Source organism: Dysidea avara, chromosome 1, assembly GCF_963678975.1.
Source record: "Dysidea avara chromosome 1, odDysAvar1.4, whole genome shotgun sequence".
In the NCBI taxonomy this organism is placed as follows: Eukaryota; Metazoa; Porifera; class Demospongiae; order Dictyoceratida; family Dysideidae; genus Dysidea; species Dysidea avara.
Window position 1 is genome coordinate 3,792,542 of NC_089272.1, and position 66,095 is coordinate 3,858,636.

The 66,095-nt window shown below is 37.2% G+C and overlaps 2 protein-coding genes and 2 long non-coding RNA genes across 6 annotated transcripts; 1 reads left to right on the top strand and 3 right to left on the bottom strand.

Annotated features, from left to right (window-relative positions):
- Positions 1-2,744: 2,744 nt before the first annotated feature.
- LOC136253496 (uncharacterized) lies at positions 2,745-17,096 on the bottom strand. 2 transcript variants are annotated; one of them, XR_010700157.1, is made up of 8 exons: positions 16,778-17,096; positions 16,529-16,664; positions 15,205-15,374; positions 15,071-15,152; positions 7,717-7,789; positions 6,159-7,483; positions 6,023-6,105; positions 2,745-2,915 (listed from the first exon to the last, which is right to left on the bottom strand). It is a non-coding gene; the product is annotated as an uncharacterized lncRNA (long non-coding RNA). The 2 variants fall into 2 exon arrangements; XR_010700156.1 differs by having other exon boundaries at positions 16,529-17,096.
- Positions 17,097-17,226: 130 nt separating this feature from the next.
- Positions 17,227-33,200, bottom strand: LOC136253486 (3'-5' ssDNA/RNA exonuclease TatD-like). Its single transcript, XM_066046164.1, has 6 exons — positions 33,050-33,200; positions 29,420-29,685; positions 28,817-29,028; positions 22,493-22,661; positions 18,556-18,693; positions 17,227-17,839 (listed from the first exon to the last, which is right to left on the bottom strand). Exons 1-6 carry the CDS (start codon positions 33,081-33,083, stop codon positions 17,372-17,374), a joined length of 1,287 nt encoding a protein of 428 aa, XP_065902236.1. The 5' UTR covers positions 33,084-33,200; the 3' UTR covers positions 17,227-17,371.
- On the top strand, positions 32,885-35,885 carry LOC136253503 (uncharacterized). Its single transcript, XR_010700158.1, has 2 exons — positions 32,885-34,372; positions 34,427-35,885. It is a non-coding gene; the product is annotated as an uncharacterized lncRNA (long non-coding RNA).
- A 5,540-nt stretch (positions 35,886-41,425) lies between these two features.
- Positions 41,426-57,780, bottom strand: LOC136253510 (3'-5' ssDNA/RNA exonuclease TatD-like). 2 transcript variants are annotated; one of them, XM_066046185.1, is made up of 6 exons: positions 57,648-57,780; positions 51,322-51,587; positions 50,704-50,915; positions 48,037-48,205; positions 42,350-42,487; positions 41,426-41,992 (listed from the first exon to the last, which is right to left on the bottom strand). In XM_066046185.1, the coding sequence occupies exons 1-6, from the start codon at positions 57,679-57,681 to the stop codon at positions 41,522-41,524; spliced, it is 1,290 nt and encodes a 429-aa protein (XP_065902257.1). In that variant the 5' UTR covers positions 57,682-57,780; the 3' UTR covers positions 41,426-41,521. The 2 variants fall into 2 exon arrangements, with proteins under 2 accessions (XP_065902257.1, XP_065902262.1); XM_066046190.1 differs by lacking the exon at positions 57,648-57,780 and having other exon boundaries at positions 51,322-51,443; positions 51,500-51,587.
- Positions 57,781-66,095: the final 8,315 nt, after the last annotated feature.

Here is a 66,095-nt window from a genome sequence, read left to right on the forward strand (position 1 = left end):
AATACATTATACTATTATGCACTTTCTGCTATTAAATATATATAACAATTTTAAATACCAGTAACTTCTTGTAAGTTAATTTCTTTGATTTCTATATGATTCCAGCCTACTATAATTGCCCTTGGAAAAGACAATGTAAGTGTCAATGTCACTGATGCATGTAAAATGTGGTGTAACAACATTTGATAATTACCCTAACATAACTTTTGGTACGAATGGAGTGTCAGTTAATAGAAGGTTTTAAAGTAGGTGCTGTCTAATCAGCCAATTCTATATGCATTAACCATGCTGCATTTTATAAATAACAACAAACAATCATTGACTGCTCTAAGACTAATGAGTTTCTGGTGAAACATAAAGGTATACATTACCTGTGGCTCATGCTTTTGGTCAACATTTGCAGGTGTTCATGTATATAGCCATTAGCCTACGGTGAGAAACATGTAGGCATGTCATTGAGTACATGAATAATATTCGTACAGTATGTAGCTATTAAATTGTAATCTGACACTCAAAGTTAGCAATTAAGTGAAAGTCTCATTTTAATGTCGAATAATAGTCTAGAGTTACATATTTAATATGCACATGAGCATACTATGTCAAGCTGAAATGTATTATTGCCATAGCAATATCACTTCATCTGATTATCAACTGTTGAGTACGTTAGCTTGGTTCATACAATGTAGCCATCTGAAATGTAGTGTAACAATGTAACACCATTTGATAATCCTAACACCTTATTAACGCTTGGTACAAATGGAGTGTCAGATAATAGGAGGCTTCAAAGTACATACAGTATTTCATGCAAGTATTAAATTGCCGATACCTTGGTGTTTTTCACTAGAACAATGGATACACATACACACCTACATGTCTTGACCAAAGTATGTACCACAGGTAATGCACCTACATACTTTGGTAAATAACATATCATCCCTAAGTCACATATATGGGATAGCTGTTTACTTTCATGTCATCTCCCTCTGAGAGGTCACAGTGACCTATGTATTTTTATACTGAACATTTTAACTATGTTAATGTTATCTGTTTCCATTACTATGATGCTTTGGTTAAATAACAACAAAACCATTGTTTTTCAGATTAAAGATATTCCTACTCATGACATGGAAGCATATTTTAATGCATAAGATAGGCTTAGAACTCAATATTACAGTATACTGTTGACATGGAACAGCTGCTGTAATGTAGGCTGAAGCCACCTCAATTATCAACATGGCAAAGCTTAGAAATTAATTGTAATCTTTTAGAGAAATGGATTTTACCAATTAACATCACACAGATATATGGCCATTTCATTTACAGGATTCAATGCTCTCGCTTGTGTTCTGTCTCATAGTGTAATAAGTGAATATTCAAGCTGAGGCTTTAGATTGTACTGTAGGAAACAAGACTGAATGAGTCAAAAGGCCATAGTCAAGGGAAGAACACATCAGTATAATGAACCTGACTGACCATCAAACTATTTTGTTGCTATCAGACAAATGAAACTTGTAATATTAATAGCTATAATGCTACAAGTACATATGATTCTTTATAGTTACATATTTGACTTGTCCCATATGCCATATACTGTACTGCAGGGCATGCAGTGCATGCGTTACCTTTCTCCTTCTTTGTGTTCCACTTCTTATTGGTTACTGTAAGGTGTTGACTCAACAGCAGGTAATGATTTACAAGGGAGTACATCTACTATGTATGTAAGTGAAGTTTGCTTTCATGTGCAATGAAATTGGACTTCCTGTGAATGTCCATGTGTACTACTGTTCTCCATTATACTGTATGGGAAAAAAGGTTTCCACATACATCCAGTTTTATATAAGTTTGAAGCAACGAATCTTAAGATAGGAGTATGCTATCAGTTTCAAAGTTTGACCTATGGACTAAACTAGTCTTGCACTTGTCACAGTTGAGAGTGATCTGTGTACCACAGCATTAATATTAATTGTATGTTATGGTATGTATGTGATAAGTGCAAAGCTATTATATTGAAAAGGCACTGAAGTATAACTATACACAGATATGATGTTAATTTATTATGTGGCCTCAGATTCTTATCTATTTACAGGGGCGGATCCAGACTTTTAAAAAGGGGGGTTCCACTTTGAAATTGCAACTTTAGCTTAGCTGTATAAGTTGAAGACCAAAAAAAAAAAAAAAGGTCATCACCTGCTGGCAATAACTCCCACGTCACCAACTATATTTCCTTCCTTATTTATAACTAGATATATAGCTTCCTACACTGCTCCTCAAAAGACTACCGTGACTGCTCTATTAGAGTATCTCAATTTGACTGCTCTATTAGAGTATCTCGAGTGAGAGAGGCTTTTCAAAAGGGGGTTCCATGGAACCCTTGGAACCCCCCCTGGATCCGCCCCTGATTTATAACACCGTTCAACAAAATATTAAATAATGTATGTTTTGTAAATTCTGCACACTGTGCACTGGAAAACTGTTTAGGTGGAAGGGTCTAAAGGAGTGATTCCAGTGCTCGCAATTAAATGGGTGTGTTTTTGTGTTGATGAATTATTTTAAATTAAGAAGCATCACCATCTGGTCTGATAACTGTTAAAAATATTAATGTAGCATTTATGTGTCATGTTGCAGTGGGTGTGACAATCAGTGATTCTCCTCATTGTTTTGTGTACACAATCTGACCATCATCCCTCATGTACTAGCATCATTACTAAGTTACATAATTGATTAATATTAAAGTAACTGTATAGTAATATACTGCAACTAGTTACATACGGTAGTAATCATAGTAATTTGTAATGAGAAATAACTGTCCAAAATTGTAACAAGTTGGAATCATTTTATAGTTGCATACTGTCTGCCTGTTGAGAAAATATAAAAATTTGCATAATCATAAAATAACCACTTAAATCCAGATCTTCCTGTAGAAAAGAAAAAAGACAGATAAAATGAAACTTTAAAGCTGGCCTATGTGGACAGCTTTGGAGTATACAAATACAAAAAGAAGTGATATCTAATCCAAAACAGCCAAGCTGTAAAAAAGGGTGTGGCTCCCAAAATGCCATGGTGAATAAGATGTGAAATCCAAGGTGACAGCCAAGAAATGGCTGTGATGGTAGGTAAATGACAAAAAACTTATACTGATAATTCAGGTGAATTTATTGCTGAGTCCTAGTAAAACTTGGAGGAAGCAGTACAAATTCATCTAAATTGTCATGTTGAAAATTTTGCCATTTACCTACCATCACAGCCATTTCTTGGCTACCAACTAGGATTTTTACCATGGCATTTTGGGGACTACACCCTTTCTTGCAGCTTGGCTGTTTTGGATCAGGTAATCTTATAACTTTAAAGCATCCCCAAGTAACTTGCTTCACTTCATACAGTTTTTATCAATTTTAAGAAGGTATTCAGATAATTTTTCTGGTACTATATTACCACAATAATATTATACCGAACATCTTTAATTTATTTTGGCTCAGTTCTCTATATACTGTATGTACCTACTTAAAGTCTTTTGAAGAGTATCTGCACCAGTGTGTGAGCACCTATACAGTACAAATTCACCTGCATAAAATGCCACAGGCCATGTATGGATGAAATGTATATAGTGTGTCATGAGTGTATAGCACCAGTAGATTGCCCTGTTAAATTACTGTGGCTAGGACAGCATCGATCCCATGTCAAATGTGGCCACTGCATGCTATACACACTGTGTATGGTTAGAATAATAGCATACTCGGTCTAGCAATTAACCACTTTTGTTGTAATAGTTGCTTTGATTATGTAGTTCTGGAGGAGAGACAAGGTGAGTGTATCCTGCACATGTGTGCGTACACATCCATGTACCTACAGTACTTTATATGGGCAACCGCCCAGGGAACTATTGATAATGCATATTATACCTGATACATAATTTATCTGATCACTAGATACTGGAGGTTTTAATATTTTGTTTAATAAACAGTCATTGTGCTTGAGCACAATCGTGTAAGCACATCAAAAGATAAGTCAAAAGTATCTTCAAAAGATGGAAGTTGAGCTACAAGTTGAGTTTGGAAGTTGAGTTTATACAGCTATACAATTACTGATTTTCTTGGAATTAGAGAGCCAATATTGAAACCAGATGTGTTAGTATTGAAATTGAAATTAAATCAATGTATCACAACTCAGCTAACCAACATTAATTATGTACCTCTATCTTAGTAAAGCTCTAGTAGTGCATTATACTGCTATGCACTTCTGTTATTAATTATAAATAAGTTTAATTTTTCTTAATGGTTGATTTCTATATGATTCTGACCTACTATTGCTCTAGGAAATGTAAGTGTCAATGTCACTGATGGAGCTGTTTCTTTGAATGATTTTTCCCTTTACAACCAGATAGCAAATATTAAGGCTATAACTGTAAAGGAAACAAAGTGTTATTATAGCAAGACCTATTGCATGTATTGTGGCATGACTGTGGTGCTGTCTAATCAGCCAATTCCATGTGCATTAAGCATGCTGCATTTAATAAATAACAACAAACAAACAAACAATCAGTGACTACTTTTTCAACTAGACTAATGAGTTTCTGGTGAAACATAATTTTTAATTGATAACGGATAACATTTAATGACAAACATAATTATAGCTACCCAAATATATACGGGTTAACCATGACCTCTCAGAGGGAGATGACATGAAAGTAAACAGCCCCATATATGTAACTTAGGGAGGATGTTTGAATGACCAAAATCTGTTACGTAGTAGCTACATTACCTGTAGCTCATGCTTTTGGTCAAGATTTGCAGGTGTACATGTATATAGCCATTAGCCTATGGTGAGAAACATGTAGGCATGTCATTGAGCATATGACTAATATTCGTACTGTATGTAACTATTAAATTGTAATCTGACACTCTAAGTTAGTAATTAAGTGAAAGTCTCATTGCCAGATTAATAATGTTAAATAATAGTCTAGAGTTACATATTTAATATGCACATGAGCATGCTATGTCAAGTTGAAATGTAATATTGCCATAGCAATACCACCTCATCTGATTATCAGAGTACGTTAGCTTGGTTCATACAATGTAACCATCTGAAATTTAGTGTACCAATGTAACACCATTTGTTACTCCTAACATCTTATTAACTTTTGGTACAAATGGAGTGTCAGATAATAGAAGGCTTCAAAGTACATACAGTATTTTCATGCAAGTATTAAATTGCTGATACCTTGGTGATTGTCACTAGAACAATGGATACACATACACACGTACATGTCTTGACCAAAGTATGTACCACAGGTAATGCACCTCCATACTTTGGTCAATAACATATCCTCTCTATATCACGTATATGGGATAGTTGTTTACTTTCATGTCATCTCCCTCTGAGAGGTCATAGTGACCTATGTACTTTTATACTGAACATTTTAGCTATGTTAATGATATCTGTTTCCATTACTATGATGCTTTGGTTAAATAACAACAAAACCATTGGTTTTCAGATTAAAGATTTTGCTACGTATTACATGGAAGCATATTTAATGTGTAACACATAGCCTTAGAACTCAATATTACAGTATAATGTTGACATGGAACAGCTACTGCAATGTAGACTGAAGCCACCTCAATAAAATTATCAACATGACAAAGCTTAGAAATTAATTGTAATTTTTTAGAGAAATGGATTTACAAACATCACACAGGTATAGCCATTTCATTTACAGGATTCAATGCTTTCCCTTGTGTTCTGTCTCATAATGTAATAAGTGAACATTCAAGCTAAGGTTTACTTTATTTAGATTGTACTGTAAGAAACAAGACTGAATGAGTCAAAAGGCCATAGTCAAGGGAAGAACACATTCAGTATAATAATTGGTAAACCTGACTGACCATCAAACTATTTTGTTGCTATCAGATATTAATGAAATTTGTAATATAGCTATAATGCTACAAGTATGATTCTTTATAGTTAAATATTTGACTTGTCTCATATGCCATATACTGTACTGCAGGGCATGCAGTGCATGTGTTACCTTTCTCCTTCTTTGTGTTCCACTTCTTATTAGTTACTGTAAGGTGTTGTCAACAGCAGGTGGTGATTTACGAGGGAGTACATCTATTACATATGTAAGTGAAGTTTGCTTTCATGTACAATGAAATTGGACTTACTATGGATGTTCATGTGTACTACTGTTCTCCATAATAAAAAAGGTTTCCACACACATCCAGTTTTATATAAGTTTGAAGCAAGGAATCTTAAGACAGCAGTATGCTATGAGTTTCAAAGTTTGATCTGTTATATCTATGGACTAAAAAAAGTCTTATACTTGTCACTTTGTACATATGATGGTATACAGTTAGAGTTGAGAGTGATCTGTGTATCACTGCATTATTATTAATTGTACGTATGTTACGGTATGTATATGACTAGTGCAAAGCTATAATATTGATAGGCACTGAATTATAATTACACATGTACTTTATGTTAGTTTATTATGTGGCCTCACATTCTTATCTATTTCAACAAAATATTAATGATTTGTCCATTCTGTACACTGTGCATTGGGAAACTGTTTAGGTGGAAGGGTCTAAAGGAGTGATTCCAGTGTTCGTAATTAAATGGGTGTGTTTTTGCGTTGATGAATTATTTTAAATTAAGAAGCATCACAATCTGGTCTGATAACTGTTAAAAATATTAATGTAGCATTTATGTGTCATGTTGCAGTGGGTGTGACAATCAGTGATTCTCCTCATTGTTTTGTGTACACAATCTGACCATCATCCCTCATGTACTAGCACCATTATACCTCTCTTGGTTGAACTAAACGATACCTGTTCTGTAGATGTGATTACCTCTAGAGATCCTTATCTTGCAAAAGGATGTGGAAGCTGTGGATCTGAAGAACTATAATAAGTGTATGAGGCATGCTGCAAACAAATACATGGCTAGTGTAACTGCATACCCAGGAATTTTAAAAACTCTTGGTATCAACAAAACAATCCAGGGGAGTGTAATCTATTGAAACTGAAATTGTTACTGGTTAACCATAACCTTACCACACAACATAACATAACTGCTTTCCATTTGGTCTTGTGTTGGCCACACAAAACATAGCAGCTGAAGACACATACAGAATGATACACTACATACAGGTGTAATGAATAAACATGTTTCTCCTGTCTCATGTTGTAACTAATACTGCACTATAGTCATGTCTACTTTTACAGTGCTTCAAAACACACAGAGATTTATGGCTGGTGATGCTCAATTGCAGTACATACACATCATATAAATGGTGCAAATTGAAAATGCATAATAGCATCACTGACTGTATAGCTAAGTTATGCCAATGTTGGTATGTGTTAACTATGCTTCCAAAAGTTAGTAACTAACACTTCATGTAGTCTAGAACACAATACTCAAATTTTATTGGTTACTTACACATATCTAAATCCTGTAGACCCCTTGTTATTGTCTCAACATATCTTAGTACCTGTTGCAATACAAGACATGGTAATTATGTACCTGCAACATTTCTCATGTCACAAGCAGCTGAGAAGGTAAAACAACATGCTGTGGTCTAAATAAATTAGACTTTGAAACACAGGGTTCTACAGAATTTATAAACCCTCAGGCCCTGTAGTAGCACCTTCGTTTCACTCAGGCATCACAACAGAAGACCTTCAGAGGTAACTTTGATGTACATTATTTTGAAACATGTCTTACCTAAAGTATATTACATACAAATTTCAGTGAGATTATTATTCTTTGATAAATCATCCTCCACATGTGTATCGTCCTGTAACAATGAAAATGAAGTGAGTCAAATGACCATTGTATAGTCAGATATCTTATACAGCTTTTCAGTAGTTTCATCGTATGCAAAACAAATGATGCGTTGTAGGGATTATAATGATCAGAGTTTTCTATTGACCAGAAACTAGCTGTAGTCTTATATCATGTTCTCCATAGCACTGCTTGGGTATGATCAAGTCCAAGCGTATCTCCAAAGCAAGCTATACAACGTAAAATAAGCTATGTGACTGGATTCGACCTGGTTTCCATGCACACTAAGTCAAACTCACATTTTTACCACAAATGGATTGCTGGCCTAATACACTACCATATTCCACATGGTGCAAATTTTTGTTTGCACAGCTTTAGGCACTGTGAAGTTACTGCACAATGATTATTAAAATTGCCATATCTACTAATGAAACTTTTGCATTGAAGCCAAGTTTTGTCAAATTCAGTCACTACTGATTGACTTACCAGCCAATTAACTGTTGCCTCCAGACACAATGTAACTCATAATAATGCTACAAGTTTGGTTTCTCACAGTTAGTGAGTTTTTATGAAAACAGACTTACTCATGATTTTGCACTGGCAAATGTACTATTCTCCATGCATAATACTGCACAATGAGCACAAAGCAAAATAACATTCTTTTGCTTGCAGTATAAGACTAAGTGTTTGGTGTGTGCAATTTGTATAACAATGTATATTCATGTGAATTAAGTTACAAAAATTTTAAGGCACAAGTGCAAGTAGGGATCATGGTACTAGTTAACCAATGAAACTTGATGTGCAAATTTAACTCCTACCCAACCCATACTGCTTTACTCCTATAGTTCTGGACTAAAGTACTATAGTCTTGCAATTGTCACATACAATTATAATGTATAGCGGTATACAGTTAGAGTTGAGAGAGGAATATAATATATCCCTCTCAATTCTAACTATATACCACTACACATACATGACCAGTCTATTATATTAAATTGGTACTGGAGGGTAACTATACATATTCCTAGATAGCTATGTGTCAATTTCCTTGTACAGAATGGCAACAAAAAGAAACATACTGGGAGAAGCATCATAATGATTACGTATTGTTGTTGTGATGATATAGAGATGTACAGGTCAATGGACAGGTGCGTAGCCAGACTTTTGGTGATGCCAGGGCCCAGCTACTAGCCAATGGCATATCTAAACTCTCTGGTGTGGTAAGGCACAAGAGCAAAAAAAGGTAACTTCCTGCTCACAACGGCAGTCCTCCACCAAATTGCTGATAAATAACTGCATAGTTTGCTACACTGCCTCTCTGAATAGTGTGACTGCTTGACTGTTCTATTAGAGTACCTCAATCTTGATATTTAAATTATTGATGCTCCTGCTAGCCCGGGTTCTGGCTACGCTTTTGTCAATGGATGCTACCATGGAAACTGTTATGCATACACACATGTGACTGTTCACTGGGAGATCACATATTGAAAACCACCAGCACACAAATGTACCAGTATGTGACTAATGTTATCATAACTTCTATTCACTGCTACTAGGTAATGGTGAATTAATTACATTTTTTGTCAGACATGCATGTACTTGCCTAGTGTAAAGCCAGTTATGGTTTGCCTGTTATATGTGAGGAAATTTAAGCATATGCTAAGTTTTAAATATAGGTGGAAGGGAGTGACTGCAGTGCCCACAATAACAATGGATGTGCTTTGTAGCTGGTGATTATGAAGTAATTAAGCACCACAACTTACATCCATGTACTGTATAAATGTACCGGTATGCCTTTTAACATTTAAGCTTCATAAATGTACTGGTGTAATATATAGCTAATACACAAATAATATTGGTGGTTGCATGTCTTGTTATATATTAATTGGTGGTCATCAGTGATACTCTTTATTGATTTGTAGGTACAATCTGACCATCATTGGATCTCTCATGTTCCTTCTTGATTGAACAGGACAATATTTTATGCACATGCTGTTGTCTAGGTAGCCTATGCAGCTTTAAGTTTTATATACAAAAAGAAGTAAAAAACCACTGAACTGTGAAAAACAAAGGGCAAAATACTTTTATTAAAGTTATAAAATCAAAGGTGGAAGCCAAGAGATGCTGCAATGATGTTACCATTAATGGCTACAGTGATTAACATCATCACAACAATTTCTTAGCTTCCACTTTCAATTTTACAACTTCTTACCGTTTTAAAGGCAGCCACCTTTTTTTTACAACTTGGATGTTTTTATATGGGATTGTCTCTTGAAATCTTTATCTTGGAAGCTGTGTTGATGTATTAGCAGAATGAAGAACACTAAGGTCTACATTGTTCACAGAAGCAGCAGATGAATCCATAGCTACAGCAACTACAAAACCAAGTCAGGACCAGAGACCATGGTCTGGTCAGTCCACTTTTCAGCTACTTGAATTTTGTAAAAAGATCAAGGTGCTCTAATAAAGCAGTCAGTATATCGTAGCCACTGTATGTGTTCTAATTACACTGCTTGGTCTTATAAGCTATTGCATCTTTGTTAACTGTCTTGTATATAGCTTTTTTTAAAAGTTCCAGTGAGTTGTCTGCATTGATCATCCATGCATGTCATGCCTTAGCAATTACAATCAAAATAACTGCCGTGTCAAGTTTAGATTTGCTTGTACAAATATCATGGATAAAAAATAAATTGCTAATAGCAAGTATAGACATTGAATTGAATTACATGTAAGTGGTACCATAGCACAAAATTATCCTTGATTATAACAACAGTAAGCACTTTTAGAAATTCATCTATTTAATTAATTGTAATGTTATAATGTTTTAGTGTTACGGTACCATACACTCAATACTGAGTTCTGTACATTACAAAAGTAATAAATAAACAAGAAAGAGAGTTTGCACTTTACACACGTCAGTTAATGCAAGGTAAAGTATATAGATGCCTGTGACTAAACAATAAGCTAAAGCCTGTAAATGCAGGAGACAACAATGGCATTAAATTTTATTTTGGGATGTGTGTATTTTGAATTTTTCCGCCTATTTTTGTTTCCAGCAATTCTTTATTTCTTACCTACTTTGCCTAATAGTTTCCTCAAAATTTACTTTGCTGAACATTAATAATTAATACTGATTGCAGTGTCTCAAGCTCACAAGCATGCTTGACTGTTCTATTAGAATATTTCATAAATATAGTAACTGAGTATCTTGATCCTTATTGCTTTTCCTATAAGTGTTAATATGTGACTGGGTCTGCGAAAAGGGTTCTTATAGTCATTTCAATTGCATGTACTTGGCAATCCATAACTTCACTTGTGTGTATGAATACCAGTACCAGCTTGAAATGTGATCACCTTACACTCCTAGCATAGCACTATTCCATGATGTAATTTTAAGACAATAATTATGTTGAAAACATGATGAATTATGACTCATGAAACTTGGAAATTTGGAAAGCTGTAAGATTCCTTTTTGCAGATACGATCCAGTCACATATTGTGTTTGACTGTTCTATTAGAGTATCTCAGCTCTAATTGCCATTATTGCTGATCTAATACTGTGTGATTGTTCTATCTCATGTATAATAATGTGCCAAGCTGTTGTTCCTCAGTGTCCATTATGCCAAAAATCCACCTAATTTTTCAGCATTTTGCTCATTGATTTTATCATTGTAGCTATTTTTCAAAATAATTTTTATTGGCAAACATGGTGCATCCCTCATTGAATGCCATACATAATAGTGACTTGATCCACAGACAACTTGCAGTCTAGGGAAGTGCTGTGCCACAAAGCCTGAGATTGAGCATTCATTCTGCATTTGTATTTTTAACAGCATTATGCATGTCTCATAAGCAAAGAAGTTACTGCTATAGAGACTGAAAAAGATTACTGAAATGTGTGTAGTACTAGCAGCATTTCTTGAGGTGGTTCCAGCACTTAAATCTAAATTATACCCATATTGAAACTGATGCTTTGTGTGTAGCTGTAAAGAAAGTGAGGTAGATACAAATTGCACAGTATGTGAAGGACAGCCAACGTGCATATCTAGTGGGCCTGGGGCATGCCCATCACACGAAATTTTCAAAAACCAGCCTTCTGAAATAACTGAATTTGGTCAATTTTGATAACTTTTAAATTAATGCATCTATTAAACATTTTATTGGAATAGCTCTATTATTAGGGTAACTGACTGCTCTATTAGAGAATCTTGATGTTACAAATTGGACACAAAATTTATAGTGAATCCATAACACAAGCATAGTACTCATTCAAAGTATGTATTTCTACCCATAAACTGTTACTAATGACATTTCTGACTCATGATGTTCATATTTCTAGCTCATAATACTCACAGTTGTACTGGCAAAAACTACTCAAAATTATGGAGAATAATACGGACACTGTTAAAACAATAATTAAATAAAAGCAGATGATTGATAAATGTCTGTATTTCACAGAGTTTTTTTTCCCCCACACCCTGTATTTACAGGATTAACCTTCTGACAAGCATAGCATCCCTTTGGTGATGAGAAGTCTAACATTAAGTGCAGGCTGAATGTAGAGAAGAAGATCCCAGCTTCTGTACAGAATTGGCCTATGCCTAGATTGCATATAAAGTCACCAATGGGTCTGAGATTTTTCAGCATACAGAGGCATGATTGTGACTCCCTGCATGCATTAGCAAGTTTAGCCTTCTCAGTTTATAGCAATGTCATCTCAAGATAATCAACATGACATTTGTTTATAGCAGTTGTTATAAAATTTGAGAAGAAATCTCCTAGGCTCTAGTACTCAGAAATATAATGCTTTGTAGTTTACACTTCTATAGTTACACCATGTGTAGTGCTGGCCATTATTTAATTTGCTACACTTCCTGTCATAACTATTGTTTTGCTTGTTTACTTTGTAATTTATGGAGGCAAATCCTAACCACTAACCACATTGAAACTGTTGTTACTGAAATTGAAATGACCTGTTACAAAAACTAAGACATTGCAGCACAAGTTTAATGAATTCCTTTAATCTTAACCAGGCCACACACTTAACCAGGCCACACAGAAAAATTGCAGCTGAAGTAACACTGCAAAGTGAATAGATCAGTTTCTTCTCCTGTTTCCCACTATTGACTAGAGACTAGTACTATGGTCACTTCTACTGTACTTACATTAGTAGAGTATGCACCTCAGGAAAAGAACACTGAACAATGTTGTACATATAAGGTTGAAATGTTACAAAACATAAAGGATCAGCTCAACCAAAATTTGTGGGAGATAGCATGATAGCTAGAGCATATATGTGTCTGTATTTAACTTACAACATTGATATTATTCAGTTGTGTTCATAAACAACACCATTGCCTAAGTACAAAGTGACACATAATTGTGGTTAATTCTGGGTTCCAATAAACACTTTCAATTTTGATATGTGGCTTTTAATATAAACTTTAGGCTTTTAATTACATATGCAGCTACAGTTTAGAATTTTAGGCTAAACCACACTCTCAGTTATACATGTAGCTATATATATACAGCAAATTTGTATGCAGTTGTACCAGCCCTGGATATAATAATTTATTACTTTAACTAAAATTATAGTCACAGTGTAGAATCAAGCTTATACTATATCCTATTATGGCATGAGAGAATGTAATCTCTAGGTATTTGTAACAACATAATTATAGCCTATAATCTATCCTAACTCTCATTTTCTACATGGAGGCACCCCATAACAGCATGCAGGCTTGACTGTTGAATGTTATTATTAGGCCCGGGGCACATACAACCAAGTACAATTGCCAATGGGACAACCTATAATGGGGCATGTACTGGCCAACACAGTGTGTGCAAGTAGAAAAGATGCAATTATATACACAGTAATACAATTCTGACTTTTGGAATCTGGACCCCATTTGCTTTGCGATCCTTAAACATCATTGCTGACCGAACTACCCCCCCTAGTGGTGTTCCTCCCAAGTTAGCACGTAAGAATCTCTTCCAACAACTGTCTGTTGCCTTATGGACTTACAATGCAAGTTAGATATCGGGCTCTACAGGGGTCTGGTGATGACAATCCCCTTTACCCTTAGTTAGTAGTAGTAGTAGTTGTGGTAGTACTGTAACTGTAGTAGTAGAGTTAATTTTGTATTTAGTTACCATTTTACTTGTAATTTGTGTTACTTTGAAAAAAAATTGTTGCATTCTGACTGGTACATAAACATAAGTGTTGTATTAGTATGCAATTACAATCAGTATGAATTCTGATTATCTGACCATGGAGATGTGAGAATGTGAGATCACACTTTAAATTGTGAGAATTGTGGTATTGAATCTGGCGCCTACAAGCAGTGAAGCTTAAACATCCAACGAACACTTAACTATTTATGCATTTGTACACGATTTGTGTCACATGATACATTTAAATGAGAGTGCTGGATTAAGACATGGCTGGAGTTGCCAAGAGCAGACCACAGTAAATAAAAGCAGCCACATGTCACCTCAACTGATATCTGAGTTATGTAGTGAGTATATGAGCTGGGTCATTTGTACTAAAATTTTCATGATACCTGTATGTATGCTGCAAGATGAAATAAAATTTTGAAGAGCAAATGTGACTGAAATGCAATACCAGAATTTCATGGATATGTCAGTAGGGACCCGCCAATTATGCTGGCATAATAATGAGCATAATAGGTGCTTAAAAGCATTGAGCATAATGTTAGCATAATAGGCAGAACACTTGTGCATTACCATAAATTCTTGCTTACCAAATACATATCACAGAAAAAGATCGATATACTCTAATAGAACAGTCAGAGAATAAACAGACATCTGACTGTTCTATTAGAGTATATCGATCTTTTCTGTGACATGCATTTTGACAAGCAAGGATTCAGAGTCTGTGCTTCAGAAACTTACTGTTTTCCCATAAAGTGCAAATTTACTAGAAAAACATGGAAACTGAGGTATAAATATTGAGCATAATAGGTAAATATTGAGCATTAGTTTAAGCATAATAGGCAAAATTTTGAGCAGTGCAACATAGCATAATAGGTAAAATAATGAGCATAATCGGCGGGTCCCTATATGTCAGTGTTCACAAGCATGTGGAGCATTTTTGATGGTAGCAGACTGTAGTAATAGCAGTAAATAGCAAGCACAACCATGCACACAGCAATTATCAGCCTAAGGACACATTTTGTGTACATTGTGTTTGTTCTCTCCATCAAAGGGTTCAATACAATGGGGTGAAATTATGGCTTTGGGTGGAGGACTATGCATCATCACATACTCTTACCTACTGGAAACTGCGCCTTCTCCACACAATAGCTTGGTTTTCACCCATCCCATACACGAGTGAACAAGTTGGCCAAGTCATGCTAGACGAAAGAAACAAGACCATCAAAAGTGCTTTAACAAATGCAAACTAACCTCCAGCGATTAGTAGCAACTTCCAATCATGTTGTTTATAAAGCGGGCATAGCAATCAATAGGGATTATTTGTCTTCCAATCAAAATAGTCACTGTCACCCACTTCTTTCGTGATGGGCATATATATTATATAGGACGACACATATGTTTCTTCACCAGCACGAACAGACCTAAGTATTATATGATTGCGTCTTTGTACAACATGGATTATATTCCCCGGTTAGGGCACAGCTCTATGCCTTGTAGTTTCTCAAACATATTATCTTTAGTACTTGGTTATATAATTAGAGCTTTACAGTGACTATCACTGAACGTTTTACAGCAACATGTGCATCAGCCTTAGGATTCCCTAACCTAACATACAAATAGGAACTACAGACTTAAACATTACTTAACCTAGGGTAGCTAACAATAAGGCGAAACAGAAAATGGACAAAGAAAGAAAAAATCCCCCCTATCCCAGGATGTTGTGATTGCCAATGTTCAAAGCCATTGAAAGTTACCCCTACTTGCAATTCATAGTCTCATCTACTGACCCTCAAAGATAAAAACACTACCAATGATCTCAAAACCAAGATAGATACCAGGGGTGGATTTAGGGGGGTTTCTGAGGTTTCCAGAAACTGGTAAATTTGATTTTGCATTGATCTTTACAAGTGTATCAAAGTTTCAACTAATAGAGCAGTCAGCTACCCTAATAGAATAGTCACATTTTATTTTTTTTAAGTTTACCTATCTAAAAATCTTATGTCAGAATGTTTAAGACCTTCCTCGGGCATACCCCCAGACCCCAGCCGGATGGCATTCATGTCTCTGTTGTATGCTTCAAACTTTACATATGTAACTCCACCTCTTAACTCTTTAGTCTGTTCCTGACACTATGATAACTGAAGCAGCCTATATCCAACCGTATGTGTATATAAAATATGAGCTTAAAGACTTTTTTGGTTAAAATTGTCACCAGATTCAACCTCAAAATGCATAATCAAAAAAGGAGCATGCCCCCTGGATTCCAGTGTGCATGCAACAGAAATTGTGGAAACCTGTCACCAAAATTTCTGGAACTGCCCTTGGATACGGTGTAGTTAACTTGGATACAGTGTAGTTACACAATTTGGTTGTCTTGATTAATAGATCACAACACACATCAATTTTATTGTATTGCCTTCATATTGTACACATGAGTAGCTAGCTAAATCTAGCGTGCTTTGTTGGACTATAGCTAGGTAAACCAGTTCTTTACAAATGCTGGACTTTTAACCAGCATTTGTAAAGCATTTAACTACAGCTGCATCAAGCATAACATCACCACAATGTAACATACCTAGTTTTAGCCCTGAATGGAACTCTAATATTGCCACGACTGTCGGCACGAACGGACGCATCACACTATTTCGGCTTCAGTGTAGCTAGCTACGTAGGAAATTCATGTCATCCAAAGTTGGATGCACCTGTCAGAACTGAGACGTCATAATTAAATCCTCCCAGTTGTCCAAAACAATTATTAGACAAGAAGACTAAAGTATGTATCTCCCCCAACATTGACCATTCATCAAATAAATTAGAAGCTCACCGGCTCAGTACGGTACTGCTCAAACGCAACATCATCTCGCGAGAGTGCAAGTTATAAGCTTTTTGAAAAACTTGTTAGGTATGGCACTCTAATGGCCAAAAGAACAGGTTAAATTTTGCTAGCGAAATGCTATGGGTGCCACGCCCATTACTTAACAAGTTTTTTGGCACTCTAGCGATCGAGACAACATAAGTGTTAGAGCCGGCTGTACCGCATACTTATAGTGCTGCTACATAAATACTGCAATAGCTTTTAGAAAGATGCCGTGAATGGCTGCCACACTCAATCTCAAACTACATCTATAAACTAGCCTATTAAATTATTGTTATAAAACTTCCAACCTTATCTGCATATGCACCAAACTTTATATCTGCATTCTTCACGTTTCAGCTACATGTTTCAGACTCCCTGTATTCACAGGCCTTCTCACAGGTCCGGCCCTAGTGGGATAGCATTCACAAAACATCTGTGTATTTGTGTGTGCGTGTGTTTGTCTGTTGAATATACAAATAAATAGTGTGTACAAAATACATCATATTTATCTATTGTATAAAAGCGTATAATACATGACAAAATAAGATTAAGGTCTATATATTACAGGTTAAACAACTGTATGGCATTTCTAGTTGTAGTCTCAACAACTTCTTCTAAACTAACTCCATAACACTTGGCTACGGTATCTGCTACCAGTACTAGGGTGCATGGTTCATTACGTCCCTGTTTAATGTCAGTGAAATCCACTCCTTGAAAACCATCCTTAGGAATATTAGGCATCAGGAAAGGACAATTAGTCTCAATCACTAGCCGATCCAGAGGGATTACTTTATCCTTTAAGATTGATCGTAGTTCTGCACCTTCGTCAGGCTTACTGACAAAACCTGTTATCCCAATATAGAAGCCACGCTGAATATAGAAATCAGCTTGTTTATGTGTCCCAGTGAAGCAGTGAATGAGGGTGGGTGGCAAGGAGGCCTTATGACTGAGTAACTTATCTGTTAGATCCTTGTTAGAATCTCTGTTATGAACAAATAATGGCTTCCTAGTTTGACACGCAATTGCTATCTGTGTAAAGACAATCATTAAAAAATAACGGCACAGGAGAACACAGTATAAGGGAATTTGTTATTTCAGCATATATACTTGAGGTTATATGAAAATGAATACCAGAGCAGTACATAGGTCATTGGACAACACATGAAAAACAGAAAACTGGTAAAGAAAGTGATTTTGCTCATGCTTAAGCCTGGTGTGAAAATCAGCAGAACAACCTCACTCAGAACCCAAACTCCCGAGCCACCACAACATTGCTGTTAAGGGGTTTACAACATATCTGATTAGTTATTTCTTTTAAGCAAAAGCTTTCATTTCAATACCACCACAGACCTGCGCCATCTCCAATATGTCTAGTGAGTCTCAGTGACCGTAAAGTTTTGAGTTGCCTTGCACAAATTCCCCTATTGCCTGAAATTATGGACAGCTTCATATGTATAGTTGCTATGAAATACAACAAAATTGTTTTGAATAAATGCTGGGTCACAAATAAATACTTGGTGTAGTTGTACAATAGTTTCTAACAATTTACGCAGTGTAAAAATTACCAAAGTGAACATGACTTTCTTTGAGACTAAATCAGCTTTATACTTCAAAGGAAATAGCAAGGGGTGCGGTATGGAAATACATGTATTATTGTGAATGATAGCCATGTATTGTAGTTTAGTGGATGGGGCAACAATTTCTAGTCCTGATTCAGAACAACTATATACATGTATTTTACCTACCTGGTCTTCAAAAGCTTCCCACTGTTTATCAAAGCTGGATAACATCCTAAAGTAGTCCAGTCCACACACCCCAATAGCTATTACTTGGGGATGATCCAACAGTGACCTCAACAAGGCACCACTCTCAGGAGTCCATTGCTGTAATGTAATAAGGTACTTAGTGTATCATAGTAGAGTGCCTTATAATTTATAATGTGAAGATTTCATGTACAGTATCTAGTGGTATATTATATAGTTATACAACGGCCACTAGTGCTCTGCCTGATATAAACGCACGAGCCTGAGGGCCGTTAGGCCCGAAGGCAAGTGCGTTTATACAGGCAGAGCACGAGTGCACGTTGTATAACTGTTATGTACCACTCACCTATTAGGTGGGGAGAGTCTCACAAGACAGCTGTAACACTTATAAAGGCCAGGTTTCTAACATCGATTGTGGGTAACCAAGCCAGACGTTGCGATTACGTTCCCCCTGCCACCTGAGATACTGAAAGCTAGTACGCTATGGGTTATATCACTAACCTGCATTTGCTGTTCGACTCTCATCATGTAGTGCTCAGCATGCCAGCGTGCCATATAGACTAAGCACCAGACTAATCACCATAGTGATTCTCTCGAGCGAAAAAAAGCAGCTAAATAGACGGTTTAAGTAAACAAAACCTAACTACTAAACGATACTAGTCTAATTCTTACTATTTACACTGGCTAAACTCGAATCTGGTGGCATAACAAAACTGGTTCCCACAATCGAACATAAAGATTAGAATATATTTGTTTTATTGAGTCATTGTCGAAGTGGGCTACAGTTTAATCTGGGCTGAGATGGCACCAGACCAGTAAGGTGTATAAGTACGTTTATATATGTAGACTAGAGTTGTGGCCACCCGCGTTGGCTTTTTCAATCACCATTGGCTGCTTGAAAACATTATACGTATTGGTGACGTTATGGCCCACAATCGACCTTTACATGTCAGGTTATAAAAGAATTCGAGTGATCTGTGAAGTGTCTTTCCACCTATTAGGTGAGGTGTCGTAGTGGTCTTCGCCACCAGCACTTGTGCTATGCTACACAAAACCAGAGCCAGTGCAATATCTGTATATTGCACTGCGGTCGGTGCATTATAACTTATAATGCACTCGTTGTGGTCTACAAAACCGCAACCAGTGCGTTATAAGTTATAATGCACTCGCTGCGGTCTGCAGCAGTGCAATATACAAATTATGACACTGGCGGTGCCTTTGAACTGCCCACGCAGAGTGGTACATACACATACTAGCCATAGTGTGATAATCTGTGAAGCTGCAGTTGAGCATGCAAAGGTGCATGAAATACACACCTTTGCTTCATGCTTGAAATTTCAAGTTGATGTTTTTCAATAACTTAGCCAATGTACAACCTAGTGCTAAGCCACTTCAATTCCAACCATTTTCACCTTGTAGTTAACAATTCTATGCTTTTCTTTTAAACAGTGTCAAAAGTGGTGAGAATGCACCCCTACGTGTGGACATTAATAATCCCATCAAGGATGAATTCAAAGTGTACTATTGCAGAGTAACACTTACCTGATGCCTCTACCAACTTTTGATGGTCTGCAGTGCATAATTTTGAAGTTATTTAGCAAGAAAGTAGGCCGTATGGCAGGGTTCACTCCATAATTACATCAATAATCACATGATGGCAGCTAATGCTGTTTGTCATTGAATAATCAGAGTTGTGCATTTAAAACATGAATAACGTTGCATGAACAGCAGTCAATAGAGCTTGTTCTTTTAGTACACTAACAATGGCGGATCCAGGATGGGGCATTTGGGGCAAATGCCCCCCCCCCCTTTCAAGAAATTGCATACAAGATCGAGATACTCTAATAGAGCAGTCAATTACTCTTAGACTTACCTATGAAGCTATAAATAGGATTTTATTTACATAACAGACGTGATATATTTGGTAAAGGATAACTAGCTATTATTGTTGACCTTTTTTTTTTTTTTTTGGTCTTCAACTGTTTTCCAGCAAGGTGCCCTCCCCCCCCTCTTTCCAAATTCTGGATCCGCCCCTGACTAAGACACTTCACTGTCATATTTGGTAATATCATGACATAATATACTCTGAAACAAATTTCAAGTCCATTCAGCCTTAAATAGTTTGTAAATAATTATATGGAATACATTTATTGGATCTGTGTTATACACGAAAATTGTTTTACATTAAGTGGTAAGTGTGACTGCTCTATTAGAGTATGTATGTCTATAATTGTGACACCAATAGTATTGACTGTATTACACGCATTTTCTCTCTTTCTAACAGAATCAGACAGCATGACAGTGCTGAGTAAGCAGGGATCGGGCCGAAAATTTTGTGTGCTGCCCAAAATTCCGCCTTTGAAAGCACCCTGGAAACATCTTTGTGACGAAAATCACCTTTACGAAATAGTACTAGTTCATATGATATATAATATAATTACAGCATTAAATATAACAAAATGTTAACAGGTGGCCGAATATAGAAATTTTTTTTTAAATGCCAAAACTCAAATTTTAGACTCACTGCCCCACTGCCTGACCACAGTTACAAGGCTAGAGGCCAAACTAAGCAGCGGACGGTCACCATTTTACGCCACAATAACAAACTCACCAGTGGGATGTGCCTTTTGGGTTCCAAGGAGTGTAGGCCCTCTGTGCCTTGTCTTTTCATTTATATTCAATCAGACTACTTGTCTTCTTCATCCAATGAAACTATATCGAGGCATTAATTTTCCGTATCAACACTTTCTTTCAGTAGCACATTTAGACACCACAGAATAATTTCAGAGCTGGATTCTTGAAGCGCTTCAGTCCTGGCGCTTCAGTCCTGGTGCTTCAGTCCTGGTGCTTCAGTCCTGGCGCTTCAGTCCTGGCACTACTATAAGAAGTACACTAGCTAGATATCTGCAACTTCGCTATAATTTCAGAGCTGGATTCTTGAAGCGCTTCAGTCCTGGCGCTTCAGTCCTGGTGCTTCAGTCCTGGCACTACTATAAGTACACTAGCTAGATATCTGCAACTTCGCTATTGGGATATGCGCCTACAAAAGAGCGGGTGCTGCCAGACTAATTCACGATAGGTTTGCAACTACACCCATCTAGATTGACTAATCGCGATAGAGTACAGAGACCACACCTCTTCACAATCTAGCTTTTTGCTAAACAGAGAACAAGACTTTATTGGTGTAGCTAGCTGTACACCCCTTGTCTGACTCGAGATACTCTAATACAACAGTCACTATAATACAGCAGTCATGCATTTATGATATTCTAATAGAACAGTCCTTGAGCTACAACAAAAAACTAAAACTAGTATATTTAAAAAATTGTCAATTAAAAAAAATGAAGTAGGGGTCTATGCAATAAAAAGTAATGAAACAAGAGATGAATGATGGTATTACAGCATAAATCGGTGGGAAAGTCCCTACTTTGGCACTGAATAAAATAAATATAATTGTTACAGCTAATGTGCCAAAGTAGGGACTTTCCCATTCAGCTTTGCTGTAATACCATCGTTTATCTCTTGTTTCATTACTTTTTATTGCATAGATCCCACTTCATTTTTTTTAAATTTACAATTTAAAAAAAATATTAGTATTCACTATGGCACAAAATATCCATAGAAGGATTATTGACTATTGTAGTGATGACATTCAGTTTGTGTTGATAGATATTACTTTGTATGACATAACCATTTCCAATGCAAAATGGTTGAAACACTCTAATAGAGCAGTCACAAAACTACAGGTCATATCAGTCTACTGTTAACGCAACACATTTAACAGCACATTAAGTTTCCACATTCAGCACACAAAAATCGTCAAAATTCACTACATGTGGAACCTCTCTTATCTGGGTGGCTGGCAAATCCATGTCTCAGAAGGTTTGTGCGCACACATACAACACACTCACACACATACTTTAGCCTCGTGAGGGTGTACACCTACAGTACAGTACAATACTCCTGGTAGGGTCTCAGCCAGAATGAGGGCCTTTTGAGCATCCTCTAACGTTGAACTAGTAATAATCATCTTATGTACACCAGATGATAATGCCCTTGATATCACCTGCTCCACATTCTCTCTGTACCTAATGGAGACACATTTGAGCAAGATTTTAATAATAGAATGTTATCCTTTATACCATCTGTTTCACTCATGAATATGAAATCATGATATGTGGGAATTTCTTTAATACTGCATTGGCCCAAATGCTCTGTTACAATATTTTAATTAATAAGTTATAAATTTCAGGAACCACACAAGGTACAGGACAAGCATGTCCAACCCTAATGGTGACATGTCTTACTTCCTATATCCTGATTTTGCTAGATAGGTCATTTTTGAAATAATAACTAGGGACACATGAGAAGCCTAAAGGCTCTAAATACAAAACAGTCAGAATGTTGACATTAAAAGGCTGAATAAAAAGCCCAGACCCAGTGGTAACTTGATCCCCCAGCAACATCTCTCAGTCTAGACATAGGAGCCACAATAGTTTCCTCTACATTCTACCTTCTCTTAAACAACATTCACAGAAGGTGACATTTATTGTATACACCCTGAGGGGCACAAGAGTGTGAAATGTGTATTACTATAATTGATGGTCACTGTTAAGAAAATTAGACATGGATGTCGAAATGCATAGTAGACCATGATGATCAATTACTCTAATAAAACATACAGCCTACAGTACATAACCTGATACTGTGCAAACACCTAAAAGCACAGCCAAGAAAAAATCATCATGTGAGGCACACCAGACTGCCCTAGTAGAGTACCTCACCCATTTCCAGTACTACTGTTGTCCCTACAAACATAGTGACCATATTTTTACCAAGGCAGCTGCTTCAGTCGCTCAGTGGTACTGTATAGTAACACAACAACAAACTTTACAAATGATACTTCAAAACAACCAGGCCTTTTACACATTAGTATAAACATTCAATCTGGATGTTGTGTAACATGGTAAGCAAGTACCTACAGACGTATTATTGTATCAAGACACACGGTAGTGTGTCGTGCGGCCCAAGAAGCCGGCGCGTAACACCCGTGAGTATATTGACAGGAAGAAAGAAAACGCAATTTTCGCACCTCCGTAGCTCTGTGCTTCCTTGATGAAACAAGACGATTTTTGCTGTGGACATGCCCCCCAACTGCAGCACTCTACATTCCAAATTTGAGCGAAATCGCTTCGCGCGTTCCCGAGATATGCGACTTCAAAAATTGGCTGAGTTTCTTCGTTTTTTTTTTCTTCTTCTTCTTCTTCTTATTTTTCTTTTTCTTGTCGCACACTTACAAAAACTGCTATAAAACTCGAACGCGTTATCCGATTGCCTTGAAATTTGGCACACAGAAGGGGGGTATAAAGGCGCATCTCGGTACCAACTTTGGCTGGAATACCATAAACAGACAAAGAGTTATGAGCGATTATGCACGAAAAATAACACCAATATGTTGTCACGCCTACAGGGTAAACCGCGTATGGGAAGAAGCTGAAAATCGGTGGGTGAATAGGTTAACTATTGAACCTCAAACCTTTTGTGGTTTGAAAGAAATCGAGCTAAAAACCAGGAAGATACAGCGAAAAAATCAACAGTGTGTAACAATTACGCAATCGAGATTAGCTAATTTTTAATATTTTTATTTTATTATTATTATTATTATTATGCTTGCCACGCCTACCAGGTAAACCGCTTGGGGTAATGCTTTCAAAATCGCTGTACAGATGGAGTTATCATCTTAGAAAGGCTCTTCAATGGTGTAGAAGAATCAGACTTAAATCCACGGAGTTATAACACGAAATCCAACTTGGTGTAGCAAGTGCGAGATTGAGATACTCTAATAGAGCAGTCATCCTAATAGAGCAGTCACCCTGAACAGAATTAAAGAGATCAGTTAGAAATAAGTAACCTGTATAGAGATCAGCTACAAACAAATCACCCTGTAGAGAGTTCAGCTACAAACAATTCACCCTGTTAAAACATCAGTTAGAAGAAGATTTCTTGTAGAGAGTTCAAATACAAACAAATCACCCTGTTGAAAGATCAGCTAGAAGATGTCACCTTGTAGATAGTTCAGTTACAAAGAAACCACCATGTAGAGAATTCAGCTACAAACTAGTGACCCTGTAGATACATCAGCTAGAAGAAGTTACCTTGTAGAGAGTTCAGCTACAAAGAAACCATTCTGTAAAGAGCTCAGCTGCAAACAAATCACCTATACAGAATTCAGCTACAAACAAATCACCCTGTAGAGAGATCAGCTAGAAGAAGTTACCTTGTAGATAGTTCAGCTACAAACAAATCATCCTGTAGAGAGATCAGCTAGAAGAAGTTACCTTGTAGATAGTTCAGCTACAAACAATTCACCCTGTACAGAGCTCAGTTAAAAGAGGTTTCCTTGTAAAAAGTTCAGCTACAAACAAATCACCCTGTAGAGAGATAAGTAAGAAGAAGTTACCTTGTAGATCGTTCTGCTACAAACAATTCACCCTGTAAAGAGATCAGCTAGAAGAAGTTACCTTGTAGAGAGTTCAGCTACAAAGAAACCATCATGTAGAGAATTCAGCCGCAAACAAATCATGTATAGAGAGTTCAGCTACAAACAAATCTCCCTGTAGAGAGATCAGCTAGAAGAAGTTTCCTTGTAGAGAGTTCTGCTACAAACAAATCACCCCGTAGAAAGATCAGCTAGAAGAAATCACCTCATAGAGAGTTCAGCTTCAAAGAAACACTCATGTGAGAGTTCAGGTACAAACAAATTGTCCTGTAGAGAGATCAGCTAGAAGAAGTTACCTTGTAGAGAGTTCAGCTACAAAGAAACCATCATGTAGATAGTTCAGGTACAAACAAATCACCCTGTAGAAAGATCAGCTATAGAAGAAATCACCTTGTAGAGAGTTCAGCTACAAAGAATCTATCGTGTAGAGAGTTTAACTACAAACAAATCACCCTGTAGAAAGATCAGCTATAGAAGAAATCACCTTGTAGAGAGTTCAGCTACAAAGAAACCATCATGTAGAGAGTTCAGCTACAAACAAATCGGCCTGTAGAGAGATCAGCTAGAAGAAATTACCTTGTAGAGAGTTCAGCTACAAAGAAACAATCATGTAGAGAGTTCAGCTGCAAACAAATCACCTGTAGAGAGTTCAGCTAGAAACAAGTCACCCTGTAGAGAGATCAGCTAGAAACAAGTCACCTTGTAGAGAGTTCAGCTAGAAGAAGTAACATTGTAGAGCTACAAAGAAGCTACCATGTAGAGTTCAGCTGCAAACAAATCACCCTGTAGAGAACTCAGCTACAAACAAATCGCCCTGTAGAAAGATTAGCTAGAAGAAGTTACTTTATAGGGAGTTCAGCTATGAACAGATCACCCTGTAGAGAGTTCAGCTACAAACAAATCACCCTGTAGAGAGTTAAGTTACAAAGAAACCACCATGTAGAGAGTTCAGCTACAAAAAAAATCAATCACTCTGTAGAGAGTTCAGCTAGAAGAAGTCACCTTGTAGAGAGTTAAGCTGCAAATAAATCACCCTGTAGAGAATTCAGCTACAAACAAATCACCCTGTAGAAAGATCAGCTAGAAGAAGTTACCTTGTAGAGAGTTCAGCTACAAAGAAACCACCATGTAGAGAGTTCAGCTGCAAACAAATCACCTGTAGAGAATTCAGCTAGAAACAAGTCACCCTGTAGAGAGATCAGCTAGAAACAAGTCACCCTGTAGAGAGTTCAGCTAGAAGAAGTCACATTGTAGAGAGTTCAGCTACAAAGAAACTACCACGTAGAGAATCCAGCTGCAAACAAATCATCCTGTAGAGAGTTCAGCTAGAAGAAGTCACCTTTTAGAGAGTTCAGCTACAAAGCAACCACCATGTAAAGAGTTCAGCTGCAAAAAACTCAATCACCTTGTAGAAAGATCGGCTAGAAGAAGTTACCTTGTAGAGAGTTCAGCTACAAAGAAACCACCATGTAGAGAGTTCAGCTGCAAACAAATCACCTGTAGAGAGTTCAGCTAGAAACAAGTCACCCTGTAGAGAGTTCAGCTAGAAGAAGTCACATTGTAGAGAGTTCAGCTACAATGAAACTCCCATGTAGAGAGTTCAGCTGCAAACAAATCACCCTGTAGAGAACTCAGCTACAAACAAATATGCAGTGAAAAAGATCAGCTAGAAGAAGTTACCTTGTAGAGAGTTCAGCTACAACGAAACCACCATGTAGAGAGTTCAGCTACAAACAAATCACCTGTAGAGAGTTCAGCTAGAAACAAGTCACCCTGTAGAGAGATCAGCTAGAAACAAGTCACCTTGTAGAGAGTTCAGCTAGAAGAAGTCACATTGTAGAGAGTTCAGCTACAAAGAAACCACCATTTAGAGAGTTCAGCTGCAAACAAATCACCCAGTAGAAAGTTCAGCTATGAACAGATCACCCTGTTGAGAGTTCAGTTAGAAACAAGGAATCCTGTAGAGAAATCACCTAGAAGTATCGCCTTGTAGAGTTCAGCTACAAACAAATCACCTGTAGAGAGTTCAGCTACAAACAAATCACCCTGTAGAGAGATCAGCTAGAAGAAGTTACCTTGTAGGGATTTCAGCTACAAACAAATCACCCTGTAGAGAGTTCAGCTACAAAGAAACTATTCTGTAAAGAGCTCAGCTGCAAACAAATCACTTGTACAGAATTCAGCTACAAACAAATCGCCCTGTAGAGAGATCAGCTAGAAGAAATTACCTTGTAGATAGTTCAGCTACAAACAAATCACCCTGTAGAAAGATCAGTTAGAAGAACTTACCTTGGAGAAAGTTCAGCTACAAAGAAACCATTTTGTAAAGAGCTCAGCTGCAAACAAATCACCTGTACAGAATTCAACTACGAACAAATCACCCTGTAGAGATCAGCTATAAGAAGTTACCTTGTAGATAGTTCAGCTACAAACAAATCTCCCTGTAGAGAGATCAGCTAGAAGAAATTACCTTGTAGAGAGTTCAGCTACAAAGAAACCACCATGTAGAGAGTTCAGCTGCAAAGAAATCACCCTGTAGAAAATTCTGCCAGAAACAAATTGCCCTGTAGAAAGATCAGTTAGAAGAAGTTACCTTTTAGAGAGTTCAGCTACAAAGAAACCATTCTGTAAAGAGCTCAGCTGCAAACAAATCACCTATACAAAATTCAGCTACAAACACATCACCTGTAGAGAGATCAGCTAGAAGAAGTTACCTTGTAGATCGTTCAGCTACAAACAATTCACCCTGTAGAGAGAGCAATTAGAAGAAGTCACCTTGTAGAGTGTTCAGTTACAAAGAAACCACCATGGAGATTTCTGTAATCAATATATGTGACCGGATTTGCGAAAAGGGGTCTTCCACACACATCCAATTCCGTAAATGTTGGAGACCATAACTCAGTGTTCAAGTAACATAATTATTAACCTGAACATTTCACCATGTATTCAGCTATAGTGGTGCTCACCACTGCCCAAATATCAAGGCAATAGCTCTTTCCAATCTGAAGTTATCAATTGTCAAAGTTGGCAAATTGGACCCCTTTTCGCAAATCCGGTCACATATGTATTATACAGTATATATAATTTGTACATTTACTGATAAAATATTTAAAGTACATCTACTTCATCTTTTCTTCTTCCTGTAGTAAAGAAAAAAACATAGGTTAAAAAAGTCCCAAAGCTGGCCATAGGCCGGTTTTGGGGTATACAAATACAAAAAGAAATGAAATCTAATCCAAAACAGCCAAGCTGTAAAAAAAGTGTGCGGCCCTCAGAAAGGCTATGGTGAAAAAAGATGTGAAATCCAAGGTGGCGGCCAAGAAATGGCTGTGATGGTAGGTTAGTGGTAAAAATTTTAATAATGACAATTCAGGTGAATTTTTGTGCCGCTTCACAAAAATTCACCTGAATTGTCGTTATTAAAATTTTTACCACTAACCTACCATCACAGCCATTTCTTGGCCGCCACCTTGGATTTCACATCTTTTTTCACCATAGCCTTTCTGAGGGCCGCACACTTTTTTTACAGCTTGGCTGTTTTGGATTAGATATCAATTTACATCTCCAAATGGGAGAAATTGTAAATCTTTACATGTGCGTATATTCCCTATCCTACTGTTCAACAGGTCATGACTACACGTGCTATAGGAAAGTTAAAGAGAGAGAATCTCTTCCCTGCGTAGTAAGAGCTACGGAGCTTTAAATTTCAGTGTGCAAAATGTATGAACAAGACAATGCCTTTACCTGAAGTTGGTCAGGTTAGCTCCTACATCCACCATTTGTAGTCTACCGACATCAATGACAGGTTTAGCAGTTACCTCCTTCACTACTCCACTACCATCATCATCTGACACCTTCATCTTGCCTAGTGAATCTCTCAGCTTCTGTAACTTGGTGAGCTCCGACTGGGGAATACCCCTCCTAGGCCTGGACTGCATCACAACACCAGCCAACTCCTGTAAAAACAACACTGTATCTAATATGTGTCTGTACACTAGTATACCTCCTCTGTGTGTGTGGTACAGTAGAAATGAAAGGAACACAGTGCAATACAAAAGCCCACTCACAAAAGAACCTTTACTTGATTGGGGGTGTATTATTATTTCTGGAGCATTTTCAATGTTTAATTAGACAGGTACGTTGTATTGTGTGCTTTTATGCTTAGGAATCCAACTGTGCAGCATCAAATCACTATAATACAGTATACAGTACATGTAATCATACGGAAAAATCTTCGAATAGCTTAACACTAATTTAAAAGTCCAAAAAGGTTGCACAATTAATTTCTGGAAGTAAGACCATGGACAAGTAATTTTACAAGAGCATCTCTCCACACTTATCCCTTACCCCAGCCATTTCAGGTTTCTTCTGCCACTTGTCTGGCTTGCTCTGGTCCTTTGGTTTGGCCAGCGTTACCTTCAACTTCCTCCCCATCATTTCCTCATTGTTAAACTTCAACACCTCCTCTACTAGTGCCACATCCACAGTGACAAATGCAAACCCGATTTTCCTGCTGGGGTTGTGCCTAAATACCGGTATTTCCACTTCTGTCTGTGCTGGAAGCTTCAGAAAATTTATCAAATCATTTTCAGTGGCTGCAAATGGAATATTACCTGTACAATAGATCAGAACCAGATAAGTACAGAAACTACATGATACACTGGTAAATGGTCACCATGACGATTATCACATAAGAATACACAGTAACTATGATGTGTGATCAACCTCCTATAATAATACAAATCTTATTGGGACCTGCACCTCAATTAGTATTATAAAGCAAGCAGAACAGAGTAGTAAATTCCTTCTTACTACTGAGAGTAGTGTGTATACATTATAAGACATATGCTCAAGACTATAATTGTACCTTATAATTGGAAATTTTGACAAAATTTAAAAACGACGATGCGTTTTCGACCTTATTTTTTTGTAATCTACTTATCAGAAGTAGCTAGCTAGAGGAACTATATTAGTCGCATCTTAGAAATGCATGATAATCAAAAAATATATAACTATAAACAAAGTTCGAGTGTAAGATTTCTACTAGCTAGCTATAGGTACTGGGCCACTGGAATTAAGGCCAACACAATGCAAGTATACCATGAGTGACACCATGAATCTTGAAGCATAAGAGCTTGAGAAAATCATTAACCTAGCCTGAGTGAAATGTTATCTAGAAGGGCAGAAAAATGCTAACTAGTCATAGCTCAATTTGCAGGCCACTCATGCAGTGGTATAAAGCCATACAAAGTCCGCCAAACTACAAAGGTAGCTGGATGCAATTCTATGACAGCCAGATGGGCCGTAATCAATATCTGTGCTGAACAATCATAGCAGAGAATTCTACTGTAACTAGCTATGCGGTCAACACAACCCGATCATTGTTAGATTCCTCTAATAGTGAATTCGGTATTCTGTATTTCAGTAGCATGGTTTCAGTTTTCCGGCACCAAATATAGCATTGTGGCATAGTTAATACTGCATCTCAGTATGACTACTTGTACAGCAAGCTGAAACAATGGAACATCTGTAATATCACCTTAACCTTATAGCCATACTCATGCCAAGCAGTTTATGTAACTTTTCAAGTAACAGTAATGATACACGCATAATGCATCAAAATACCATTACTGACAAGCAAAGACATACAAATTCCACAAATCAAACTTCACAGTTTTCATGACGTCACTACTTGATTAGAGCTGTGTGATTAAATTGATTATGCAATTAACCGACAATCGTGATATGCAACAATCACAAAATTTTGAATTCATCGAGTAATCGGAAGTATATAATACATTCATTATAATCTACTATCAAGAGTCCAAATTATTCAGCTTTTAAACAAATGATGTTACTCTAGAACCAACCTGTATCGCACGTAATGCTAGTGATACAAAATAAATGCATAAATAAATAACAACTAACCAGTACGTCTTTTAAAAGGCACACAGCTCAGAGTATACAGAAAGCAATTAATCGCATAATCATGATTACTGGGCAGTAATCACTTGCAATTACACAGCTCTATAGTTGATGACAAATGCTTCACATAAACTAATAATGGTTCATGTGATTTTAAAACAGTGTTCAAGTAACTATCTGAATACCAAAATCTGTAACGAGCAGTAAAAGAATATTTGCAGTGTTTGTTTCAGCCCTTCATGCCTTCATTACACAGATCACATACAGTTACTAGGCCTAACAGTGACCATACAGCAGTAAAGAGATTCCCAATCTCCCTATGACCTGTCGTAGATGTGAGTAAGTAAGGCTACATAAATATATCCACAGCATAGAAATCAAACAAGGCTCCTTATAGATGACCTTGTTCAGCACAACTCAATCGACACACTTTCCAGCTACAAGGCAATCTGATTATCTCCACATCATCGCACTTGTACAGACCACATTACACTGAATATAAATAGCTTGAGTAATAATTATGTGTCCTCAAGGCCTAACCCAGTATGAGGTGCTTCATCCATAATCCACCTAGCCCCACCCCCGGGGTCCCATATACCAACTGTGAATTTAACCCCAGGGCTTTTGACAACAGAAGCTTTGTAAGATATAAATCCTCTATAGATTAGAATTGATTGTCTTGTAACTGGGATAGCCAGCTTGTTGCTGATAGTGCCCTAGGGAGCTGAAACATTACAGCTCCAGTAAAACAACATACAATAAATACAATTAATTATCAGCTACAAGCACATGATTAGGAGAAAGGGACAAGGTGGGGATTTAACAAGTTCCTTAGTCCCAGTACCAGGAAATTTGACATTCAAAATACCCCGTACTGCCCCATACCTACAATGGTGAGAATGACACTGATAGGTACATACGTGTTATAAAAGGTAGCATCACACTATGTTTGATTCCTTATCTGCACTGGAAATCAAGAACCATTTACAGGTCATTCAAATACCAACCACACCATTATCAGAATTATAGTCCAACAATGAAAGTTGTCAGCCATAGGGGTATCATGTAGGCATGCACTGAAGGTCAACCTGTGACTGCGATTTTGACCAGGCAAATTTTCACTTTGACCTGTATGTTAAACTATTTATCAGTGTTTGACTTGTGACATTTTGAGTGCTTCATCTAGCCATTGTTTTGTTCTGTATTTTCCAATGCGAACCTACGCTTGTAATGCCACTCCAAAAAATTCTCTGCTTCCCATCCTGTACTCAGGCATATTTATTTACATGTGGGCGGCCGGCCCATTTCCATTATTTCATTATGCACTTGTCAACTTCATGCCCCACCCCCCCACCCCCGGGCGTCCCCACACCCCAGGTGGGGATTTGACATTGCTTCTTGTCCCCACCCCTGGGGCAATTGACAGTTGTCAAATTCACTGACCGATTTTCGGTAGTTGCATTTCTAAGCAATAAAATCGCACTAGCTATAATTTTACTAGCTAGCTACAGGGCAGGTTTATTACTAGTCGCATACATGAAATATTCACTTAGTCATCCTTGAGGTGTTGTCAAATCCCCTACTATGGGGGTGGGGACATAGTCGGGATTTGACAGCCGATTTTGCCCCATTAGTGGGGAATTTGACACCACGATTTGTCAAATCCCCTGTATTCCCCCACCCTCCCCGGGGGTGGGGCATGAAATTGACAAATGCATATAAGATTGGCAGCTTTTCAAGCCATTATTTTCCTGGTACAACTATAAAAAAGCTGCATAAAAGCATGCTTAACTTGTTCCTTCCTTTCAAAAATAACACAAACGTGAAGTTGATTGCACTGCTGACACCGTTTTTACTGAGCCTGTCAGTATGCAAGAATAACCGGAAAATAATGGAAGAATACGGAATAGTTGATTATTTAGAGCTGACAGTAAGCGGTGGATGGGAAACAGAGAATCTATTTGGAGTGGCCTAATTGAGAGGTGTTAGTTTTTTGTTGGACACCACTACTAGAACAAAAACACCCGAGATATCTTAGCACACAACACTTACCGATAAATATTCTCTGGGTAATCTTTTCCGCCATGTTTCGGCATATCTACTGACTTCCTGATCAGTACACGAATTCGATCGTCGTTGCAGAGTAACGCACGTGATGAGTGTGCGCATTATTAAGAATACGTTGACTACTAATGTGCCACGTTTGGTTGTGATCAAAGGAGTTTATATTAGTAGAACGCTTCAGATTGGAAGAAGGTAATGATTTGATAATTCATACTACTCTCATGCGCATGTGCAAATAAAATTATGTCCAGTGGGGCGTGGCTTTGATCACCGATGCTGCTGCAACAAGCAGTGGTATCGTGCATTTATAGCATAGTTACAGATACATTATATTGTTTTACTTCACCATACTTTAGGTACAAGTGATATCACAGTACACATTTGTATGGCAAGACTGTTGTTCACTGCTTTACTGAGTTAGATGGCTCAAGGTATATTTATGAACATTGCATATTTCATAGTTTTTCTTTCTTTAGTTGTTTGCTACATCTACAGTGGTTATTGTGATACAATATGCAGTACAATAGAACAGCACATTAATGGTTGTTAAAGCATTTGTAAAAAGCATAACACCTTTCTGCTGGGCAAATGGAGAAATTGAACTCTTTGATGGTACATTGGAAATTATGCAAGTGGTTTGCTTTTGTGTGAGTATGGTACTGTTTCACTGTCATAGTTCAATATCTTCTGCATCATGTGATAGGGATATTTCGGCCTTTTCAGCATTTATGGGATTAATCATATATAATAGCGTTTGATATCACAAAGATTATTCTTGTTTTCATTAGCTATTGGTATATTGACAAGAAAGTGTCAGATGAAACAAAGTGTGAACTTATAATGCTAGGGCTTACAATTTTAGTATGGTGTGTTGCACTCAGAAAATCCCATTTTGATATCCGTTTAATTACCCCTAGCACAATGATATTTGTTTTAGTACAATTGATAATTGAGATAATCAAGCACATTGCTGTAGTGGAGTCCACTGTTGGGTTGGATGGACATGACTGTTTGCTTCTTTGACAGTAACGTGCTGTACATTGTGCATTACTTAATTCTAATTTCTAATGTGTTCGATGCAATCACCTTTATAGTGCTGATAAAATATGTAATGTTGTCACAGTGTGGTTTTAAACATTAAATATGACACCAGTAAAGCATGTGGTCCTGATCATATCACTCCAAAATTACTGAAACTTTCTGCAGAATTTATCAGTGGCCCACTAAGTCAATTATTTAATCAGTCAATGTCATCAGGAACTCTCCCCAAAGACTGGACAACAGCCAATATCGTTCCAATATATAAGAAAGGTGAGCGTTGTCTAGTAAATAACTACAGACCTATCAGCTTGACATCCATCATAGTGAAAGTAATGGAGAAAGTTATTAGCAGACAATTGGTAACTGTTTTAGAGAAGTCAGGGCATATCAGTAATAATCAATTTGGATTTCGTCTAACCGTTCTACTGTTACCCTGCTGTTGTCTGTTATACATGACTGAAGTTCATGTTTAGATCGTCGTAGCACTACTCATTGTGTCTTTTTGGACTTCGCTAAAGCTTTTGACTCAGTACCTCATGACCATCTTATTCTTAAACTTCATTGTTTGGGTGTCACTGGCCAGTTATTGCAGTGGATTCGATCTTTTCTAACTTGCCGATACCAACGAGTGATCATCAATGGTAGCTATTCCAACTGGCTCCCTGTTACATCAGGAGTGCCACAAGGCTCTGTTCTTGGCCCCCTTCTGTTTATATTATACATAGATGATTTGCAGAATGTTGTAAGCCACTCCACTTTGAAACTATTTGCAGATGGCGTTGCATTGTATAGAGAAATAAAACGTCCTGCTGACTGTTTGTTACTGCAGCAAGTTCTTGATAACATCTATTCTTGGACAATCAATTGCAAGTGGCAGCTACGTCTAAACGCATCTAAGTGTTTGGCATTTTTAATTTCAAACAAGAGGAAACTAATCAATTTTATGTATAACATCAACAGCATCACCATCTCATGAAATTCTATTGTTAAATATCTTGGTGTTCACATTCAATCTACCTTATCTTGGTCTCATCATTGTAAAGTTGTTTCTGCCAAGGCCAGGAGATCACTAAACCATCTGCGTCACAGTTTATGGGGAGCTACCACAGCTGCAAAATCTGTAGCTTACAAATGTTTAGTTAGACCACTGCTTGAGTACGCTTGTCAAGTGTGGAGTCCACATACTGCTCGTGATATATCTGGCCTAGAGTCTGTACAACGTCGTGCTACTAGGTGGGCATGTGGGAGCCAGTGGGATCCTATTTCCAGGAAATGGAGTAAGTCATCTGATGATTGTCTTAATTCACTGCGCTGGTCTAGTCTCACTGATCGTCATAACTATCTGTCTGTGTCAACACTGTATGATATCCTCAACAACAGAACATCTCTTAACTTTCATGATTACTATCACTGTAATACTTCCTGCACCAGAGCCCATGAACTGTCTATTGTACCTTTACTATCTTCTATCAACAGTCACCGTTATTCTTTTTTGTGAATACTGTATTAATTTGTGGAACACTGTATCATTTGATACACTCATTGTTAAATCTGTAAATTATTTTCGTCGCTCCATTTATCATCTTTTTTGTATGTCTCTGTGTGTGTTTTGCTTATTGTAACTATTGTTTCTTTTCTTTGTAGTGTACTTTTGTGTTGTTATTCTTTGTCCTTGTAGTGTTATTTTTGTAATGTATGTGTTTAGGGAAGCACCCTTGTACAGGCTATGCCTTTTAGTGCCACCCTGTCATTTTGGTAAATTAGATAAATAATAATAATAATATATAGCATAGACTGCAAGGGAGCCTAAGGCATTAATTTTAGGCAATACATTGTTCATTTGCTAATATTTATAAATATAAGTGTGTGTGTGTGTGTGTGTGTGTGTGTGTGTGTGTGTGTGTGTGTGTGTGTGTGTGTGTGTGTGTGTGTGTGTGTGTGTGTGTGTGTGTGTGTGTGTGTGTGTGTGTGTTTGTTTCCATCAACCATGAACATCTCCAAATACATAGTGCTTAGCTATCTAACTCTACTACTATTGTAAATCACTGGCCATGGTTTGCATGCAGCTGCAGCATTTGTGCCACCCTGGACCCTTATTTAGTAATTTCGTTGACTCAAAATGTCATTTTACTTCCAAAGAATAAAGATGCTAAACTTTTAAAACAAGTTCTTTATAGATGCTCTGCAAAAAATAATGTGCATATATAGCCGAGCCATGCTTAAAGCCTGCATGGGACTCCCACTCATATACAAAATATTGAGATGGTTCAGCAACGTACATGATTCTTGATGCGTTAAATCCTGACTATCAACATAACAGCATGTATTGTTTTTCTGCAGTGACCTACATACACAATATTCTACTCTGCTGTAAAATCATTGATATGTGTATAAATGCTTAGAATTCACACAAGACTGAGTTACGGTGTACTGAGGTTGGAGTACTAATAACAGCTGTAACTATGGTTGTTAATGTGATGCTGTTACCTTTTTGGTGAGACAAACATGGCAAAGCAGTTTGTGAGCTATAAGAATCCCCACTAGCATAGCTATGTACTTGCTATAGATTCTTTTGCAATTGATTTGTTTTAGTATGATGTCATTGCATGTTGTTTAATACACTGTAACATGATGATATAAATGCTCTTGGATTCCATGTCTTTTTGTACTGTAAAGCCAGCCACAGGTTTGTTTTTACCCACATCTCTTCCTATCAACAGACACAATGATGATTATAATGACAGAAGTTAAATTGCATTGCATGTTTTTATTCGACTATTGGTTATGTACATAAAATGTTCTAGAATTTCCATTGGCAACTAGATCTATCAACTTAACTAGAGTTTCTATTTATAAGGTTGCTAGCTACACAGCAACTACCATAATTGCAGTGGCTCAGTGGTTAAGGATTGAGTGTTAATAAAGGTCCCTAGTTTTTATTTTTGTGCACTTTTCATCCTGTTGTGGCTGTTCTAATGGACTGTCACAGCCCCACGATTTCAAATTTGCTTAGTTTTGTTTTGTAACTCAGTTTTTTTTTTGAAACCATCAAAAGGTACTGCTACCATATGGATAGCCTAGCTACATACACACCAATCTACGAGGTATTCCTATCCTTGGTATGTGACAAAAGTTTGAATTTCTTTACCAAAAATAAACGTCCATAATACCATGAATTTATTTACCAGATTTGTAGCAAACTTAGTACATACATTCACCTCTATAGTTATGCTGTTTATCTGCACCAATCGTCAAGGATATCAAGTTGTGCACTTGTGTTTTAAATAAATTTTGCATTGTGTGCACATATTAAATTGTAGCCTCTTAAATTTGTTTTTTGAATTTTGGCCACCCATACCTCGGGAATGCATATGAGTGATATGACAAATTTGATCGCATTTGGCGTCTGGGCTTCCCTATCTGTTGGGCACCTAAAATGCAAACATAATATGTTTTCAAGATACTGTAGGACAATGCATGGAGCTACGTATGCGTGAAAACATTGTAAGTTATCCTATCTTAAAAGTGGACTATGTTTTCTACCGGCACTCAAAGAGTTTAACATCAACAGTGTTTATTACACTGTATGATGCTAGAGAAGCACTTTTGGGTTTGTTTTGATTGCATAACTTTGGAAAGCAGCACCCTTTCTTAACAGCTTGGCTGTTTTGGTCTGGACAGTGTAAGATAGAAGAAACCATATACAAATTTAATGATGCATTTAAGCAATACATCATTTGTGTGACCATATAGCTGCTCTCTTTTGTCAGATCTGGTTAACATCAAAGGAGTGCAGATGTCTGGTGTAGCAATAGCTTTAATTATGGTTATAACCAGCTTTTATAGCAAGACAAATTCACTTTCGATGTAACAGTTTCAATGTGGGTTAATTTTATACTAGGATTTGTGTTCAAATTCTCTTTTGCTAGAAGCTCTTTACATGCAAAGATTATCACACATTTATTGCATTAGCTATTTAATTGTGCCATCTGTATAGTATTGTGTACTGCTAATTTAGGAGGCTTGAGGTCTATACTTGCAATTGCAAATTGTATTACATGAGTGAGCCTCAGAAGCAATACATTATTGTAATCTGATAGAAGCTACAATGCAATTCTCTACTTTACAGGCAAGAAAATGCTTGAGATTTATGTAACGGAGATAGAGTACTGCTGCAGTCTTATCCTGTATTAACCTGTTACACTTTTTATGTCAAAATAATATTATATATATCAAGTACTATTTCTTGCAAAGGGTAGTAAAAATCAATATTGTACATTAATTGGAGAAATTGTTGTCACAGCTACGTATGGTCACAGCTTAAAGATCAATGTGACTGATGTTTTAGTTGCATGGAGATAACCTGGTATTTATACGAGACTCTGTTGTTATCATTGCGATGATAATTGACCAAAACTTTCATGTGTATTACTCATGGTTGTAACATAGTTTTGGTTAGCACTTACATGTACATACAGCAACATAGTAGGAGAGTGTGCCACTGCTCAGAGTTTAAACTAGGCCTGAGTCAAATATGCTAAACATTTTCCCCAAAATGCTTTCAGAAATTTCCCAAAAATTTCACCTATCATGCTCTTTAGTGTTACCATTATGCTTGCATTATGCTCCTAGGTTAGCAACATTTTAATCAATGAGTGCTCTATTTCACTACAAAGTGACTGTCCTATTAGAGAGTATCGATCTACAATGAAGTTTGCAGTTTTCACTAACTACTCTATTAGGGAGAATCAATCTACTTTCATGGAATTAATATAAGCTCCACAGTTTGAAATATCCACCTAATATATATGCTAGCATTATGCTGGCATAACACTCCAGCCTATTATGCCTTTTATTACGCTGGTATATTTGACCAAGCCTAGTTTGAACCTTTCATGCTCCAATTTTTTGCTATCACAAAGACAAAGATATGCTTCCATGACTCTAAACATGTGTGAACATGCTAGCTGAGTTTGTATTGTATTCCTTCACCATTCTCAGTATATGCAGGCTTGACTGTTGAATGTTGCGATTATATCAATGTTCAAAGCCATTGAAAGTTTCCCACACATGCACTCTTTAGTCTCCTCCATGCACTGACCCTCAAAAGGTCTAGAGGAAAACACTGATGGAAGTTAACAATGATCTCAAAACCAATGCTGGATACATGTATAGCTACACAATTTGGTTGTCTCGGTTAATAGATCATATCACACATCATGTGCAGGTGTGTATTTCCTTCACAAGAAGCATATGGGTAGCTATAGCTAGCTAATTGTACTATATAGGGTAAATACTTTACAAATGCTGGACTTTTAAGCAGACATCAAAAGTTCTAGCTTTATTATCTTGTGCATGATTATAATTTGCAAAAAGCTTTGCTAGCTGTAACTGACTAAATTAAGTTCAGCACAAAGTGCAGCTACTTTGGCATAGTTATATATGTAGTGATAACTGTAGATAAAAGGGTGCAAAATAATTATGTTCTTCACATGTTTGTATATATATAATGGTTCATGTATTCAGCTATACTTCATGCAGTATATTTGTAGCCGGCTACATGAGCTAGTCAGTGTTATAGGGCCAAAATGTGACCATATTTTGGGAAACCATACATTTGGTAACATGCAAAAGTTGTGGGAATGCTCAATTGAAAATTTTAGCAATTTTTTTAAAATTGATTATTTTTGCATATTCTGATAAAGCAACTATTAAGCCTTCTTGCTGTGAAATTTCACACCCATAGCTTCTTTATTCTAGGAGATATACTCAATTATATCAGACCATGTAGTAGTTTCACAATGAGTGGGACAGCAATTAAACTACAAATTGGGTGATTTGTTCATTCCCAAAACCAAATATTATCTTGTCTTTACACAATAATACAAGTGATTTAATTGAGGAAAAGCACAAAGAACACATGATTAAACTATCAAGGATCATTATTCATCCATTTTAGATTGTAAAAATGGAAATCTTTGTCAACAAAGTGATTTATCATCAATTTGTCACACCTGATCACTATGCAGTTCTATAAACTGACATTGAAAAGTTAGTTTGTTATGTATTAGATAGTAAATTAGCCATATCTTTGAAATGCTTCAATGTATCATCACAAAATTTTACACAAGGTAGATAACCACTCAGTGCTTCATTGTAGCTATAAAAAAGAAAATTGGCTAATGTGCCCAAATGTACATATATATATGGTTTTCCAAAATAGGGTTACAAATAAAGTTTATTCCAGGTGTACCGTACAGATCTGCTCCACCTGCATGTGGTTATAACAATAATAATCAGAGGCATATAGTCAGGATTTTTGCAGTGTTGAGTTACCAGAAGCAGGGGTCTGGGCGTGCAGCCACAGCCGCTGATCATGAGAGAGACTTTCAATATTTTAATGAATCAAAACTCAGCACTGAAATTTTATGCAAAAACATTATTATTGCTGCAAGGGCAAATCACAGTATATATCTATTTCAGTTTGTAGCTATGCCAAATTTATGGAGTCGGATACTGGAATGCAGCGTCTGTCAGAAGACATGATATTAAATCCTCCCCATACAAGTTGCCACAAACAGAATACATTAGATTAGAAGACTAACTATCCCCCCAACATGCACCCCTGGAGCACCCACCAAGCTCAGCTACGTAGTTGCCGCATAGCTAATACTGCATGCTTTAATTTCTTTGAAGATGCTATGAATGGCTACCACACTCAATCTCAAGCCGGTTATGGCTATACATCTGTAACTAAGCTTACCTGTTGTTCTAATTTTTAGCAGATTTGTAACCTTATCTGCACCAAAATTATATCTGTGTAAAAAAAAAAAAACTATCTGTCAGTGCTCAAATTGTAAAATAACGTGAAGGTAGCTATACTTATTTTTCAGTATGAAGACAGGGAGGGAGTTTGTAATATATCATCACAGTTTTTTAAGTCATCAGTTTGCAATATTAAGTATGCATGTATGGCATTTGTCTCAACATCTTACAAGCTCAAAGCAAAGATTATAATAATAATTATAATTCCCCATGTCCAGTAAGCCACAACTAGCAGTCTCATTTCTAGCTCTTGGATGCTGGAGGTTAGTAGATCTCATGATAACATGACAACAGACTATCTTGAAAATTATTACTTTTCTATGACAGTAGAGTACACATGTACTTTACTTGCCTATTCTATTAAAATGTATGTTTGACTGTTCTATTAGAGTAAATCAACAAGGTATATTTCGTATACCCTCATATACCCACAATTCGAGCACTGGTTTCTGTGTATGTCTGTTTGTCAACCTCTCATTATACTATAAATACAATGAATTACAAATAAATAGTTAATGTATATACAATAATATATCATGTATATTTGTATTGTATAAAAACATATAACTGTCATAATAAGATTAAAGGCCTACATTACAGGTTAAACAACTGTATGGCATTTCTAGTTGTAGTCTCAACAACTTCTTCTAAACTAACTCCATAACACTTGGCTATGGTATCTGCTACTAGTACTAAGGTGCACGGTTCATTGTTACGTCCCTGTTTGATGTCAGTGAAATCCATTCCTTGGAAACCTTCCTTAGGAATATTAGGCATCATGAAAGGACAATCAGTCTCAATCACTAGCCGATCCAGAGGGATTACTTTATCCTTTAAGATTGATCGTAATTCTGCACCTTTGTCAGGCTTACTGACAAAACCTGTTATCCCAATATAGAAGCCACGCTGAATATAGAAATCAGCTTCTTTACGTGTCCCAGTGAAGCAGTGAATAAGGGTGGGTGGCAAGGAGGCCTTATGACTGAGTAGCTTATCTGTTAGATCGCTGTGGGAATCTCTGTCATGAACAAATAACGGCTTCTTTGTTTGACACGCAATTACTATCTGTGTAAAGATAAAAGTGACCAAACAATAAAAGCGATCATTAAAAAATAACAACAGGAGAATACAGAATAGGGGAATTTGTGATTTCGGCATACTAGAGATTATACGGAAAAAGAATACAACTACAGACTAAAACTGTACGTATATAAACCATTAGGTCATCGGATAAAAACATGAATAGTGGTCTAAGCAGGTAATCTTATGCATTAACATATGTTTAGGGTTGGTTGATAGTGTAATTTAAAGTGTTCTAGCAGGAGAAAACTGGTAAAGAAGGTGAGTTTGCTCATGCATAAGCCTAAATCAGCAGAGTTCAATCTGAACAATAAACACATTCATTAAATGTATTTTGCTCACCTGGTCTTCAAAAGCTTCCAACTGTTTGTTGGTGCTGGATAACATCCTAAAGTAATCCAGTCCACACTCCCCAACAGCTACCACTTGGGGATGATCCAACAGTGACCTCAACAAGACACCACTCTCAGGAGTCCATTGCTGTAATGTAATAAGCAGAGTTGGGGTCGTTATTCTAAAAATGTAACTAGTTACATATTACTCATTATTTGTACATGATGTAGTGTGCTACAGTTACATATTACTTACTGAAAAAAGTAACGAGTTACATATTACTCGCTACTCTGAGGGCTGTAACTAGTAATAATATTACATATTACATTTGTTCGTTACAAACTATAAAGTACGTCCAACCTTCTAAATACAAGCTACCAGCCTAGAACTACAAGTGACACGAGTGAGACATGTGTTTCTGTGGTGTAGTTCAGCCACAAATACATACTTTGTTGTTGTATCTTGGCCTCAAGGGCACCCCCATACACTATCATTCTTTGTCCATGCCTATAACGCTATCTCCAGTCTTGTCTGGACCCAAAAAAACAATCAATCATGTACCTGGATACAATGCTCCTTAAAAGGAAGTAATATGCCTTACATTCGCTACAATTTCCAGATGTAATATCTGATACATATTATTCACTACTTTGTCATGCAACGCGTTATAATATTCGTTACTGTAAAAGTAATATTATTACGTTACACTGTAACGCATTACCCCCAACTCTGGTAATAAGGTACTTAGTGTATCATAGTAGAGTGCCACTTATAATGTTACAAGCGAAGATTTCATGCACAGTATCTAGTGGTATACACATACTAGCTATAGCAATGCTTTATGCACACTTCTTTTAAGCATATTATATATAGTAAGCTTAGGACATACACCTGTAAAATCAGTACAGTATACTGTAAAAGGTACAGCTGGCCATGCAACATTAAGGTGGCATTGAATCAACTAAATTTGGTTACCCCCCATATGGTTAATAGGGTGGCCAAAACTATACAATTTTTGCTTTAAAAGCTTTTGTGATAATCTGTGATGAGCATGCCAAATCACACACAAATGCTTCACACTCATCTAACTCTGAATTTTCAAGTCAATTTTTTTCAATAATTTAGTCAATGTACAACCTAGCGCTAAGCCACTTCAGTACCATCCATTTTTCATCTTGTAGTTAACAATTCTATGCTTTTCTTTTTAACAGCATGAGAAAAGGCAAAAACACACCCATGCATGTGGACTTCATGATTAATAACCCCATCAAGGATGAATTGTGAAAATTCAAAGTATACTATTGTAGAGTAATGTTTAACCAATGCTTCTACCAAATTTTTAAGTTATTTAGCTATAAAGGAGACCGTATGGCACATAATCAGGGTACACTCCATATATCAATAATCACACAATGGTAGCTGGTGCTGTTTGCCAGTGATTTGTAACGAGCTAATGTATTTAAAGTGTGAAGAACAATAGTTATATGAACAACAGTAGCTCGGCAATCCAATAGAGCTTGTTTTGTTAGTACACTAAGACACTTCAATACGGTCTATGGGTTTGTGTATATGTTCGTGCATAACCACAAACATGTTGTCCAGTCAACTTTGCACGGCCGCACTTAATCAATTCAGCACCACCTTAACTTTCTCCACTCTTTTCAAACATACTTTCTGTAGCAACTTTAAACCGGCTGTAGGACCAGGTGTCCTACAGACCTTCAGCACTTGTGTTGTCAAGTCTTAATAAAAATTGACAATTTGTGATTCCGTAGTCTCGTAGTCTCATTTCAGTGTATCAACTATGGCTTACCCAAAATTTAAGAATGATTGTTCAATTTATTTTGCTACCAACTGTATGTATGTTCTATTAGAACAACTGAAGAAATTACCATACTGTATGTACTATAATAGGGCAGGGTTCTGTCCACACTGGTCGGCAGTGGTTCAAAGCAACCAGCAACTCTAAAAACCGACCAGCACTCTCTTAAATCCGACCAGTAATATATTACTCGTGTAGATGTAATATACTCTAATACAACACACAGCGTATCAGTTCATGTTAACTTTAGGCCACCACTTAGAAATTCCTGGAGATAGTGCTAGATGACACATTATAGTACAACTGTGATGTATTATATTTGTATCATCCGATTTTGGTGTAATAATATTATCACAGTACCATGGCATTTAGCAGATCAAATACTAACTGCTTTCCTTGCCCTATACCATATAGCTTGTAATTTTCGAAAGGCTTTTATTTTCGGATATTTTGAAGAGGCCTTTCTCTTCGAAAATAAATTCCCACGTCTGGTTGTTCTTTGAAAATAAATTCCCACAAGTGAAAGTAACGATCTAATTTTTGGCGATTTTCTTGTGTATTCCTGGATCAGTATTGCTGATGATAATGGGTAAACTATATCATTACTGTGCCAATAACCAGAAAACAGGTGATCCAGAATGGGAATTGATGCCGTTTGCTCTAGAATTTATGGTGAACATTGCTAGCTACGATCGAACGTGATCAAGTCAGTGAATTTACTCCACTCGGGGCTCCCTCAGTCTTCTCTCCAGGGCACAGGGATGGGGATTATTCCATCAGCAAGTCAGTTCTTGGCAAACATTCACCCGTCTTCATAATTTGTGACACATATTTCTGTTTATTTGAAATCCATCCGGACTTCGAAATATGCACTCTTCAAAATTAAAATCCTTCAAAATTCAGATTTTGCTTGTTGTTCAAAATTTTCTGTTTCGAAAATAACCCACTATACGGTAGTATCAGTGATATTGTTTTAATCTAGTACGTATTACCCACATCATATGATGTCACTGAACAAAGAAAGAAAATAGGTGGTACAGTGGAACCTGTGTTACGGTCACCTGGATTAAGCGGTCACCTCTACATAACGGCCATGGTCACAAGGTCCCAAATATTTTCCCATACAAATGTATGCATTGTGGTCTGCATTAAGCGGTCACCTGTCTAACGCGTATAACGACCAACCAACAATTTGCCTATGAATCACTGTATACATAACTTTCTCCTTCCTATAGCGGTCGCTACCTTTTATGGTGGCTTGTTAAGCCAATTTCCTGGTACCACGGCACCGTTTCAATTAATGCGCAATTATCACACTTCCTGCCTTTCAATGAATACTATATAATCTATCAGGCTTTATTGCTTAAGCGTATTCAATAGCTATAACCAACATTCATAGACTCACCTTACCCTTTCTGTACTAAATATTCAGACTGTATTGCGGTTGGCGTGAGCCTCTTAATAATAATTACTCATTTATAACGGTCATAGCCACTAAAATGCTGCTGACCACCTTATGCAGGTTTTCTCTATAACAGCCACCTGTATATAAAGGCCAGATATATCTGGTCCCAAGGTGACCGTTATAGGCAGGTTCCACTGTACTAGGTTAAAAAATTGATGTAATACTCTAAAAGTACAGTCAGTTACTCTATTAGAGGATTCACACAATTGAAGCACGTATTAATTTGAATCGTCAACGATATGAAAACATTGTAACAATTAGTAATATCATGACATGACATACTGTGAAACAAATTTCTAGTCTGTCCAGCCTTAAACATACGTAAATGGATTGCATTATATGGATTACATTTATGGAATCTTACTTGTGAGCACTGCATGTGAAAATTGTGTCAAGTGATATTGTTCCATTAGAGTACGTACGTCTATAATTGTGACACCGACACCATTGCATGGCAAATCAGGCAAGTTATAATAACCAGAATCAGGAATGGAACGGAACGGAATGGAATGACTAAAAGTTTTGCCTGTTAAGCATAATGATGTCTTTCACTGTCTGTATGAAAGTAAGTTTTTGGTGAGTTCAAGGCGAGCTAGGGTTGGCCCGGCTTTGCCGGGACGTTTGCTTCGCTCGCTCCAACCCTAGCTCGCCTCAAACTCACCAAAAACGTATCTTCCAGGGTTCTGCCCATACTGGTTGGCAGTGGTTCAAAGTGACCAGTACCACTGAAAACTGACCAGTACCCTCTTAAATCCGACCAGTACAATTCTTACATATATTGCTGATACACATGCAATATACAGGGTGCACTCTAATATAACACACAACATGTCAGTTCATGTTAACTTTAGGCCACCACTCAGGAATTTCTGGTCAGAACCCTGACCTTCATACAACTAGTGTGCTTGATAGTGGAATTATCAGACTGACCATTCCATTCCATTCCTGATTCCTGTTCCGGTTAATATAACTTGCCCAATTGCACAGCATTTGCTCACTCTAACTGAATACTCACTAATGCATTAGAAACAAAACTTGTCCTTAGAAGGATTATTTAAAAATAAACCCTATACAAAAATAGTTAACATGGCATCTGAAATTTCAAAGTAATTATCTATAAACACAAACCAAAAGGCATATTTTATACTGCTAATTGAGTAACAGAACAATGAAAAATATTAATACTTTGACATGACCATTTCTGATGTAAATGGTTGAAACACTCTAATAGAGCAGTCACAGAACTATAGGTTGTACTAGTACAACACTAACAGTCAGTGTTGGGACAGTTACTTTATAAAAGTAACTAGTTACATATTACGTATCACTTGCAACTGAACTATTTAGTTACAGTTACATATTACCCATAAAATAAAGTAACTATAATAATATTACATATTATATTACTTTGTGTCCACAGCCTTAAGCTGTCACGTGTGAAACTACCACTTTATCACATGACATGATTGCGTTGTTGGGCAATGTGCAAATCTTGGTTATAAGTAAGAAGCTGGTGAATAAGCTTCATTCAGTAGGCTTCATTACTTCGTTGTGGCTAGGCGTTACTCAGTGGATTACTAACGGGATTAGTAACTTCGTTACTTATAGTAATAATATTATGTAATATTAGACTCGTTACATATTATGTAATATTAGACTCGTTACAGTAACTAAATTACTTAGGTAACGCATTATATTTGTAAGTAAAGTAACTTGAGTTATATTACCTGCTTTTATAGCGTATTTCGTTATAATACTTAGTTACCACAAAAGTGATAATATTACGTAACACGTTACTCCCAACACTGCTAACAGTACATAAACTTTACTACATTCAGCACACAAAAAATCATCAAAATTCATAAGCAAGTGTTTGTTTAGATATCCAAAACAACAAAGACTTGGAATTATCATTTAAATGTGTTGACCCTCTACTGATAATCAACACAAAATTCTGCAACATGTTTGTTAGGTTCATGATCATCCAAACATTTCAACCTCACCAATAATCATGACTGCTCAATTACAGCATATTTCAATATATTCTTTATTGAAACTACTGACCTGAATGTGTTTTTTTTCTGATCAAATGTAAACACTATAGTTTTGAGTGAGCTGGTGTCATTAGCACTGTTTTAAGATCAAACAATGTAAGTATATTAAACCATCATCGCATAAATTCTTAACGTTCTTGTAAATAAACAGTCTGCACATGTTGACAAGACAGTGATATCACATTACAGCAGACAAACACTACACGCACACCCACATGATGCACATGCACACAAACACACACAACACACAACACTACACACGCACGCACACACACGCTACACACACACACACACTACACACGCACACACACACACACACACACACACACACACACACACACACACACACACATACTTTAGCCTCGTGAGGGTGTACACCTACAGTACAGTACAATACTCCTGGTAGGGTCTCAGCCAGAATGAGGGCCTGTTGAGCATCCTCTAACGTTGAACTAGCAATAATCATCTTATGTACACCAGATGATAATGCCCTTGATATCACCTGCTCCACATTCTCCCTGTACCTAATGGAGAGACATATGAGCAAAAATGCAATAATAGAATATTATCCTTTATACTGGCTGCTTTACTCATATGTACGAAATCAGGAATTCAATTTCCTTCAATACTGCATCATGTGAATGTCCTATTAAATTCAGGGTAAACTACAGTGACTGTACACAACCAACACAAGGCACAGGACAAGCATGTCCAACCCTAATTGTGACATGTCGTACTTTGTGCATCTTGGTTTTGCTAGACAGACCACTTTGAAATAATACAATAGGAGATGCAATCAAGTTGGGGACACATGAGAAGGATAAAGGCTCTAAATACAAACAGTTAAAAAGTTGACATTAAAACACTGCTAAATGCAGAATAAAAATCGCAGATCTGGTGGTGACTTTATACCCCAGCGACATCTCAGTCTAGATATACACCAAAGGGGCCACGATAGTTTCTGCTACATTCTACCTTCTCTTAACAACATTCACAAGTGGTGACAATTATTGTATACAGCCAGTATTTCTTTGAATGATTGATTTCTATTTTAACCCTTCAACCCGCAGAGACCTTTTTGGACATGTGTGTTTACACAATATGGACATGCATGGCAACACTAGCTGGAGTAACTTAATTCTTACAGCCTACAAATACACTTACGTAGATTAAAAGTGTGTTTACTGGGCTACTTGGAGAAGGTTAACTGAACACTGTAACTACAGTGGCTTACTTGTTATGAAGCGGTGAACAGCGACGAGTCGCGTCTCCGTGTTTCTAGATTCTTGCCACGTGTTTAATTTCGATTGTGGATTTACTCACGTGCATCATATATGACCTGATACAAAATTTCACAATGAATTTAATGAAAGTTGTTGCAAGGCGATAGGATCAACTACCTTCGAGTTATCAACCATTTTATAAAGGTATGTAAAGGGTTTGCGTGTTTCCTTACCGAAAAGTTATTTTCACGGCTAGTTTTGGCCTCACCATTTAGCATTAGGGTAAAACCCTAACGAAGTTACAACACTTTGTGCAAAGCATGCATATTTATTAAGTTTAATATCCAGTTTTCTGGATTATGCGGGTTTAAGGGTAAATCTCATGGTAATCAGCATACCCGTTCTTCCTTACCGGAGCAATACACACATACAAAGTTACATTTAACAAGACATAAAAGTACAATGACAAACAGACAAGGTGACACACACATAAACAAACATAATAAATAAATAAAAATACAATAACTAATCACTATACAACAGGTCAAAAATACCGTATAGCAGGTTATTTTCGAAACAGAAATTTTCGCACAAGAAGCAAAATCTGAATTTCGAAAGATTTTAATTTCGAAGAGTGCATATTTCGAAGTCCGGATGGATTTCAAATAAACGGAAATTCGTGTCACAAATTATGAAGATGAGTGAATGATTTGCCGAAAATTGACTTACTGATGGAATAATCCCCATTTCTGTGCACTGGAGAGAAGACTGAGGGAGTCTCGGGTGGAGTGAATTCACTGGCACGATCACGCTCGATCATAGCTAGCTATCCTACCATAGATTCTAGAGCAGACGGCATCAATTCCCATTCTGGATCACCTGTTTTCTGGTTATTGGTACAGTAATGGTACAGTTTACCCATTATCATCAGCAATACTGAGCTAAAACTCGAGGAATACACGAACGAATCGCCGAAAGTTGGACGGCTGCTTTCACTTGTGGGAATTTATTTTTGAAAAACAACCGGATGTGGGAATTTATTTTCGAAGAGAAAGTCATCTTCGAAATATCCGAAAATAAAAACGTTTCGAAAATTACCAGCTATACGGTAGCAGTCAGAAAGTTTGAAGATAAAAAGATGTCATAGGATATAACTCAAGGGGAACAAGAGTGTGAAATGTGTATTTGATGGGCACTGTTAAGAAAACTAGACATGGTTGTCGAAATACATAGCAGACCATATAACGACCATATATAATGATCAATTACTCTAATACAGTACAAATCAGCTCTCAGCTACATGACCTAGTATACTATACTTGGATGAGTATTGTAAACAAAAAGAACACCTAAAATATAGCCAAGTGAAAATTATCATGTGAGGCATACCTGACTGCCCTAGTAGAGTATCTCAATCAATCACAGTACCGTACAAGCTCAGCGACCTTATTTTCACCACGGCAACTGCTTTAGTTACTCAATGATACATAACACAAAAGCAAACTCTACAAAATGGATGCTTCAAAACAACCTCACTTTTTAAATAAACACTCAGTCTGAGTGTTGTGCGGTATAAAGTTAAAGTGCCTATATATGTACTAACTGTACTGTATGTTACAAAGCAACAATTCAAATTTCCCCAAACAGGACAAACGTTACAAATCTGTACGTCTCCCATGTACATATATTCCCCTGCCATACAGGTCACAAACATGTGTTTAAAGAATAAGAGTCTGCACTAGAGCTAAGGAGCTTTGAATCGCGTTCTGCAAGATGGATATACAAGACAATGCCTTTACCTGAAGTTGGTCAGGTTAGCTCCTACATCCACCATTTGTAATCTACTGACATTAATGGCAGTTTTAGCAGTAGCCTTCTTCACTGCTCCACTGCCATCATCATCTGACACCTTCATCTTGCCTAGCGAGTCTCTCAGCTTCTGTAACTTGTTGAGCTCTGACTGGGGAATACCCCTCCTAGGCCTGGACTGCATCACAACACCAGCCGACTCCTGTAAAGACAACAACACTGTATCTAATATGTGTCTGTACACTAGTATACCTCCTCTGTGTGTGTGGTACAGTAGAAATGAAAGGAATACAGTGCAATACAAAAACCCACTCACAAAAGAACCTTTACATGATAGAAACTTCTTGGAGGTGTCTACATTATTTCTGGAGCATTTCAACATTTATTGTCACTACAGGTACATTACATTCAGACATTCAGACATTCAGACAGACTGTAGTTTACTATGCAGCATAAAATCACTATACTGTACATGTAACTATACAGACAAATCTTCAAGGTGTTCCGAGTGTCCTAGCATTAATTCAAAGGTCCAAAATGATGCACAATAAATTGCTGGGAGTAAGACCATGGACGAGTAATTTTATCTCCCCACATTCATCCCTTACCCCAGCCTTTTCTGGTTTCTTCTGCCACTTGTCTGGCTTGCTCTGGTCCTTTGGTTTGCCCAGCGCCACCTTCAACTTCCTCCCCATCATTTCCTCATCGTTAAACTTCAACACCTCCTCTACTAGTGCCACATCCACGGTGACAAATGCAAACCCGATTTTCCTGTTAGGGTTGTACCTGAATACCGGTATTTCCACTTCTGTCTGTGCTGGAAGCTTCAGAAACTTTATCAAATCATTTTCAGTGGCTGCAAATGGAACGTTACCTGCACAATAGAACCACATGAACATGATTTTAATCAATAATGGTGCATCATACAGTACATAACACAGTATCAGAGAACGTTGGTCAAATGTCATCAAATATTAATTTTCATGATCAGGGTTGGGGATAGTGTGGGTACAAATGTAACACATTACATAACAAACTTTTGCAGTAAGAAGCAACTGCGCTACTTCTTGTTATTTGATGTACATGTATCCAGCATGTGACCAACATGTGACTGGCATGTAGAGTAAGGTATAACTTGTCACTTTTTCTGGGGGTAACATGTAACTACAGCATAGCACACTACATTACTTAGAAGTAACAAGCAAAATGTACCAAGTTACATCTTCAAATAACCATCACAACTTTGCTTAGAAATCCATTCAACATAAGTGTAGAAAATATTTCCTCGCTATACTGAATTACATGGGAGCAGCATGCACAAACACAGATGCTCGCAGGTTGGCCACAAGTTGGCTATGATATATATTGTACAATGACGTTGTATTATGGCTCACTTGAGCCTTGCTCACACTTTCATTACAACGTCAAATGTTGCTCTGGCAGAAAGTCAGGTACCTTCTCTGTTGTGATCACAGTTTTATTTGTTTACATCTGGTGCTAGAAGTGACAGCAAGGGGTGCTGGTATCCCCGGGAGAAAAATACCTTGGGTACAACCACAGGCCAACAACCTCAATACTTCAAATTGCAGCTGGCTGAACATGCCACAGACCAATTCAATAACACATGATGTACTCACACAAAGATCTATGTCTGTATGAGTACAAAATCATAGATATACTAACCCAGCCAAAAACAGAGACACTTTCAGTGTATGTTAAATCTTAAGAATTTGGCACCATTGCCAGTCTTTAGAAAACCTGTTTCACAATTCTGAGGAAGGTTGTAAGTTATTTAGATTGTCACTACCCAATAGTTCTGCTTTGTTTGCCATTCTAGTTGGAAAATTTGTGTCTGCTTGATTAGTCTACAATGTGCCGGTTTCATTTAAACAGTAGTTCTATGCATGCAGGCAGTGCATTTCTCCTCTGTTCTTTATTTTCTAAAATCTTGCTTTGAGAAAGACAAGAATTTGCAACAATAGTGCATTAGTTATTTACTCAAGCTCATGCAACACTATAAGCATTGAGCTACTGATTAAGTGAAATAGACACTTAATAGACTGAACCAGTGAGGCAGAACAAGCAGACAAAATTTGCCACTCACCTGTCTATTTCTTGACAAATTTCTCATTGTTAAGTCAGGCGAAAGGGTACTATAGGGTAGTGACAATCTATTTAAACTCAGCAACTTAACAAGAAATATTTAAAATTTCCCAGGGAGAAAAGACTTGCAAAATTCTTGCAAGACTTGCACGAAAAGGGACATTTCTGTGCAAGAATTGCAAGCTACACTTGTATTGCTTGTGAGAATCTTGTTAGGAGAAATGCAACCACTTCCAATCCTGTACCTGGATAAGATGCGTATCTATGGTATAGTTCATATATGCTGTGTTCTCAGCTGTGCTCAAGATGTAGAACCATTAGGCCTTATCTAATCACACAATTACTGGCCATCATCCCGATAGTCTGCCCACACACACACGCACACATACAGACAGGGCCGCCGAGAGAATTTAGGGGACCCAGGACAAATTTAGAAGGTGGGGCCCCTAATTTTCAATAAAGAATAACAGACAAAAGGACATTACACGAAAACAAGCTTAGCTGACTACAACTAAAAGCAAACTAGCTACTAACTGATAAACTTATTAACAGTTTTAGCTTGCAAACCAAGCTATAGTATGTTCACATTGAGCTGAATCCTGAAAAACAGCTAAAAATTAAAAGTGGATTTTTTTCTCAACAGAGTTAACATTTCAGCCAACCAGATGATTATTGGTAACAACAAAGGTGTCAACAACAGACACGTATGGTTTGGCTCCATTACAAGTTCGGCAAAGGACTGTAATGGGCATTGTATTTATATGGCTTCCACATAGGAAATATATCGTGAAAATTTTTATTGGCCGTAAATATTATGTCAAACATTTGAACAAAAAGATTTTGAAACATTTTTAGCGGGTCAAGCAGTACTACAAATGAGCCAAATTTCAAGATCGTGTGTAACTGCATCCATGAGTTATTAAATGTTTTTGAGGATTCAGCTCAATGTGAACATACTATAGGGGGGGATGCCCTCCAGATTCTCTAAGATTGAATATGAGAGCAATTTACAAGAACAAGCTTAGCTAACTAGCTACTAGACTACAAGCTACTAACTGATAAGCTTTTTGATAGTTTCAGCATGCAAAGCATGCCAACCTAGGGGGGTCCCGGAGAAAATTTAGACTCTGAGATTAAATATGAAAGTGACTTCACAAGAACAAGCTGACTATAACTAAAAGCAAACCGCTAGCTACTAACTGATAAGCTTATTGACAGTTTTAGCATGCCAAGCCAGGGGGTCTGGGGAATACCCCAGGAAATTTTTGAAAGTAGACTCTCCAAGATTAAATATGAGAGTGTTTATCACAGTATAATTATAATTTATTGGATTGTTGTATTAGGGTGCATGCTGTATTAGGGCATCTCAAATTTGAATTTTACAGCAAGCTTTCTGCCAAATACATACCACCTAGGAAATTTTTGTACCCTATGCCAGGCTGATTTTTAATAGTTACTATGACTGAATATTTGCCTGACTGCTGTAATAGGGTAACTGTTCTATTAGAGTATCTTGATCTTACGCAGAAGTCACACTGTCTGTATAGGTGCCTTATAAGATATATTATGAGTAATGGTTTGCTGCCACTGCCACACTGCATTGCTATAGATTTCACTGAGCAGAGTTTGGATGGTATCTCTTATACTGAGGCTTCTTATGTATCTTTGAGTCTACAGGAAATGATTTACACTGTTGCACATCCGTTTTATTGTAGCTATGCGTGGATAAGTAGCTATGAGGCAGCTACTACTGTATGAGGCCCTTGAAAGTACCCCCTTGGGGCCCCTTACAAAGTGGGGCCCAGGGAAAATGCCTCAATCTCCCCCCCGGCCGGCAGCCCACACACATTCACCAGAAGCAGACTTTAAAAAAAAGGGGAGGGTTCAAGTTTGGAACATGGTAATTGCAGCTATAGTACAGTCTACCTACTAGTAGTAATATTAGTACTAGTAATAGCATGGATAGCAGTGAAATTTGGGATAAATACCACGAGTGTTGTATTGGAAATGGGGAAAAATTTCACAAGGCGAAGCCGAGTGAAATTTACCATTTCCAATACAACACTCGTGGTATTTATCCCAAATTTCACTGCTACCCATGCTATTCCCAGTTAATACCATACTCGCTGCATACACCCATGCTGTGCATTAGCATTGCTATGTACGCAATTTGTCACTATGTACTAAACACGTGTCAACACTAATTGACGCTACATTGTTAACATAAATTCTAGCCAATGAAATTGCAATTACAAGTTTTACACTGCTGTCAGTGAAATACAGGATAAATTTCACTGCTACTATTGAGACTTTTGTATGGGCAGTGAAACAGGTATGGTATTACATATCAAATAATCACTCTACAACAATGCGTTACTGTTAAATCTTACTATTTAGGCCTTTAGAAATTCCTTTAAGAGTGTAATAGATCTATAATAGAGGTGCCTATTGTGTATGAAGATGCTGGGATAGCAGTTTTGTATGACTTTGCAGTACAGAGAGGTAATTTTTACCATGAAGACTATATTTTCACAAACAGTGGTTAGAGGGGTACGTAATTAAATTCGTGTTTACTTTATCTCAACAGTTTTTGTGCCTTCTTGCCATGAAAATCTACGTATTATTATTCTTCTATAATGCAAGCAAGTTCCCCACCAATGACATAAGTCCAAAATGTCTACATAAACAGGGTAGCCATGTATACAACTGCTTAACAACACTTCCAAAACAATGGAAATAAAATTTTCAGCGGATTTTGTTTTTGTAGAGATGCATTCGTGAAAATTTGTTTTGCACACTTAAGATCCATGATAAATTATGAGCGATATCCACAATGATGTTTCTTGACATAGCAATTACGTTTCATGTATTATCTATGATGTCACAAAACAAAACAGCCGCCATAGTGTGGGTACTTTGTACAAGCCATATTGTGCGAGATAGTGTTTCCTATGATAGCATTTATAAATTTGAAAAGAGATGAAGGTGAGGCATACAGTATATAACGCAATACAAATAAGCCTATTTGTGTGCGAATTTAAATTTTCGGTCTGCTTTCCTAGTCAGAGCGCATTTTTCACTGTCACGGTATGTGGACTACTTCTTACCTTTATTATCTCATGGTTCCATGTGTAAAAAACTACAGACAACATTCATTTCAAATACTGTGTGCCAAAGTCTCTAAAGCCCCCCTCACTAACATGGCCATTTTGTCAGTTAAGACATCAAATTTTGTAATCACTATGTCAAGAAATATATCGCTCATAGACATGGTAAAAACCTGCTGCTACCACAAATGTTTGTAATAATAAAATGATTTTGGTTTACTGAAAAACTTGTCAATTAACACAATTATAGTTTTGTGCCCAGACCTCCCTTTTGTATTTGGGTGGAGGAAAAAAGGGTCTGGCGTCACACCATTTGGAAGAGGTCTAGTGTCATTTCTAAGCTTGAACAACCTTCTTGTTTGATAGCATGGGTCAAAACTGTAATGTCCCAGTTCATGATGAAAAGAATGACACAAGTCTCAACTCCTCGAGACTTATGATCAATTAAATGAGCGCCAATATTTTTTCGTATAGGTACTATACAAATCAATAATTTTGTTCTTCTTTTTGTCTATCGCTATAATTGCGAAAGTTCTTACCAGATAAGGCTGAAAGCTTAACAGCCCCATTGCAGGTATGTCAAATAGGTATGTTGTGCCATATAGCAGGCCACTCCAAATAAATTGTCTGTTTCCCATCCTGGTTCCAGAATACTTACATGCGCGTGGGCAGTCCATTTCCATTAAAAGATTGGCAGCTTTTCAAGCCATTATTTTTCCTGGCATAACCATAGAAAGCTTCATAAAAGCATGCTTAAGCTTGTAACTTCCTTTTTAAGTTACACAAATAACACATATGCCAACTTGATGGTAGTCTCATACCCAGACCACTTTTTTCTCTTTTGTATTTGGGTGGGGGAACCCAAAATACAAAAAAGCGGTTTGGGTATGAGACTAACAATGATAGCACAATGACGCTCATTATGCACCTATTAAGGTCACGCCCCACCTACCCCAGGTCGGGCAGCAGGTGGGGATTTGTCACCCAAGCTCGTCCCCAGGGTAGGGGCAATTGCAACATGAATATCCGTACTTTTCCATACTGTTGTGATTCCCGGGATAATTAGTAGGGGATTTGTAACTCAAAGTTGTCCCCAGGGGTGGGGAATTTGCATTCTCGCATTTGCAAATCCCCAACAATCTCCACCTCTGCCCGACCTGGGGCAGGTGGGGCTTGACATTGATAGGTGCATTACAAGATCGCTTTTACTGAGCCTGTACAGTATGCAAGAATAACCGGACAATAATGGAAGAATACTGAATAATGGAATATTTAGAGCCCAGGGGGCGGTGGACGGGAAACAGAAAATCCATTTGGAGTGACCATAGTGATTGCTTTTAGATGGTTCCCTTCAAACCAAGGGGTAGCTATCGTATTGGGACTCTCGTACACTATCTGAGAAATCCAATTATAAATACATGAAATATTTATTGAAATAATACAAAAATACGTTTTGAAATACTTAAATATTGGGACTCTAGTACACCATGTTGGGTTTTTGCGTGGGCGCTGGCTACCCCCCGCTTCAAACGATCCCCAGAATCTGGGGACTCACACTACTAGAATTAAACCAGACTCTATTTCCCCCACTACTCTAATTATTTTTTTATTATTACTATTAACACTTTACAATGACCAGCACTGAAGGTCTGACATAAAATACAAAAGAGAAATAGCGGACTGGGTACGAGACTAACACGATTACGGCAATACACCATACTAACCGATAAATATTCTTTGTGTGATCTTTTCCGCCATGTTTACTGATACCTTGATCACCACTTGGACTCGAAAAAACTGCACTCTGATTCGACCACGAGCTCGACAAAAAATCCTTTGTAGTGCACACACGTGATGGGTGTGCGCATTATTTAGAACACCACATTACATTACATTACGGATTTCAAATTTATAGGCGAAAGCTTCAGGTCTGACTAGATAATATGTATATATATATTCTTTTAAGCTCATAGTACAAATGATGTGTAGATGTAGTGTGTTTAATTAAATTATTCCATCGTGGGGCGTGGCTTCGATTGCTGTTGCTGGCTGGCTGGCTGTATTTATTTATTTATTAATTATGCACAGAACCTCATAAATGAGTATGTGTGTGTGCATGTACAAATTGTTCAGTTTGTCAGTAAATTTATCTAAACTAGAGGTGGTAACTACATCAGCTGGCAGAGAATTCCAATCACGGATTGTGGCTGGCAAAAATGAGTGTATTGTACTATCCTGGGGTTTGCTGCCCGAGCATCACCCATGTGTCTAGAGAAGCAAAGTTAAGTTTGTTGGCGTGTGTCAGTACTTCCTCTGACTTAATGCTGCAGGAGCTTGGCCTCCAGTTACAGCTTGGGAATGTTGCTTTGCAAATTAATGACAATGACTACTCCATCCTGTCGATTGCCAGGAAACAGTTATCTACACTTCCATCTGCTCGATCCCTATATGGTAAAGCCAAGAATCAGTTGAGAGACTACACTAAGAGTCAATGTGAAGACCATCTGCAGACACTATCTGTTCAGTCCAAGTTTGAGGGCTCAGCTGAACTAGAGAATTCCTGTAAAACTTGGAATAGGCTTTTAAAAGGCTTTCATCCTGGTGAACTGTCATTCCTCCTACAGGCAGCTTCTGATACTCTCCCTACTCCAGTTAATTTACAGCGATGGTCACTACAGTGTTGTGCAAGGCGTTCACTTTGCAATACAAACCGTCCCACTACAGCTCATATTCTGAGCGGCTGCCCTGTGGCATTGACTCAACAGAGGTATACATATCAGCATAACCAAGTGCTTTTCGTTTTAGCAACTAAATTTGTTGAAGCCTTCACTAGTGCTCCTTTCATCAAAGTGTTTGCCGATTTACCAGGTTTCTTTGCTGATAACACTCCCCAGTCAACAATTCCAGCAAGTCTTTTTATTACGCCCAACCGTCCTGATATTGTAATTTACAACCCTCAGAGCTCATCCATTGCACTGTTAGAATTAACATGTCCACTAGACTCTATTCATCATATTCAGTTGGCTCAATCTAGAAAACAGAATAAAACTGATTACCTTCAGTTGTTAGCTGAATTTGATCGCCCCAACATTGCTAATTATTATGAAACAATTGAAATAACCGTATTGGGGCACTACCAAGTCTCTTCTATCCAGAACTTGGTCAATTTGTTTAGATTTATCCTTCCTGAGTTAAACACATCAAAAAGTGGAATCAGGAGTTGGTTAGATGAAGCAGCCTCTGCCAGTATCCCTGCCTCTCAGAGGATTTTCATGGTGAGACAATGTAAAGAGTGGTGTCTGAACTAGATACGTAGTTAGCTAATATTGTAATAATCATTGTAATTGTATGTATAATTGTGCGTGTTGTTTTTTTTTCTTTTTGTACCTTGCCATGCCCACAGTTGTGCTCTAGGCAGCTTACTCTGTGGTCGCATGCAGTCCAAGGTTACACATGTTTTTTTTCATACCTGTACATATTTTCTCATGTAATGATGGCTCTCTTTGTGAAATGAATTAATTCTTGTTTGCAGTTGTCTAAACTTTAATTGGTGTCCTCTAGCCGGTGTTTCAGAAGGGGGGCAGAGTTGAAGTCAACTTCCACTAAATTATTAAGGATTTTGTAGAACATGATTAATCTGGACTGAATTCTTCTGTCTTGTAGTGAGCTCCATTTCAGTTCCTGCAGCATGGCTGTTACACTTGAATAAGATGAGTAGTCATTAAAAACAAATCTGGCTGCCTTTTGCTGTACCATTTCTAAAGTATTTATATCAGAGTTTGTATGTGGTGACCAGCTAACTGCAGCATACTCGACTATAGGTCTGACAAATGCTAGATAAGCTTTTGATTTCATAGTAGTGGAACACTGTTTTAAATTTCTTTGTAAAAAACCACGAACTGAATGTGCCATGTTTGTAATAATGGAGATGTGTTTACTCCAACTGAGATTGTCTGTAATTGTGACACCAAGGTATTTACTAGAGTTAACCTTATTAATAACACAATTGTTAATGATATAGTCCGATAAAATTTGTTGTTTGATTAGATGTTCACATTTTGATAAATTAAAGTGCATTTAACAGGGGCGGATCCAGGACCTGGCAAGGGGAGGACAGGCCAAGTTGCAGGTGGTTGGGGAGACCCAGATTCTCTTGTTAATAGATGCATTTTTGAAGCAGTAAATAACACACCTCTTAGTAGTATCTCACTGTTATTTTGGCCTTTGCAGGTGGCTGTGAAGTCTTAAAAGCTGTTTAAACGCTCTGGATGTCTTAAACAACAGCAATACAATAATTATTCTTAGAGGCGCTTAATACACACGAAGGTGCTGGATGACAATTTCATAGTTAGTTTGACTTTAGTTTCAGTAATAAATGCTAGTAAAATGTACATATTTTCATGAGTTAAGCTGATCTTGGCTTGACAAAGTTTAGTATTTTAATCAGAAGTATGGCTCCTCCACAAGGGGGGGCATTTGCCCCAAATGCCCCATCTTGGATCCGCCATTGCATTAGCCAATCTTTGGCCCACTGAGTCAATTTTACCAAATCTTCTTGCAATTTAAGTACATCTTCATTAGAATTGATATATCTATAAATGATGATATCATCGGCATAAAGTCTAATTGTAGAGGATATTTCATTTGGTAAGTCATTGATATAAAGCAAAAAGAATACGGTTCCTAACACGGTACTCCTGATAAAACCTGTGAGGAACCGCTGGTGATTCCATCCAAAATGACCTTCTGCTGTCTATTAGATAAATACTCTTTGATCCAGTTAAATAAGGGGCCATTTATGCCATAATGTGAAACTTTATACAAAAGTCATTGGTGAGACACTTTGTCAAAGGCTTTAGAAAATCCAAAAGTAATAAATCAGTCTGTTTACCATTGTTTAATGCCATAGAAATATTGTTGATGGTCTCTAATAACTGTGTTTCACAGGGTTGATTTTTTCTAAAACCATGTTGCTCTTTGCAGATGATATTATAATGATTCGCATGTTGAGATATAGCTGAAGATATAACGTGCTCAAAAACTTGTAGTTGGGTGTCGCTCACCCTTTTGCAAAAAGTAAGTTTTGCGAAGGGGGCACCTGACTAATTCCGCTGGTTTGTAAACAAATCACACACTTGCATGCTCACATGATGCATTTGTCATCAAGAAGTGACACCAGAAGGCTTTACAGCTCTCCTAGGGTTCTCTTTGTTCTATGCCTGTATGGGCAACAATTTCTCAAGAAAATATAATAATGTGAAAAGTCTCTAAAGAGGATGTAGCCACCTCTGCCTAAATTTAATACACACATATAGCTATACAAATTTATAGCTACCATGCACTAATAAAACTGACTATTCAGACATGATATTGTCACGTGTTACATCCTTAATCTATTACCTACATATATGTATAGGTGCACTGATCAAAGTGCTATCAGTCAGAGCAGACATTATGGCAAGACTGTTGCTGTTAACTTCTTTACTCAGCAAGCAGTTCAGTAATATAATAATGTATAGTAAGCTTTTATATATTTTTAGTGTTTTGTTGCGTCTTTAGTGGAAAATGTGAAAGTGTATGTGGTAAACTGGAAAAGTATGTCAGATTTTGCAGTAAAACTAAAACATTCATAAAAGATATCATGCTTTTCTGTAATGGAGAAAATCTTGATTTTTTTCTTGAAATTCTGCAAGTGGTTCAGTTGTGCATTTGTGAGTATAGTGCTATGCTGTTGCAGAAGTTGCACAAATGACCGAGATTTGGCACAAATTTCATCATGCATGGGATGTTTGATAACAACATTTGATATCATAAAGATAATACATATCTTTACTACCATGATGGAAAGAAGCTAACAGATGAACACAATTTGAGATCCTTGTATTCGTGATTTCAACAGTGTTATGGTGCTTTTGGGCACATACAAGCTATCATCGTTTCCCCTGTTACCTTATCCCTATCACATTGCTACTACAGTAGCAATAGTGCAACTAATAGCAGAGATCACATCATGTGTTATTTCAGTCAAGTCTAATGAAAAATTGGATGTAGAAGGTTGTTTATTTTTCTGAAACTCTGATTACATTATGTATCAACAGTGCGTAATGTAACATGCATCAATTTCACAAATTCCAGCATCATGCATGTCTTCGAATAGTTACGTATATGTGATTGCTGCGCATGTATACAAATCTGGATGATAATGTGTATGTTGTCACTAATATCTAATACCAGTATACGTAGCTGCATAGTTATATTATGGTTTGTCATCAATGCACATGCATAATACCAGTAAAATCAAAATGCTGAGTCAACTACGTGTGTGATTATACTTCTTACTCCCTGATCAGGATCTTCTCATTGACAAGTAGAGTGTTATCATATATAATATGTGTGCACTAATGAGCAATGAGTACTGTGAGTTGAATTAGGTATGCATTTTATATAAAGACACAGCTACATACTGTAATAGAGAGAACAGTGCACTCAATGTTTGTCAACCCATTCAAATTAAATGGGCATTACTTTCATAGAGTGTTAATTTAATTTTACTATTTTAAGTTCAGTAAATACATACTAACACAACCCACAGTATGTGTATAGTAGAACTGCACATCTCTTAATTGCTATCACTTCTTAGAAGTGATATCAATTAACAGATGTGCAATTCCATGTATATGGATCATTCGACAAGGCTGCGTCTGTATTCCTTGTGCTCATCATATTAGTGTAGTGATGCACTGACAAGAGATTTTACCAATTATCATATTAGCCAATATTGATATTCATGTAATGGCCTATACTAATAACCATTCCGACATTTATGTTTACCAAAATTTCACACTTGTTTAGTAAAATTGCCATTTTTAACCATTATTTCTGTCTTGTTGTATGAAAACAATAGCATTTGTGACTGGATCTGCAAAAAAAGGAGTCTTATAGCCTTTCCAATTGCATGTACTTGGCAATCCATAACTTGACTTGCATAATTGTGTGCATGGTACCAGCCTGAAATTTGGTAACCTTACACTCTTAACATAACACTATTCCTGGATGTCAATGGGTTAAACACATGATGAGTTATGACTCATCAAAGTAGGAAATTTGGAAAGGCTAGAAGACCCCTTTTTTTTGCAGATCCGGTCACATTTAGGGTCAGTACTGAATACAAATACAATGACACAATATATCAAATATTTTTATTATGGTATGCATTCCATACAGAATTGTAAGTGATCACAGACTCAAATATAACCTGTAGACTTGTTCACGTTTGTGCAGCTTTAGCTTAAATGTTTTTCAAATGTTTACCAGCAATTGCAATGAAACCAGAAGTGCTAGAAATTAACAAAATGGCTAAAATACTTTTCTGCCATACAAACTTACATGCTAATGAAAACAATGACCTGGAAAGCTCAATGCTTCATACATCTCTCTCCTGCAACTCTCAGGACTGTAAAGTGTGGCCAAGAGTCTGGAGTGTATAGAGACTGGCATAGTACTGCTATAGCATAAAGCAAGATACTATAATAGAGCAATAACCTCTTCTAATAAAACAGTCAACTAAGTGGTATGCATGTAACCAAGTACAGGGATAAAATCACACCTTTCTTTGGAGAGAAGTTCACCCAATTCCAATACTTTTTAGAAGATGACTGCATGCAAACTAGAAACATATGTCATATCTTCCTTGGTGAAGATTGAGTAAAGCATTTGTAAGGAGTTTCATCTTTGCTGAGTCATTGAATGTATTATCAGTAAGCGCAAGGATAGGATCATTGTGCCTTTATTTGTTTGGAGAAGTTCACCCAATTGGCCAATTCCATAACATTTAGAGCCATTAGGAAGATCTTTACTTTTAATTGTATCTAATCCAAAACAGCCACGCTGTAAAAAAAGAGTGCAGCCCCCAAAAACGCTATGGTGAAAAAAGATGTGAAATGGTGGCGGCCAAGAAATGGCTGTGATGGTAGGTTAATGGTAAAAATGTTAATAACGACAATTCAGGTGAATTTTGTTCCGCAAATTTTAATAACAACAATTCAGGTGAATTTTGGTGCCGCTTGGTCTTGGCACAAAATTCACCTGAATTGTCGTTATTAACATTTTTACCATTAACCTACCATCACAGCCATTTCTTGGTCGCCACCTTGGATTTCACATATTTTTTCACCATAGCCTTTTTGGGGGCTGCACTCTTTTTTTACAACTTGGCTGTTTTGGATTACATTTTACTTCTTTTTGTATTTGTATACCCCAAAGCTGGCCTATGGCCGGTTTTGGGACTTTTTAAACCTATCTTTTTTTCTTTACCACAGGAAGAAAAAAAAGATGAAACAAATGTTGAATACTTTAAATATTTCTGATTTTATCAGTAAATGTACATATTATATATGTAATACATATTATATATGTAATACATATATTTATTACAGAACTCTCCATGGTGATTTCTTTGTAACTGAACACTTTACAGGTAACTTCTTCTAGCTGATCTCTCTACAGGGTGAATTGTTTGTAGCTGAACTCTCTACAAGGAAACCTCTTCTAACTGAGCTCTGTACAGGGTGATTTGTTTGTAGCTGAACTATCTACAAGGTAACTTCTTCTAGCTGATCTCTCTACAGGATGATTTGTTTGTAGCTGAACTATCTACAAGGTAATTTCTTCTAGCTGATCTCTCTACAGGGTGATTTGTTTGTAGCTGAATTCTATATAGGTGATTTGTTTGCAGCTGAGCTCTTTACAGAATGGTTTCTTTGTAGCTGAACTCTATACAAGGTAACTTCTTCTAGCTGATGTATCTACAGGGTCACTGTTAGTTTGTAGCTGAACTCTCTACAAGGAAACTTCTTCTAGCTGATCTCTCTACAGGGAGATTTGTTTGTAGCTGAACTCTCTACAGGTGATTTGTTTGTGGCTGAATTCTCTACATGATGGTTTCTTTGTATAGCTGTACTCTCTACAAGGTAACTTCTTCTAGCTGATCTCTCTACAGGGCGATTTGTTTGTAGCTGAACTCTCTACATGGTGATTTGTTTGTAGCTGATCTCTATACAGGTTACTTGTTTCTAACTGATCTCTTGAATTCTGTTCAGGGTGACTGCTCTATTAGGATGACTGCTCTATTAGGATGACTGCTCTATTAGAGTATCTCGATCTCGCACTTACTATATACACCAAGTTGGATTTCGTGTTATAACTCCGTGGCTTTAAGTCTAATTCTTCTACACCATTGAAGAGCCTTTCTAAGATGATTATTCCATCTGTACAGCGAATTTCAAAGCATTATCCCAAGCGGTTTATCTGGTAGGCGTGGCAAGTAGTCGTTTTTTTTATTAGCTAATCTCGGTTGCGTAATTGTTACACACTATTGGTTTTTTCGCTGTATCTTCCTGGTTTTTAGCTCGATTTCTTTCAAACCACAAAAGGTTTGAGGTTTAATAGTTAATCTATTCACCCACCGATTTTCAGCTTCTTCCCATACGCGGTTTACCCTGTAGGTGTGACAACATATTGGTGTTATTTTTCGTGAATAATCGCTCATAACTCTTTCCCTGTTTATGGTATTCCAGCCAAAGTTTACACCGAGATGCGCCTTTATACCCCCCTTCTGTGTACCAAATGTCAAGGAAAGCGGATGAGACGTTCGCGTTTTATAGCAGTTTTTGTAAGTGTGCGAAAAGATGAAGAAAACTAAGAAGAAAAAAAACCAAGAAACTAAGCCAATTTTTGAAGTCGCATATCTCGGGAACACCTTAAGCGATTTCGCTAAAATTTGGAATGTGGAATACTGAAGTTGGAGGGAGTGTTTACAGAAAAAATCGTCTTGTTTCGTCAAGGCAGCACAGAGCTACAGAGGTGCGAAAATTGCGTTTTCTTTCTTCCTGTCAATATACTCACGGGTGTTGCGCGCCGGCTTCTTGGGTCGCACGACACACTACCGTGTGTCTTGATACTGTAGTATCATGTCTTTGCATGAACTCGATTGCTGATATACAGGTCAAACCTCTCTAATCCGACGCTCAATGGAAGCCATAAATTTTGCTGGATTAAGGAGGTTGTTGGATTATCAAGTCAGTTCTTTAATCCAACATTGTACAATATCTAGAATTATGTCAGATTATGCAGGTAAAACGGATCACACAAGGTTATTAATTTTAGAATTTGCA

Excerpts from the sequence above, each read along its gene's own strand:
- LOC136253486 (XM_066046164.1), bottom strand. The coding sequence starts at position 33,083 with ATGGCGGAAAAGATTACCCAGAGAATATTTATCG. Across the intron at positions 29,686-33,049 it reads TACCCAGAGAATATTTATCG|GTAATATTCCATTTGCAGCC; the intron begins GTAAGTGTTGTG and ends TCTATTGTACAG. Across the intron at positions 22,662-28,816 it reads GCTAACCTGACCAACTTCAG|GTACAGAGAGAATGTGGAGC; the intron begins GTAAAGGCATTG and ends TGTCTCCATTAG.
- LOC136253510 (XM_066046185.1), bottom strand. The coding sequence starts at position 57,681 with ATGGCGGAAAAGATCACACAAAGAATATTTATCG. Across the intron at positions 51,588-57,647 it reads CACACAAAGAATATTTATCG|GTAACGTTCCATTTGCAGCC; the intron begins GTTAGTATGGTG and ends TCTATTGTGCAG. Across the intron at positions 48,206-50,703 it reads GCTAACCTGACCAACTTCAG|GTACAGGGAGAATGTGGAGC; the intron begins GTAAAGGCATTG and ends TCTCTCCATTAG.